The 72,089-nt window shown below is 31.0% G+C and overlaps 1 protein-coding gene across 1 annotated transcript; it reads left to right on the top strand.

The window, feature by feature from the left end:
- The first annotated feature begins 34,469 nt into the window (after nt 1–34,469).
- LOC121122083 (uncharacterized) lies at nt 34,470–46,703 on the top strand. The gene is made up of 5 exons (XM_071890102.1): nt 34,470–34,613; nt 37,253–37,336; nt 41,180–41,587; nt 41,781–42,395; nt 45,306–46,703. Exons 1-4 carry the CDS (start codon nt 34,470–34,472, stop codon nt 42,393–42,395), a joined length of 1,251 nt encoding a protein of 416 aa, XP_071746203.1. The 3' UTR covers nt 45,306–46,703.
- Nucleotides 46,704–72,089: the final 25,386 nt, after the last annotated feature.

Below are 72,089 nucleotides of genomic sequence, written 5' to 3'. Positions count from 1 at the left end.
CGACAAATTTCATAAATCCGTTCAAATAAATTTGAAAAATTAAACTTTTGGAAAAAAATTAAAAAATTGAATTATATTTCAAATATTAAATTTTTAGTAAAAAGCAAAAATCCTTCATTGGAGGGGGGAGGGGCTATACCCTTCCAGCTACCCCTTCGGACGCCCCTGATATAATTTGAATATTATTTAACAATTAAGTTTTTATATGCTAAAAGGTATGCCTACAAAAAGTTACATAAAATACTTTTTTAATTGTTGTGCAAACAAGAAGAAATTTGATATTGAAATGATATTTTTTTAAATAAAAAATGAATTTACGAGTCTCAAAATTTGTACATAGAATATCCCCTTGTTATTCCTCCAATGTATCGTATAAAATAAAAAAAGTATTTAATATTAAATGTCCTTACACTACGTTCAAAATGTGAGGCGCGTCATTTTTGAACTTGTCCCTATGAACATGGCTTCAAATATTAATATTAAAAGTACTTTATTTCTAAAAATATAATAATTATCTCGATCAACAAGAGCGTCCTTAGCAAAAACAAAAGTTAAATATTCATGGAGATTTTACATGTTGAAACTGGTATAATTAAATCATGTAGAAAAATCAACAGTTCGGTTTTAATTGATATATCCATATATATTCATGAAAAAAGGGTTTTTATAGTTATAAAACTTTGATTGTTATGCCTCAGAAATGGACGACCTCAAAATTATAATGAAAAAACTCTATATAGAACATTATCAATTTTAGAGGATATTATTATAAGGATGACATCATCAACATTTTCCTTATAAAATCGATGTAGGGCGAATTTTATTAGAGAACTATGAATATTGAACTCAACTTCTTTTAAAGACTGAATTAACTCGATCCAAAAAAAATTTTAACAGTCCATGATCGAAACCGAACACTAATATATAGTTGAATCTTAAACCTTCATCAATCATTTTTCGTATGTATCATTTAATGTTTGACGTCATAAGGTGTACTTCACCATTTACACATAATAAGTAGGGGTTTTTCCATTTTCATTTCAAAAGTTGTATTTCTTTTGTTTTGCATTTTTTGAGGTTTTTAAAACAATTTTTGACGTCATATATTTAAACAATATTCTTCATAAAGACATGATTCACAATAACTAAGAACTATGCCGGTTTAAACTGCAATGTTATTTCAACTTTATATGTTTACCCTGATGATACCTTGTTAAGCAAACTGTTGTAGTAATGAAGGTAAGAGCAGAACTGTATAAAATATGTCCCTGAAAGGGGGAACGGTTTTTTTTCTAGTTGGGAATCTGAACAGAACTTTTTATTTCGTACAGGTGTCATCATCACTATTTAATTCTTGGAGATAGAAAAGTTGATAAAAGGAGAGGGAAAACTCTGGACATCTATTCTAGTTTTTCAAATTCATTGTCCAAGTAAGAAATGCAACGAATGTATTGATCCTGGATGCGTGCAGAATTTAGTCCAAAAGATCATGCAACAAGTAACTAGTTACTCTAAAGAAATAAATTATTATTGAAAAAAAAAAAATGAAGACAGAGCATATAAATATATAGTAAATTATAACAACTGGGCATAGGATTTGTGAGCGATTGATCAATCGCTCAAAAAAATTGTTCATTTGGCCCTTTTTATGTGAAAATTGCTCATTTTTCTTACTTGGTACGAATTAAATGAATAAAATTTGGATTCTTGTTAGATTGGACAACATTTTTTGATGATTTCTTGATCATATGTTTCGAGCGAAAATTCACTTGCAAAACCCCTCATTATTAGGCACTCATTTTTGAAGTAAAACTATATATATGATACATTTACAATCATGTTTATGATAGCATAATCGGATATGTGAGGGAAATTTGCGGAAAATTGACTGTTGAGCAATCCCCCTTGAATCTTGCAATAAAGGAAAGATACTTTTCCACCAAATTGCCAAGTCCTGATCTTCCATTTATCCAAAATAAAATATAAATATAAAAACAACACTAATTCTTTTAAATTATCCGTATGAAAGTACATCTCTCTTTTAATAAAAATTCATGTATATGGATATTTTGAGTGTTCATTTTTCAAAATTTTAGTTCTCTTTTTTGGCTCAATTTGGCCAAAATTATCGCAACAAAATTCTTAATCTAGCAATAACTAATGAATGTACTCATAAAAGACATAGAGCAACACTAAGGTTTGTTCTAGAGCATAAGTGTAAATTCTTGTTCAACTGGAAGTAGAATTGTGAATCGACATTTTCTATACAAATATCTTTTCTAAGAGTGGGATTTGGGTATAAGTCCCACATCTTCGCTGTGGAAATTTCTTTTTTCAGGGTCGTTCGCAGGATTATATATATATATATATAGATTTTTTTTTTCGGGGGGGAGAGAATTTTAAAATTAAACAAAATTTTAAATATTAAATTTGTTACAAAAAAATTCAAAATCCACAACTATTCAGACAGTCTTTTCATGCACTTTTTTTTACTCATGAAACAATAAACGTATGATCTACTTCAAAATAATTATTACTAATAGAAATGTAATATTCATTAATAATTACTATTCAACTTAATTAAGTTTGAACAAGCTTGGCTAGTTCTTCGAGTATATTGTTTTGTAATTAACATTTCTTGATATCTACTTAATACATACAAATATGATGAAATAATTTGATTATTAAAACAATTAAAACCCTTCGATGGGGAAATAAAGTCTTTTTTTAATTCTATAAAATCAAAATACTGAATAAGTTCTTTAAAGTTAAAATATGAGGACGTTTTCTTAATTTATTCAAAAGCAAAAAAGAAATTGGTGGAAATTGCAGTTTTATTTTTTTCAGATACAAAAAATGGATTTTCATTTGAATATTGAATCTGGAAATAAATTAAATTTTGGGAAAATGTGTCTCAAGATTCGTTTGTATTTAATTCAATAATGCCTGTAAGAATACCCTTACGCTCTATCGAGCAAACCAAGAGAATATATAAGAAAAAAAAGGAAAATACTTTATATAAAATTAAAAAAAATATTTTTTTACTTTTGAGGGGGTTTAACATAGAGCTAAAGAACACTCTCACTCATACTTGAGTTGTATTGAGCGAGTAGCTACGTATGAGGGCAACGTAGAGTAACACCAAGAATTTGTTGGAGAGTTATTTTCTATATTTTGAAAGCAAAGTTTTATGTTCGTCGACGCCTAATAACTCCGGGCAAGGCCGAGAACTACTGCTACTATTAAATAATATTATCGTTGAGGGAGTTGCATTATTTTTCCAGAAGACAGCGCCATTCTCTGTAGCTTTGCTTACAAATAAATATATGTAAGCAATATTTATGCCTGTTAAATAATTGTAAGTATTCCTTAGAAGTTTTGTAATGAGCAAAATAAGTGTTAATACACATATTATGTTCTTCCACCATTTATATGTTGAGAAGTGCAGTCAAAGTTTGGAATCAAGGTGATTATAATCGGGTTTATTTTTTTAAGGTAATGCGATTTACAAAAAACAAAACAAAAAACTTTGGAATTACTGCAGGGATTACCAATTTTTTAACGCAATGAACTAGTTAACATAAAGTTTAATATTTAAAAAATGGATAGAAAGACTGGAAAACCATTTGATAGAAATGATATTATTGTATGCCGAATGCTTAAATAACATGAAATCAAACTATACGATTATCTAATATGTATATTTCCATATACTTGAATTATGTATAAATAATAGTTTACAAATACATTTACATAAGATTTAGTTCGAACATTTACAGCTTTTTCAATCCAATTAAATAAGAAAATGAAAATTTAAAGTTAGACAAAAAGTAACAATAATTACATAAAGAAACACACATTCTGTACAAAAGATTATACTTAAAAAAGGAATTTATCTTTGAATGCAGAATCCAAAACTAATCTCAGTTTTTTTTTTTTTTTTTTTTTTTCAGTAATCTGAATTTTGAAATATCTGGTATTATATTAATTCGGAGCTAATATCGTTCAGAGTACTGAACTCTATATATTTCCATTTTTAGGATGAAAATTGGTAAAAAATGACATTGTTATTTAGAACCTTATAACTTATTCATAGGATTTTTGTTCCATTTTGTATTTTCTAAGTGATCTCATTTTGAAATATTAAAATTATCTACTCGTCGTGAATGGATCGCTATATTTTTTTGATCCTGATATCTCATTCTCAAAGTAGGAGTCCACTTACTCCCTTATGAGGTCTGCTGGTTTTCCTCGGATGAGCTCTACTTCCGTCGTCCCTCGTGGAATTTGGAATCCAAATTCAAACATCAATTCATTCTTGAGATGGATGATCAAGCTAGAGGTATCTTCCTATTGAAATCGGAAAAAAATATGATGATAGTGTTGATTATTTGCTATAATACCCCCACAAAAACTGGCATTAAAATACATATTTGAACACTATAAAATTGTATTTTTTGATAGTAGTATGGGCATTAAGTACCCAATTAAATACATTTTTACAATAATATAATATACTTTTGAATTCAAAATCTAAAAAACACATACTCAGTTGGAGAAAAGAATATTAAATTTGATGAAGTCTTAAGAATATATATATTTTTTAATTTAATAAGTTATGAGTTATCAAACAATTCATGTTATCATCTAAAACCAAATAAAGCAAAGTATGTCTGTATCATTGCATGTTGACAGTAGAACTTTAAACCAAGTAGTAAAACGAGCACGAAAAAAATAAACAGGTGAAAAATGTCTTGGTCGGAATTTCCTTTTTTATCCGCCAGGGGCATTACTTGGCTACAATTTCTTTAATAACAACTCTACTATAAACTGGAATGTATTTGTGTAATTTTAGTAATAAACTATCTGAGGTGATAAGATGAATGTATGGGAATCTTCTGAGAATGGTTGGCCTTGACAGCTCTGCAATTCGTCCTTCAAGGGAGCGGTTGAGCTTTTAGACCATATCAAGAGGAATTTTATTGGATTAAACCTACTGGAACATTAGTCTACATGTTTTGGAGTATATCAATTATAAAATTCACCAGGAGGTCCTTGAGGAGGATGAATTAAGTTTTTTGTTTTTTTCAGACAAGCCTTCAAAGTTTAAGGCTCTATCTTTAAATCCTTCATGCAATTGGGGTCTCTCTGGAGGCGGAGAAATTGATAGAAACTCATGAGGTTAAATCATAAGCTGGGTCAGTTCAATACAGGTATGCAAAGGAAATGCTGGTTTCTTTAGACGGAAAAGAGGGCAAATGGATCCCGGACTACATGAGACAGATATTGGTGGAACCTTTAAGACGAAGCTCCAGAAGAGGCCACCATTGAATTCGGAATATATTAAAATTTTAGAGTATACCTCAAATGAAGGATATATATTATATAATGAACGAAATTAAATTAAGTTTATAAATTATGCTTAAATTTGTGTTCCTTCTTTTCAACTTCTTTGCTGTAAAACTTTTATTTGCTCTTTAGTTTTAGATTCATTTATGGGAAGATATTTACTTCACACACCATTGGAGAGGAACTTCTCATGAAGATATGAAACTATTTAGTCTGCAATGATAATATATAATAATTGAAACAATATATCGACAATTGACAATTTTAATTTATCTGCACAATGAACGATCCTTGTGTTAAATAAGATGAGATCCACCGAGCGAGGTACGAAGAGACGAGATCCCTTGGAAAAACCAAAAGGGGTTTGGCTAGGGTATCCAATAGCAAAAATATGAAATTTTATATACGATTGGTAGATGCAGATACTATTAATTGCAATCCAGACGTAGGGGAAATTTTTGAATGATATTTCATCAATAAAGTGTATTATATTCAATATTACACTTAGGTAGGAATAGATTCTTTATCAAAGGGATGTGTTATCACAACAATGATTTTGTAAATAATGAATAAAATAGAAAAATGAGTACACGCAAGAACTGTTTTGACTTTTCTATTCTCTAGACAGTCATTTTTTGTGTTGATACTTGATCTAAGAAATAAAAATACAATGTAGCTTGTGCGTCATTTTAAAAGAAAGAAAAAAAAAAGATAGTATTTGTATATCTAAAAATGAATGAAATCTTACAAGCGTTTACATAAACTCATTTTTTTTTTTAAAAATAGCATGTATTTTCTCATCATGTCATATTGATTTTTTATTTATCAACCTATTATTATTGTTCTTATTCCATTTTTGAAGAGAGAACATCGAAGTATTGAGTAGCTATATGTGAAAACGGAAGTATATGCTACATAGAGATGGGATTTTTGTAAGAGTATGAGGAGAAGACCGGAACGAAACATATGCTATTACTGGATTAATACCCTTGTTAACATCAGCCGAATATTATATGATTTAAGGTGCGAAAATCGAATACATACTGTTAGAAAGAAGATAGCATTCTACATTTAAAAAAACATTTCTACAGAAAAAATAATAATTACCTTTAAATTCATATATATTTATTTTATTATACATTTTTAAATTAATTCAAAACCAAGATAATAACCAAAAGAAAGATGTTAAGAACCCCACAACTTAGTAAATTATGAACAAAAAAGATGAAAGAACACACAAATCAGCCGTTTTTCTTTTTCTTATCGCAATAAATACCTAGTTTTTTCTTAACACGGATACCTTCTTTAATTATTTAAGAATTTAATCAACAAAAATGAAGAAGAAAATACTATACAGACACTACGTGATATTTCAATCACTGGGGTGGATTTTAAAAAATTTGGGTTAGGGTATATGAAAACATATTTGTTCTCGAATATCAAAGATACAAAAAAAAGATAAAAACAGAAATGAATGATTTCTGTAGAAGGTGATCCATTTGAATAGATTTGTATATTCCATATACTCGTATATCAATAATTATAATATTTTTTTGCAATATTTACTATATCAAATGTATTTGTTATACATTAATGTGCAGAACTTGAGAATGAAAGCAAGATCCTTTCAGATTGTAAGAAGTACGTCACTATTACGTATGCCGTAAAGCTATATCATTCATTTACATAATGGAACTGAAAATCGTTCCCATCTCTGTTATTGGCTATTGAAAAGTCTCTAATTTTTAAAATTCGCTCTACAAAGATCATTTTTACTTACAGTAATGCATTAGTTTTGTAAAGCTTGAAGTATCTACGAAAGTAGTTTGGCATTGTATTTAAATTTGACTTAATTAAAGTCCATATATTATACTTATAAAATGTCATGTGTACAATACCCAAAAGTGTATAAAATACGTTCTAGGAAACGGGAGTGGCTTTCTTTAGTTCATAAGATTTAGAGTACACCTTGACCTTCGATACTCTAGTCATAAGTCATATAAGCTATATAAAACCCTCAAAGTACAATTATGAATAATGATTTGAATTTGACAATGTTGTAAGTAGGTAATTATAAAATTATGACTTTTTGCTTAAATAACAAAATGAATAGATCTCAATTGCTCTGGTTTAAAATATGAGTACATAAATGTTTTGTAGGTTGTTGAGTCACAAGAGTCATTATTTAAAAATGTCATATCTATTTTATGTTCTAAGCGCTGTTTTACCTGAAATCGGAAGGAAGTAATTCATGAAATCACTGACTCGTAAATAATAATTGTTCCAAAATAATAAAAACGATAATAGTGTTTTTTGTTTTTGTTTCAAGAGAAGGACCTTTTAATACATATTCTATGTCTACCTTATAGGTCCGTATGGTTTGAGGTATTAGCCGTGTAATTTTGATTGTACGAGTCATGTCAGCTTTTTGTGATTCATTTTATTAAAGATCTTAAGAGACACATTATTTTTAAATGAATATATGTCCAGTGTACAATATATATGGAGAAAATCGTATGTAATATGGGTATGTTGAAAAAAAAAAAAAACAAGAATACACATGGTAATTCTGACAATTTGAAGAATGTTTTAGAGGAGATCAGATACAATCAGCTGTGACATGGGAGGAAAGGGATAAGGAAATAAATGAGGACTTTAGCATGAATTACTCAAATGCCAATCCTCAATAGTGCACTGAGTCCAACAAGGACTTACAATTATAAGTCCACAACTAATCCTCCTCGTTACATATCGTCTTATATGAGCACACACGAATGTTCAATCAGGTTTTGAATATAATTGAATCTATTTAGGAAAGGATGTTTACTTCTCGGGAATTAAATAATAATGACAATGCTAAGGAAAAGAAAATTCATTCTTCAGATTACTAATTCCAACAAAAAAAAACGGGCCAGCTAAAAAAATCACTCGATTTACATCTCTAACAATGAACATACGTTTTATAAATACATTACAGTGTCGAGATAAAATCATGAACTTGAATTTAAACAAATCTGGATTAGTTTAAGGTGATTATTTCTAAATATTAGGTTACATTATTAAAAGTAAAGACTATTTCGGTTTATAAGGAATAAAAAACAAACTTTCAAAAATCAAGAATTATCAACATGGAGGCAAAAAGGCAAAGGGTGTCTGATTTGCTCCACATCCAAATGAGTGTTAAGAAGATCATGAAGGTTGTAAGAAGATTCCGGAGTATTGTAAATACTAGTTTAAAGGCATGGTTGTTTCAGGTAAGAGCCTAGAGAGGTGCCCTGGCAGCAGTAGACGCAGGAAAATCGGGATCATAGAGGACGTGGACACTGTGATCACCAAAAGTCCACTCAAGTCGATGAGGCAATTCGGGAAGGTCTCATCTGTACGATGACATCAGCAATAGCTTTCAAAAGCAACCAATGTCAAGAGAGCCCAAAAATTGTTTACTTGGTTATAGCAGCATTTCTTTTCTTTTTTCATTCTTGGTTCTAGTAAACTCTCTGCAATCTATGATGGCGTTGAACGTTTTTCTATTATACTCTTTCAGTTTTATTACCTTTGGCAAAATAATTATCTCATGCATTTTCATTAAATTATGTGGTGGTTTTGTTGTCAATTCGGGTCTGAATGGTACATGTTCTCCAAAGTCAATTACTTCGGACGTATCGATTCCAAATCCATCTCTGGCTATGTAAAATATATTAATGGAGTGCATTTCGCTTCTTTTGACTCATTCAGCATTGTCTTCTCTAATGACGTAGGGGTTAAATCTTCTCCAGTGTGTGCTGGTGTTCTTCTATTGGAATTTTGTGTCATCATCTCCACAGTTTTCATTTTTTTCGCACCTTTTCCTTTTTTCTGTCCTCCCGTCAAGACATTTGATACTTATTAAATCTGACTGCAGAGTTTGAACAAATTTTCTGACTTTCTCCCCCGATATCTTCAACCCTGGAACTCCTTAGAGGTTGTTCAAAGTTATCGGTGTAATCTTCAATTGTCCTTCTCACAATTGGCGACTCTGGAAGTGACATCCCTAGCCTCTTTTTACTCGCAGGATTACTGGTACCTACATCACTTCTTATAAGAAAATGAGTAATGGATTGGTTACCTTTTTCGGACCCTCCGGATTCTAAGGATACTTTTTTGGAGTTTCGTCCCATCCTCCAAGGATGGGAGAAGACATTTAATTGAATAAGTTTCTCTCTCCTTTGTATAGTCTATATAATTATGGGAAACACTAAACAAAACACTTATTCTTATATATTTTGGTATATATTTGGTTTCACTCTTAAATCTACAAGGTCTTATTCAATCGAGGTTCTTATTGAGAATCGTTTGTAGCGTCTATCATATCCAGTTATTTGAAGCGCGTGGTCATGTGGCTTTCCCATGTTAGTGCTGAATTTTTTAGGCCCTTTTTATCATAGAAATTGCCCATCTCTGATGTAAATAAATCAATAATTTATATCACCTATGAACAAGAATTGATGGGTATTAATTTTTTTTATAAAAATATGAACATGCAAGGATAATGCAAGTACATGCATTTTTATATTAGTATTAGGACTCAGTCTGAAATTTGTAGATCGGTGTGAGACCATTATATTTTTTTGTATGACTCAACTTAGTTTTTTTTAGAAATTGTTCTTTTTCGTTATGTATGATCTTTTTTTATGTAGATTAATAATTTATTTATCGATTTAAATTTTGATCTACTTTTTTCGATCTATGTTTGGTTCGAATTATCAAAAATTCAGTGTAGGAAATACAGTAATACACATATTTTAGATTCAGACCAAATTTCTTTTTCGGTTAGGTTTTACGTCATTTTTTTTTTACCACTTATTCATCCAAGACTGAAATTCAGACAGTGAACAGAAGTTAAAATTGTAGAACGGGTTTTTTTTGTAGAATAATAGATTTTTTTTTCTCTCTTTTCTAAGAAAGTGGTGATTTGTATTTATTTATGGACTTTTTGGAAATGCATAGATAATACTTATTTTGATACTGCAAAGTATTTTATTAAGCTTATACTAGTTTATAACTGAGCATCCAGTATTTTTATACTATGAAATGGATACCCGCGTAGTAGATATAAACCTGCCTTAGAAGCAGTGACGTTGCTATCCTCTTTTTGGGGTGATTGAGAGCCCCTAAAAGCTTTTGAAGCCAAAAAAAGTTATATTATATATATATTTATAAGTATGTTTTTGGTGTTATCACACATGAAATCCAAAATGGTTGAACACATCAGTCTGAAATTTAGCGAGTAAACGTATACAATAACAATTTCTATGATATGTTTTGGGGCCCCTGAAGTCATTAAGAGGCTTTTTTTGACCTAATTAAAACCTTCGTTTTTATTTATTATAATTTTTTGAAAAACAAAAAATGATAGTAATTCCCCTGGTAAGAAGTACGTTGAGTCCTAACTCTATACACATGTTGTCATCAGTATGGAGTAAACCTGTAGTGTTAAGACTCTATCCGAGATCGAATTTTTATGGCGATTTGGCCTTAAGTGATATTTTTCTCTACTAAAATTCATACCGTGGTCCATTATTCAAATAATAGCAGGATACTTATGTTACAAAAAAAGTTATAACAAATATAAAAAAATTCTTAAATTTTTAAATCAAATTTCTATGCTTAAAAAAATGACGTTAGACCTTACCGAGATCGATTTTTTTTTTATATTGAGTTTTTCTACAAGACTTTTCCAAACTAAAGTTGGACAGGATTACTTAGAATCATAACGATCTCCGACGGCTCTAAGATTGTCAGAACCAACACTTGTTTACTTACGGGGTTGACAGATGTTATCAAAATCCTGGATACATTTTGTCAACTAGAAAATCAAAAGCAAAGCTATGGAAGGTTAAAACAATATCGTAGGTTCAAGTTTGATATATATCGTACATGTTAAAATACAGGGTTGCACATTTTATTTTATTCAATTTTTCTAGAGTAAAATTTAAACGTGAGGTTTTGCGATTGAATTTATTTAACAAAATCATCTAAAAATAGTGTTTGACACAACTTTTAATAAATATGTGAGCTCTCAGCTCTAATAATGGTTTCAATACAAGGTCAAAATCCCTTACAGAACTTAACTATGTAGCCATACTTGATCTTGGTCCACTCTTTCTTGATGGAAGCCTCTAGAAACGGAATACTCTTGTGAGGAATTACCCCCATTCCACCTCGGACGCGTCTAGATAGATTAGTCTAGGCTGATTGTTTCTGAAGGAGAGGGCAGCCACATGGCGAGGTCCCAAAAGTCCGGTAAGTTGTTTTCCATCTAGACAATGATACAAAGCTCCGTCTTGAGTGAAAATAAAGTTGCCCCCGAACTTTTCTATGACCCAAGGTAGCACTTTATTATTCAGAAGTTCGATGTAAGCATCTGCATTGAGCTGGTTCCCGCAGTATTTTTTGTTCTGAAGTTATGTGGCACTGAAGCTGAGACATGTCTTCAGAACAAAAAACTGGATGTTTGATTGTGATGTAGCGGCTGATTTGCTTATTCACAATGACATCAACGATGAAAGTTTTTTCCATAAATGTAGGGTTGCTTAGCTTGCTCTATAAGTGATTTATTTTTAGGAATATATTACATCAAAAACAAACTCATTATTTGTCAAAGTTAAAGCTTTTTTATTTATGGCAGAAAAAAGTTAACTTTAGAATTTTTTTTTACTTCATACAGAAACAAAATAGTGGCCGTGTAGGGATCTCCGTAATCTTCATGCTTAGTTAGTTCATACATCATTACATAGGGCGTAACAATCAAATCCGAAGCAAAACGCAGGTGCGCTGCTGTGATGATTTTTTTCCCCTGTAGTACGGAATGAATATTTATTTATTTATTTCGACCAGCGGATATAATAAAGCCTATAAAGGTCGACTGATTTTATAAAATATAAAATTATAGTTCTTAATAATAGTGATGCATTTATAATACATATATCAAAATATAAAAGACAAAACATTAAAAAAAACGTGCACGTGCAGAGGAAAAAAAAGTGTCACACAAAAAATAATTTAAGAGTATAATAGAAACTATGCTTACAAATGTCAATATTTGGTTTTGGTAGGTAGATCGTGTTTTGAGTGGAGAGTCTCGTTTTGATAACCTTTATTTAGTATCCAGTTTGGGGGAGAGGGGAGATAAGTTAATCTTTTTGCTTAAAATTCGGTGCAGTTAAATTATATCTTTAATTGGACGTCTATGAGCAAAGTGATGAGGCCAAGATTTTGGTTTTTTTGCATTCGTAGTTCTTGTTATCTCCCAATAAAGGAGAAAACGACACAAACACTGCATTTCTTTTAAGGAAACAATCAAGTACTTTCTTCAAGGATTCCATACATTACAGATCCGTACATTAAAATCGGGAGGACATAAAGTTTACATATTTTTACCATATTTGTATCATCCATCCTGAAAAATTATCTACTAAGTCATTAATGTAAATGCCCATGTACATACATTACCTTGTGGAACAGATGAAGTAACATGACTAGGCTCAGAAACAGTGGAACTGATCACTACACTCTGTATCCTATTCGTCAACCAGGAACTAAGCCACTGTAACAACCAACCCTTTATACCGATGTTAAACAATTTAAAGAGAAGTCCCCATGAGATACTTTGTCGATGGCCTTGCTGAAATCAAAGTACATAACAACACAGTCAATGTTACAGTTACGACGACTCCCGATAACATCCCAGAAATAAATTATATCCGAGACGCACGTCATATTAGGACAGAATCCGTGTTGAAATAAGTTTATTACTCTCAAGGAATGAATGTAGCTTCCAGTTAACGATCCGCTCCATTTTGGCGAAGAACGATCTAAATATTATCAATCCTGAGTTCTAAAAGATGAAATAGGGCTGGGAAAAGTCAACTACCACACCTACAAAATGACTCAGAATGGGCTTCATGAGCACTGCTACGACTGCGTGTCTAGGATATTTGGCCTCCTATGTCCCTAACCTGAATATGATGAATACTTTTGTGTCTGGCTACCTTGAGTCAAAGGTCAATATATATCCCTGCACTACCAAGAAGTCTCTGATCGAATCCATTGTCCCGAATAGAGGCATTTATTGAGTCCAACGAAGGGTAAATTGCGTGATATATATTTTCAATGATTGTATCTGTTGCTCAGTTTTTGTTCTTTGAATAAATCTTAGGATATGACCATTTTATGTTAATTAAAATAGATATATCAAAAGTCCGTTAACATCAAATCAGCACTTGCGTACACCGGCAATTTTGTTATGATACAGCTGTCTGATGGCGTCTTTTTTTTTTTTTTTTTTTTTTTTTTTTTTTTTGCCAACATAAATGTTTTTGTATGAACAAACTTTGGCAAAGTCTTGGGCATCGTGACTAAATAAGATTGAATTTACAGAGGAGGCATAGCGTTGCTTCGTGACGAGGTCTCAAATGTTACTAGAGTTACTCAGCACCTTGTCGTGGCTCAGAGAGGTAGTTGAAGGGTCTCAGTTAGCAATGCTATGAGTTAATTGGATAGGAAATATGCCCCCCCCCAAAGGTTGGTTCGGATCAAAATGCAGCCTTAGTGATACATAAAAATTTAACGCCAATTCACTGAAAAATGTAGCCTTGGTGAAAATATAACGAATTTTGAAATATGTGACGATTTGATTTTACCACCCTGTATGTTAAGGCATCTACCATATAGAATGTACATGTAAAACTTTTTACTCGTTGTTAAGAGGATTTAATGAATATGTAAGGTCTCCTTTTCTATAGAGTAAACATTGCATTGTTATATTCGACTATCATTTTAAAATGTATTCATCATAAATTAAAGTGAAATATAATGATGTTGAAACATACATAATGTATGTTAAATAAAAATGATACAATTTTACAACATGAACATCAGGTCAATTTTATATAGCTACATATTTATCATCTACTCTGATTGAAACTCTGTCTTAAATATTATAGAAAAATATGTTACTGTTACATGGAGAGTGCCTATAAATGTTAGTAAATGTATCCTGCTAACCTTCTCCAAAAAAAGAGTTCATCAACTCAAGTCACACATTGGTACATGATTACTTAGACGTACAATTTTTCATCTCTTGTGCTTTGAGATTTAAGAAGCATTCTACACTACATTATAAGAAAGAACAATTGAAAATTGGGAAGCATTAAAATATGTTTCAAAACACGTAACTCTTTGTTCATGATAAAAATTTATAAACTTTATATCCTACCGATCTTAATGTACAGATCTGAGATCTGGAATCCTTCCAGAAACTACCTGATTAACTCTATGGAAATGGTGCAAGCTAGGTTTGCTCCATTTCTTCCTTCAGTGTAAGATAACAACAACGATCTATGCAAAATCCGTCCGTCTCATATAAGTGACATTAAGGTTAAGGATCCACCAAATTTTAATCAAAAATCCTATCTCCTCTACACCTGAATGATAAACAAAGGCTACCTCTACCACGAAACAAGACTCTCTGATCACAACACCATCTACCTCTCAAAACCAAATAGCTATAGACATTTTCAAGTATAACTTGCCCGCGGCAAGTTATATTTTGATAATAAAGATCTCTCAATATTCGCATATCTCCTTTAGTCTAAGATAAAAGAATCTATATGAAAGCCATTACTTTTGTCTAATTCCAAGAATAGTTGACTTTTTTTTATTTTTGTTTTCCTTTGATTATTCAACTTAACCCGAGCTAAAAATTACTTCTCTATCTTTTATTAGTATGCACACAGATTAATAATGATTTCTTTATATTGTTGATATTTTTGTCATTTCAGTCGACCAAGATAATAAAAAAAGTATTTATTAATGTAAAAAAAAAAACCAAATAAGAATACTCATTAAAGAAAAACCTGACAATCAAATAACATTGAATATTTTTGTGTAAGTAAAGTAACGCCGTGTGGAATAACCCCGCATGTGATGCAATTGTAGATGTCGCTCCAAACACTAACAAAGATAAATGGAGATACTGCATTCAATATAGATAATATCTTTTTTAAGCTAGGATTAAGCAATACAAGAAGTTTTTTAAGATTCGAAAAATCCCTGCGATCTTTTTTAAGATTTGTAAAAATTTGAGGATCTGAGGCTAGTTTGGGTTGTTGGTTTAAAAAAAAATAACTTTATTAATAATATTATACATATATTTTATACTATACTAAAAAATAATAGATGTAGTGAAAAGAACTCCCTTATTTTTCCTTACTGATGGCTTTAGTAATGTGTATTTCTCGTTGTATGAGCGCAATTGGTTTGCGTTATATGGTGTTTGAAAGATAAGATTTTGTAATAATCAACTTTATAGAAAATTTATATGATTGTTTGACTCAGTATTGATATTTTATAGTTTTTCTTCAAACAATTGTCAAAAATGTGGATAGAATAATGAAAATCATCAAATCCGACACTTCACGTACGAACTATTTTGATTGCCAATGATATAAAGATTAATGGGAAAAAAATTTAATAAACATAATGATTTATTTTTACTACAGCTAATTCAATATCTGTTTGGTTATATTAATTATACTTGGAGTGGTACACACAGTAAAAAGTTTATGAACTTATGAAGTATATTATAATACATAAACTCATTAAGAAGGAAATTCACCTTTATTTTGTGTCTTGGAAAGACGGATACTCGGTACATCAACACAGCTTTCATTTGTTATTGGAACAATTTATAACAAATATGTATTAAGTATATTTAATTAGGTTGTTGAACTCAAATCATCATTTAAATGTGCATGCTTACGTTTGAATCAAGGCTATTGTTGCACTGAAACTCACACATTTTTGTTTTTGTATAATTGAACAATTAACTGTAATAAATTTGAATTAGCCTCATAGAGAATGACTTGCATAAACGAAATAAAGTTTACAATAAACCGAGTTTTATAAGTGTAAAATGTCACATGACCGTAATGAACAATTGTAAAGTTCATGGTTTGACTGAAGTCATTCGTGCAATTTATACTTACATGAATCAAAGTAGGAGTGGAAATGTGTGTACGTAAGTATGTGATTATTTCCCCTTCATAGTACAAGGGTGTTTTCAAAATACGACATATTTGTATGTACATACCTCGAAAAAGTATTTAAACATACTACATACTTTTATGACTCTCAGTCCTAACTTTGTCAGACTGGAATAGACGAAAAGTATTCATTAAACAAAGATTATTTCCAGAACAAAGCAGAATATGCTTCAAAATTAATCCCGCGGGCCATCAACGTAGAAGATGGGGACCAGGGAATAATTTAATTTGAAATATTTGGACAAATAATTGTTTTTAAATGAAAAATAATTCAATTCAATTGTCTCTTGTAAATAAGATAAAAATATCCCCATCTCACGAATTTTTGAATTAGTTATTAATATGTTATTTAGGCAAAAGTGAGGTTGACCCTTAACAAAATTAACACATCATCTACGTCGATAATGCGCACTACTAATCAAGTATTGATAATTTTCATTGATTGCCATTTATAAGTATGTTTGGATTTGGCACCTAAAACTTGCAGTAGCATAGCGTTATATAGGAAAAACTTTATTTTTATGGAATCAAGGAAAGACAACTCAAAGCCAATTTGTAATATGTTTGAATACAATACTTAGCTATATTTTTCTTCAATATGTCTCCTTTATAATCAATAACATCCTCGACACACCAGTGAATAAACTGACATCTCTTGACGATGAAGTCCGTGTCCATGGCGTACCAAGCTGTCATGATGACAGCTCGGAGCGAATCCTAATTTGTATTAGAGGTGTGGCTGAAATATTTCTCCAAGAGGCCTCAAACTGAAAAGTCCATGAGTTTTGAGGGCAATACTGAAGGAGGGCCATATCGAGGTGGCCACAAGTGCACCATATTGTTATTGCAAAAGTTTTGGATCTTCTTGGGTATATGGGTGCAACTTAATGGACTTTTTGTTGATGTAGGCAGTTCGGACGGAGATGCAAACAATCTTTGGTGCTTTTCGAATCTGACCAGGTCCAAAGCTTGACCTTTTTTGATGTTGCTTCGAAGTATTTAAAGATAGAGATATAGGATATGAACAATACATGTTGTTTTTTTGTGTCAGCTGTCGTTTGGGTGCGTAGTGAAACCTTATGGTAAAAAATAACGGGGATAAAATTGAAATTAAATGATACTGCAAGTTTTGAGTCCTCATTATAGATAATAAAATTAATAATTATCAACACGATTAAATCCTGATTTTTTTACCAATCAAATTATCAAACAAATAATTCATAACTTAAACTATCATACCACTAAATATCATTTTGAGGACATTGCGGGAGTGTTAAGTCACCCCAACATTAAAATTAGTGATGGAAAGATTCCAATAATTATCCCATACGATTCTAGTAAAAATTCTGGATTTCGATTCTTTGATATTTTAAACAGTTTTGCTATAAATTTCTAAGAATTACAATTCCTTAAATAAATTATCTTCCTTTATTTAATGTATTTAATAGTATTTACATTAAATATAGGAAGGCGGTTCCTCTACCCGTCCAGCTGCTTCCAAGGCGAATTTTCCCAGGGTAAGTAATCCCACGGCAAACTTATCATAGCAAATTTGTAAAAGGTGAGATTTCCTAGATCACTGATTAAATCAAAACCAGGCACTATTATTCTAAGAGGGAAAATGAAATGAACTAGGTACAAACATGCTCACAAGTAAATCCCATTATCCTTCGTAATATATTTACTCAACCAACGCAAAATTCACCAATGTATGTAACATGAATCGATTTTATAGAGAGTAAAAAAATCTATTTAGTTGCATAAGAATAAATTATAGCTGCAAACCTGCTCACTTTTCTAAACAAAATAGATATGCATTCTAAGCCCTATATTAACTTTGTTATTCGAAGTCTGAAAACTGTGAGTTATTTAAACCCTCTAGAACGTAAATCAAATTTTACAAACTTGTATATAAATTGTAAATTTGAACCTTACTTGAGCTTAAAGTAATACAAGGATTATTCTTATTCTCCTAAAATAACAATATCTGCACCAACTGCATTTGTTTAGAACACTTTTGTTTATGTTTAGTTTGTGTTCAATTTATTTCTTCTCAGTTTTTGTGCATTTTTTATCATAAATTATTTTATTACAATATTTATAAAATTATAAGTCTCAAGTAACAAATTAACATGGTCGTTTTTGATATCTTGACGGATATCTTTAATCATTTTTTATTTTTTTTCATAACTTATAAAAGTAGTACCTAGTTAAATACCTGTAATAAATAATACATAAGAATCACAATTATTAAATAATAAATCCCGATTCCGATTCCAGAAAAAACACCAGATTCCGATTAATCGTTCCATAACTAATCAAAATGGATATTTTGCAGATATAACACTTTATTTGCCCATAGTAGTTGTTTCATATGGTACCCATCAACTCTAAGCATCAGTCAAAAGAGAAATTTACCGTTATATTTTATACTATGAATTCATAATCTAAAATAGTTGTAGTAGTAAACCATATTGAATGTTGTAGATTCTAAAAGATAGGCCGAATCTAAATTAATGAATATAATCATCAAACAATTGAAATCTACTATCACTATTCAAAATAAATAATATTGTAGCATGTGTATGTTTGTCCTCTCATAAAAATGCATAAACAGGGTATTTATTTCACAAACAGAGACAGATACAGCCTTTAGAAGTAACATAAAAGTTGTTTAGAATTCTAAGTTACGTACTTTAGACTATGTTTAATCCTGATCAAACTGGATTCTTTGACTCTGGAGGGCAAGTTGTTTTTTCGCAAATAAGTTGATTTTTTTCATAAAACAAGATCGATTCCGAGTGTTTTTGTAAGGTATGGGATTCGAAAATGCAGCAAAAAAATAAAAGACAAGTTGAAAATTATTTAGAAAATGTAAAAAATGAATTAATTATTATCAGTAAATGTTAAAATCCATCAAAATGACATCTATCTTTTGTTAACACATCCTTACTTTCATACGAAAAGAAAGAGGAGAAAAAAAGTTATAAAACTGTATAATTTTGTGTTAATGAGGTGCCTTTTTAAGCTATAAAATAAAGAATTGATGTTTATTTTTTGGGAGAACTTACTTTTTAATACCTAAGTATAGAGTTGTAAGAAAATACTTTAAACGAGTGCTATACTTTTTGTAATTGCAACCCAGTCAGGGGTATTTTTCAGGGGGTGGGCTGGAGGGGCTGTAACCCTCCTCATATTAAGGTATTTTTAATTTTTACTCACAATTTTTTTTTGTGGGTAAGAAAAAGTTTTACGTAAAGATAGGGTTAAATAGCGATGGGTTTTAGAATTTTTGTTTGCAAAAAATTCAATTTTTAGTAAATACCTATTGTTTGATTAAATTTTTTTCTAAAAATAAAGTATTACGGTTTCTTTTTATGATGAGTAAATGCTCGTAGAGTAGGTATCCTAAGTCAATGGATGTTTGTTAGAAAGGTAGTTTAGCACTCAAGTTTTTTTAAAACTTATTTGTGTATACATAACTTCATGTATATGTTGAAATATACACAAAAGTTGAAAATAAAATAATAAACTTGATTACGTAATCTGTCAAAGGTTGTTGTTTTTTTTCTAAAAAATTATTGTGAAAAAGAATATACATAGTAGCAATATTATGATACATTAATTTAATATACATACTATTGTTTCAAATATCGAAATAAGAAAACGAAAAGTTATGAGCAAACTTTTGGCTGACAGGTGTAAGTATAATCCATATTAGATAATAATAGTTAAAAGGAATTGAGGAAATATATATTTACGCTCAGGTTTTTCTTGTCTTTAGGTGAATATATGTAGGTAATAGGAAAGGATTTCTGGGGACACATTGATATGTCGCCCAGGATGCGTAGGTGTGGCACAGACGTAAAAAGAAAGTCTAACTATAATTTATTTTAGTTTGTCAGATGTTAGCAAGCCAAATACCGTGTGGCAGGTATCAATACCAGAGTCTGGCGGAACTATATCAGAAGCCCACCTCCGTATCAATTCGGAAAGCTCAAAATCTAACATAAGGTATATAGATTTACGGTGCCAAGTCGTGGCCTCTCACTAGAACTCAGATTCCCACTGGGGCGTTAGTTCGATTCCTACCAACCAGTCAAACTTATTTTGAACTTGTGCCATAATTCGTCTACATATCATCATTTTATCAAGGGCGTCTTCAGGATTATATTTTTGTAGTTTGAGGTTGTTTTTTGGACTTTTTTTTTTTTAATTTCAAAAAAATTTCCTCCTCTTCATAATTTGATTAAATGACCTTTCATTGAAAAGAAATCCTTAAATAAAATTTTTAAATATAAAAAAATTAAAATTTATACATTTATGTTTTAGTTAAACCGCTCGAAAACTTAGATCCAATAATAAAAAGTAGTGATGGGTCTTTAGTAGACTAAGGATTTGTGAGCCATCGCTCAATAGCTCAAAAAATCGCATTTTTCGACATTTTTTGTGTGAAAATTGCTCATTTTTCTAGTATGGTATAAAATAAATAGAAAAAAAAAAATGGATTCCAGTTAGATTACACAACAGCTTTGATGATATTTTTGGAGGGAAAATCCACCTGCAAAAATCCTTTTCCATTACGAGGTAAAATAAATAAAAAAACTGCTCTTTTTTAGAGGAAAAATTATATATATGATGCAATCTGTTTTCATGATAACATGATCAAATTTACTGTTGAATGTTATAACTTAGGGCGACATACTTTTGAGCCAAATTTTCCATATCTCTGAATGGATACTGTGCAATTTAACTTGAATATGTTTGGGGTTGCATGTACTACATAACCTATTTTGAATAAATAAAGATAATTGTATGTGATTTGAATAAAAATAATGCCCACACAATTGAAAATTGCCGACAAGTTCTTGAAGATCCCTGCCCTTGGAGGCCATTTTTCTTTCATCAGAGTTCATTTGTCATTTTTGCCAGAAACTATTACAAATCTTGAAATATAAGGATTACTCATTTATGATTTTATTTATACACTAAGCCATAGAAGAATTTAAAAAATTCAGTAAAAAAATGGGAAATACTTCAGAGAAAAATAACTTCGTTCATTCACAGAAATCCTGATCTTCCATTTATGCAAAAGGTTGGGCATATAATCAATTGTTATGATGATCAGATACCTCAGTCTGACAAGACTCAAGAAGATCTCGAAAACTTCAAATTTGCTCCAACAACTAATGTGAACCTTAAACGGTCTTTATGCATGTTTAAAACCACCAATACAGAATGAAAGCAAAAATCTGGATTTTTCGATATAATATAGAAAAATTGGAAATAATTGACGGTAAATATAAAACAATACTATTTGTGGAATTTTGATAATTTTTGGTGCTCTTTTTGCAAAAAAATTGTGCTCTTTTCTTGCACATTTTGGCCAAAGAAATCCCAAAAAAAATCCTAAGTATATTCATTAGTTTTTCATAACTTTTTTATTTTGTAAAACTCGTCAAGTATCCCCTCGAGCCGAGTTGACTCGCGTCACGGAAGTTACCACTCCTTGGAATTTATCCCAAGATTTTGGGATATTGACATTATGTGAGGCATGATTTTTATCAAAATTTGGAAATTTTGAGACTTTATACCTGCAACATTAATTGACTACTTTCGTTTGACTATATTTATTATATCTTCTAATTCTGTTTATTCAAAGCAGTAAGAGTTTACTGCTAGTTGGTTCGTTTTCAACCATTCAGAACTTTCGTACTTGTTTTTTCTGATTCGACTATAATATATTAGAAAGAAAGGCGGAACATGTTCAAACTGTTAGCCTCCTGCACATTTAATAACGAAACTTGAAAAGGAGAATGTTCATCAACGATACCTAGAGAGGCTTAAAATGGATATAAAAAATAATTCTTTACACAGATATTAATGTTGGTGAAGAAGAATATGAAATATAACTGATTCAAGCTGAGTGTCAAATTTTATTGATCTTCTGTACACTATTATTATTTTTTTGGGATTTCATTGTTGATTTTTTGGGATTTTTAGGGAAGAATCTAGGGATATTATAAAATACTGAGTGTCATCTTTGCTTGGGACACATCACTAATAAAAAGGAAAATGAATATAAAGGTGGCAGGAAAAAATACCAGAAAAAAATGGCAAGGGTAAAAATGTCAAGGAAAAATGGCAGGAGAAAAAAAAGGAAAATTGTCTAAGTGGAAAAGTGATAAGATTCTTTTAAACTGATTAAATTATAATACCTATCACCAATTAAGATGAAAGAAAATAAACAAACACACAGCAATTCGAATGGAAGAAGAGTTAATCACTTAATTCTTCGGTTATTCATAGATTGTCAAACAAGCATTAGCATAATATTAACAAGAGTAGGGATTTCCACTTCGTTATGATTTTTTCCACTTAGACTCTTTTCCTTTTTTCTTTCTTTTTTTTGTAAAATCGAATATAAATGACAGAGGTGCATATCAACGCGATACCAAACCACTATCTGAAAAAATGATCTGGAGGTATGTATACGGAATTTTTAAGAATTGGTACGCTCCCCAGCTCTGGCCAATAGATATATGTAGGACTCGATTGCTTATTGGTCTAGTGGAAGATGACATGAATCTAGCCCGTTTGGCTACGTAATGGTGTACCTTAAATACTGCATATACATAGGTAATTTTGGGTTCAGATCATAAGTTGTGTTAACGTCTCATACGTTTAATGGACATTCAAAAAAAATATTATGAGTGATTTTAAAGTATTACATACAATGTGGGGATTTTAAATCCAGAAAATTGAAGGCTGATGTATATTAAAATTTATTTCTTACAATTAACTCAGCAATTCACAAATCTTTTGCTCTTGCATGACAGAGTGCATAGTAAAGTCCATCACTCAAACTAAATACCACCAGCTTAAATCATAGCCTCCAACTATCATGAGGAACTCCTTGTCCACGTTGGGCACTGTCTCGAGAATGACCGCACAAGGAGTGAACAGTGTTATGCAAACGTTTATTGGACTCTCTCTAAGACGTACCACACATAGTAGTACAAAAGTTCAGATCCAGTGAGCTAGGAGGCACTATTTCCTTGATATCTCAAGGATTTTGTATTAAGGGTTAGCAAGATATGGAGCTCTTAATTGTTCCGTATTTAAAATCCCCACCCTGATTACTTCCTCTTGGTATTTCCAAAATTTACCTTATTTTAGAACAAAGGTATCTCTATACTAGTCCACAAATGATCCAATATTTGTGGTATTCTGTCCTAGTAAACTTTTCTCGCGATTAAGAAGAAAATTTCACTACCCATTTTAACTAGTGGCAAATTTTAGCAACTGTCGAAACCTATATATACGTAGAACGCAAGGTTAATAGAAATACAAGGTTAGACCATCTTGTAATCGGGGTTGCTATAATTTTCAATCAGGTGTATTGTACCGACTACAGGGCAAGACAGGCAGATTTTGACAAAATATGCAACCACTCATAGTCTATGACGTCACTATTGCTAGAAATTTCAATTTAATGTATCGTTCCGACTGCTGGCCAAGAAAAACAGATTTTGACAAAACACGCTACAACTCATCTCCTATGAAGTTAATATTAAAAGTGTGGTGGAAATCAAACACGTTATGGTATAAACTTGTATTTTTATTGACTTTGCGTACAAAGTGTCTGTGTACATTGTATAATTAATATAAATTTTGGCAATCTATTTTTTTTTTTTTTTTGCAAAGACGATAGCGAGACAAAGACGAGTCGAAACAACCTTTTTAGATGTTTCGCCCGAATAAAAGAATAAATTATTTACAGAATAAAAATGAGACTAAATGTCCCGAGGACTGGTGAAACAAAACGTATTAGCATTGCTGTATCAGGGTTGTAATTACAGAAAGCAGTGACCTCTCCCCATAATATTTTTTTCCGTTGCAGTATATATCGGTATATTTATTGTGAGTCATCTATCTATACAGCATTTTCATTGACGTCATAAATGGCATTTAGGATCTTGGGGGCTTAAAGTTGATATTTTTACTACATAAAATGAACAAACTTCTAATCAATCTTGACAATTTCCATCAATTGTCTTTATGAATAAAAAAGACTTAACAACTGGATTGAATGCTACTTGATGCAAACGATATACAACTTGTATTTTAATTAAATAAAAAGTAATATGTACTAAAAATCCTTACAAAGGGATAGAATTGTAAAAAAACAAAACGATCGATTAGGAACGAGAAAACTAGAATAATTAAAGAAAAATATATTTTTTTTTATTGTCATAGTTAATTTCTGTCTACATAAATTTTAGGGTCACATAAATAATAAAACTAGGCAACAGAGGGATAAAATTTTGATAGACGGTAATGTAATTCTTTAGATGGGTCCTATTTCCAAAGTCAATAATTCCCTATCTTCCTTATTACTAATGATATAAGGATTTTCATTGTTATAAAACTTGGTTTTTTATACGCCCTAAATGGGCGACATCAACAATGAGATATCCATTTGCAATGCAATAAAACAATGTGGGAAACTGATAACTTGGGATCAATTTGTGTCTAAGGAGGGCATAAGAATAACGCTGAGAGTGCCGGGCGTGAATTACCCTTGAACTAACTACACAATCTTCATCAATAGATATTTTTAACTGAGTTAGCAAGGTGAATTCATCAAAAGGAAGACAAAATTGCATACGTCACAAGAAACAATTAATTAGTAACATCATAATATGGGTTAGCAACGTCCCTGTATATGTATATAATATATCATACGGTAGACCCGCTTAATCTTTATTATACATAAAAGTAGTTACCTCTCAAAATCCTCTTTCTGGACACAGGCTAACAGGCAAACTTCCACTAAATAGAGAGGATTGTTAAAATCAGAATTAATTTTAGTTAGTGTTGTGTCGGTTTTTATTTAGGATTGAAGACTCGTCCAGTTCAGCCTCGTTCCGGTCCAGTTCCGTCCTGCATATCAGTTCTTAAAACTGATAAAGTTTGGTCCTTTATGAGGTAAATCAACTTTATTTCCTCTTTTTTTATCAGTTCTTGTACTGACAGTCCGAACTAATGACGTCTTAAGGACCGTTCCTAAGACTGGACTGGACTGAACAAGTAAGGACTAGTGCAACACTAATTTTGAGACATATTTGTTTTTTAGTATCTCCTTTGAAAGATAACGACAACAGCTTTTCATTTATGTGGGCAACTTTATTATTGGGAAAAAATATAGTTTAAGAGATGGTGTAAGACTTATTCACTACACAATTTGAATGAATTATGAAACGATCAAAATATAATTTTACCTTAGTTTAATCCTATTTTATAATCGTTTACTTACTACATACATGCGCATGTTATTATCAAGTATACATCTTCCTTCAAGTCATATTTGAACTATGTACTTTCCCAAAACTACCGACCATATCAAATACTGATATAATGAATAACAATGTGTCTTAAGGGGGGTAAAAATACACAAGTATGGCATAATGGTCCTTGAATAATTAAAGGACATTTTTCATGCATGTTTCGGAATGAAGTATCGAAAGAAAAAAATAATACTTAAGACATTGTGATTTATGTGTATTTAGCATTTTATAAGCAAAGTAAATTACTTTTCTCTAAAAATAATTTTAAATTCATTGACATGCATATTGCATTCAAAATTTTGTGTATGTTTACAATATATATATATGGGTAGGGCCTAGGGGACGTTAATGCCCTGCTTGGATTTATCCTGAGAAAATTTACATACTTATTGTATATTTATTGAAAATTTATAAATGTATATTTATTATGAATGATAGATTAAAAAATGAATCATATTCTACTTTATATAAAGGAGGTCCCCGCATAATGCAGTGTCAAATGCTGTGGATTTCGCATAAAGGGGTATTTGGAATTATTCTGACTCCCGTATATCGTGTTTTATTTATATTATAATAAATTACAAATAACTATATATTGAGATAAACAAGAATTTTTTTAGTTGTTGATGAGTTCGTTCATATTATGTCTATAAACATATTCATTAAATATAAGTTTATAATTTTTCATAAAAGGAGGGGAGTGTCCTGTAAGGAATACAACCTTGTGATTAGAAAGGTTGCTCAATTGAATTGATTAAGTTCCGATTATTTAAATTCTACAGTATTGAAATGACCAGATTAAAAATATGATTAAATTTTACAAATTGTATAACAATAAAATGTCTGGGATCATTGTATTTTAAATAATTTATGATGAATACAAGCTTTCAAAGTCTACTAACGAGACAAAAGAAAAATAGTAAATATTTAACTTTAAAAAATAATTTCCTTTATTTAATGGGTTCTTGTACTAAAAAAGTCGTTCTATAACGCGGATTTAATAAAAAATGATTTTTTGGCAAAACTATGATACGAGAGGACCTCCATAATTAATTTTATTTTTGCCCATGATTTGAAGGTCTTTATTAGAAATATTTCGAAGAACCGGTGGTGCTGTAACTTGACATTCGTGCCACACAATAATTTAGGTGTAGTATCTTGCATAAAAGTTTACTTTTGGTGGTTTAAATATTCTACTTTTAGTGGTAATTTCAGTTTCCCAAGCTTTTATTATTCTTCGCAATGCCAACTCCCGAATGTGGTCCCGCTAATCAAACAACATACTGTCAAGTAGGTTTTCTGGGTGCGCAAATAAAGTATTTCTTTCAATAACAGAGTCCAAGACAGACCTAAGACTTTCTGATAAAATCTAGAGCAAACAATCAGGTGAAAAAAATGCAGAAGTCCATCCTTAAAAGACGTATTTTGCTTCAATAGGAACCACACTAGGGTGTAGACTTTCAACACGTAGGTAACAAGCACTTGCAAGGTTTTTTATGTATTATGAGTACTTGCTTAAAGTCTGAGTAAACGATTAGCAGTAGTGAGCCATTTTGAGTTTGCTAATTTTCCAGGTTTACAGTTTGCCAGCTCAGGAGTGCAAGAACCAGGTGAAACGACTTGATATATTTTATAGAAATATTTTTGATCTGTACTTAGTTAATCGACCACATTTTCGGCAAGTTAGGCAAATCACCAGTCACTGCAGAAAAAGGAACGACAGTTTCATTTTTACACCCCGCCAATCGTTTTTCAATTGGTCCGTAAAATTCTATAGGACCCAAAGTGCCACCATCTAAACTCAAAAATAAATGACGAAGGGCATGAAGCATACAAATGCACCATTGTAACGGTCTCTCTAAATAGTTCTTTAAATATTGAATCACACCACCTTTCCAAACGGTGTTAGTTGCAGTTCCGTCACATCCAACGGAAATTATGTCATCAAGTTCCAAGGTCAAGGTCACACCAAAAAATGCCCACAAGCGGAGGTTTTATGATCTACCAAATACCCATTCTTGTTTTAATCATACTAGAACTCTCAAAATTCATTTTTGTATTGTTTTAGGGATACGGTTTTAATCTGTGAAGACGTAAATTTTACAAAGCATTGAAGAGTGGTAGAGCCCTCCAAACGATGCACAATTTTTTATTACTATTACCATAATTTGTGCAAAAATATGCAAATACGCAAAAAAATAATTAACCGTACATCCTAACTGGCACGTTAAAAAAAGATCCGAAAATCAACATGGTAACCCTGGCAATTTAAGTAAGTTTTGGATGAGAGGAACAATAATGCTCATTAACGTTTCATTAAATCAGATACAATCAGCTGTGACGAAGGGAGGAAGGAGAGAAGGAAATACACAAGGACATTATATACAGTTACTCCTATGTCGATCCTCATTTCTACTCTTGCAAATAAGGACTTGCTAAGTAATGACTGTATTTCTAGAGATAGGATTTGTGTAAGAGTTTGAGGAGAAGGTGGGAGTGAGAAAAATGTCATTATTGAATTAAGGCCTTCAGTTATATAAATGTGAGAAATACTTCAGACCCTGAAATAGGAATTTCTCAAACAAGAATAATTTTCGGTAACTGTCACTTCATAATGACCATAATTCTACCCACCTAAACTTCAGTATTTAGGAGATCTGAGAAGCGCTGCTTTTTGTCTTCTTGCTCACTCATGATTCAAGATGTCAAAAAAATTTATTTTAGTGTGTTTAAGTACAAAGTATGGCTGAAACATAATGTCAAAAAATAATCGCTAAACCTTCCTGTATTAATGAAAAAATCAACATAAATTAACCGTTCAAGTTTTGCTTCATAACCCTCTACATAAATTTATTGGTATACTTAAGATTTGTCAGCGATATTTCATTGGCTCAAAAAATTGCTCATTTTGAGCGTTTGTGATGAGATCCTGAATTTGACATTTTTTGTCTAGAAAAGGCTCATTTTCCAGACTGGTATGAAATGAACAGAGAAAATTTTGATTATAGTTAGATTATACAGCAGTTTGATGATATTTTTGGAGGGGAAATCGACCTTCAAAAATCCTTCTTTAATTAACTGTAAAACTGTAAGTGAATTTTTACTTCTTGGACAATTACTGATGGTCTTCCTTCTGTGATATTCTCATCATTTTTACTTTCTTCATGGTTAATGAAGTCCTCAAACTTCTTCTCCATGAACTTGTATTAGTTCTTCCATCATCATTTTCATGATTGACATTGTAGAATATTGAATACTTTTTTTCTTGCATTTGAGTCCACTCCAATTCGCTCTTCCTCCGCATCTTTTTTACTAATTAATTTTCTTACGTAGGTTTTCTGGAGGATGTTATGTTTCAATTATATATAATGAATTTATCTCATGCAAATAGACCAAACTAATCTCTTTATTTAGTTTATTCATATATATTTACATATCAAAACATACTTTATTTCTGATATAGTGATCTCTCAACTTAATAGGACACAGTTAGTTCAATTGAATTTTTCTTTCAAAAATATAATGAAAAATCATCAAAAGCTGTTGTGTAATCTAACTAAAATCCAAATTTTATCTGTTTATTTTATACCCGTCGATTAAAATGAGCAATTTTAAAATTATTTAATTTTCACATATTAAATAAAATGAGGTTGCTATTTTTTTAAATCACCTTTTTATCGCAAAAATTAAATATTGGCCTTTTGTAGTAAAATTTTTCATAATATGTATGGAATTACTTTTTCTATAGAAAAATATGCTTTTTATTATTAGAATTACCTTTTTTACGAAAGTCCAAGCCTTTTTATGACGATTTTTAATCAATTAAAAGTCCTTTTTTATTATGGTATATCAGGGGCGATCAGGATTTTTTTTTGAGGGGGGAGTGGGGTTAATTTTTGATAAAGAGATAAAGATCAATTTAAGAGTAAATTTTTTAGGGTCGACCCCTAATTTTAACAGGTTACCTATTTTAGAAAAGAAAACTTTTTTTAGTCGTTAAGTTTTTGGTAATAACAAAGTTATTTATATTTATACCCTATTGATTTATTAATGAATAGTGCCAATTAATATAAGAATTTGATCCAGTTTAATATCCACAATAATATATAGATAAATATAATTATTTTAGATTTTTAATTTCATTTTTATTTAGCTAAAACCAGACTAAAAACATAATAATTTATTTTGTTTGTTTTTTTTTTAATAAAAAGGAAATCAACTTTTACATGGCAATATCAATTAAAAAAGGATTTCTCGAAGAACACCACGAATCGAGGGTTGAGAGCTAAATGGTTATAACTGCAACAAAACTGTGTATATTTGCAACATGATATAGGTTATGAAAAAAACAGATTTTTTCAAATGACATGATCAGAACATATTTTTAAGTCATGCAACTATATCTTTCCTTCACGACCTAGATGTCCACCTATACTTTTGAATGTTCTAGCCATACCATTCCAAGCCATTGTTGCCAACTTTTGTGACATAGGAGGTTACAGATACCTTTTGGTCACAGATGGATTGTCGAGATAGAGAGAGGTGTCCTGTTTATCTTATTTTTGGTATTGTCGGCAAGCTCGAGGAGTTTCTTCGTAACTTTTGGAGTTCTTAAGGAAATTTTAGTGACAATGGCCGGAATTTGCTTTTTATGAAACGGCGGGATTTTTAAAAAATGAGGATAACCCACTACATGTCATCTGTCCATTTTCAGGGGCAGTCTAATGGAAAAGCAGAGGTGGCAATTAGGAAAGTCAAAAGAATGCTCTAAGACGCCATTGGTTGGTATGGAACGTGAACAATGATGAATTTGATAAGACTATATTAACTGTGAGAAATACACCAGACCCTGAAATAGTAATTTCCCAAGCAAGAATAATTTTTGGTACATATATGAATGACTGTTTATCCTCGTTTAAACAAAAACGAACAAAAAAAAGTTAGTTCCAAAGTTGACCCCAAATGGTGAGAAGCATGGGACCTAACGGAAAAGGCGGTGCAAGTGAGGGGAATGAGAGTGATTGAAGGCTTAGTGGTGGGATCTAAGAAAATAACCATTGAGAATACATGACCAGCATAGAACTCGGCCAAATAGACGTGGTAGGTCCGGTAAAGTAGTGATAGTTGGAAGGCAGGATCAATATACAATAATGGTATTTGGTTTTCGACGCTTGACTAAAAGGAACAGGCGTTTTCTGAAGAAACTTGACGACTAACTATCGAAATCTGGGGATGAGAATAGGGGAATCAATATTGAATCGCAAAGTGATCGAACAAACAGTGTGACCACCACGATGCCAGAGAGAATACCTAGAAGTTCGTCGATAAATTAGAAAAAAAAGTTTAATGAGCCTGACACTGGAATATACCTAAGAAATATAAACAAAAAATTAATTATCTTAATGTATGAAGGAGATTATTTGATTTAAAGAGGAGGAGGAAGGATTCTAATGGGTGCTGATTTCTGTTTTTAAAAGAGACTCCTTGTGGAATTATATATTTTATTAATAGTAAGTTGATTGACTATTTAATTACTTGCGAGTAATGTTTCATTTTAAATTTCTTTACGTATGTAATCATCTTTAAATCTATGTATTGGATGTTCAAGAGGATTTTTATTCATTTATAATTCCTCAAAACCTACCTGTAGACGTTGTACCAAAGAAAATTCTAAAATCACTTTATCTAAATGTTAAAACGGGGAAATATTTATTGATAGTTTTGATTTAAAATATCAATAGAATAACTTTTTATACCTATATATCTAATAATAATTGTAACATATTTTATAATATATGATACTGAATAAGAAAATACACTAAAAGAGAATTTAAAAAAACTTTAAAATCTAGAGTTATTGAAAAATAATCGTTAAAAGTCAAAAACGACTTTGCGGTCATCTTAGAGGATAATTTTTTTCAGTCATCCTAGTTTTAAATATATTTATGATATTTTCCCTATACTAATTCTATTTTGATGTGGAAGGTTATTTTCCTTATAGCAGTAGTTCATTTTCTTCTCCAAGTCATAAAACAGTCAACGTATATTAGAAAGGCTCTCAATACAGTAATATCATATGTATCGCTCCTGCCTTCTCCTTGCGCTCTTACAAAAATCCCATTTCTACTTATTAGTGTATCCTGTCTATTTATGGTAATCGCAATGCCCTAGTGGACAAAAAAGTTGTAACGTAGCCAGGTACATATATATTTCAACAATTATTCATCACTTGGTCTTTGTTTCGCAAATTGGTTTTGGAATTTTGGTCAGGACCAATTCCAAGCATAGGTAGTGTAGGCAAATTTGATGTGCATCACCATCTACAAATCGTCATATTAGGGGAAGAAAAGGAAAAAACTTCCAATTTTTTAAGAGACTTTGAGTTATGTATATCGTACGAAAGGGCTCACAAATTACAAAAGACAAACAGCCAATAGTTTGACTAAGGACTAAAGGTTGGATAGCGTTGTACATTAATTGGAGACGTTAATGCATTGCTTATTCAAAAGAAACATGGTCATTGGAACCCCGTAAGCTTCAAAACACATTAAATAAACAAAACAATGACATAAAAGAAGTAGTCTTTATGCTCATATTAGATACATAAACTAATGAAACAAGATGCTAGTAAGGTGGAAAGTGGAGCTGGCAGTCATGTATATTAGCATAAAAAATAGGTTTTTTAGGGGTATTTATTTCCTGTCAAGAGTTCATCAATAAAGAACCTCCTTCAAATGTACGTCCATGACAAGGATCTGTCGAATGTATTAAAATTGTTCATTTTTGCAATAAAGTTATGCCATTGTGAAGTTGGATTAAAAAAGATTGAACACACATACTGTTTGTTCCATTCATAAAAGTACTTTATTCAATATTATAGTTTAGCCAAGGAAAACTTTACAAATAGAACATCTACTCCTTTTTCTCCTTCCTTTTTGTAAACCGACTAGTAAACCCGGGTAACCACATATATCGTGCATATTATATAGTACACGCATTGTATGTTAGGTTGTAATAATTAGTGATGAAAATCGTGTGGACCCTTGGTCATGTTAAAAGAAAACGGAAAATCAAGGGGACTTCCGCAGGATTATCTATATATATATATTTATGTTTTTGGGAGGGGGGATGGGTGAGAGAAAAAAATCCAAAAATCCATAGCTATTCATAAAAAAATTATATTTCGTTATATCAGCTACAAACTGCTGTGATGAGCGGGAGATAAAAAGAACATTGGTAAGAATGACTCCTCTGTCAATCCTCAATTCTACTCTGAGATCAACAAGAACTAACAATTTTAACTCTGCAACAAATCCTGAAGGTTACTCTCCGTCTTTTTGAACACACATTAATTTTCAATCAGGTTTTAAATACGATTGTGGGATATATTATATGAATAATTATTGTTATTATTTACGTATGTATTGACACAATTAATATAGAGATGTGTCGCTTTATTTACAATTATCAAACCTATAACAGCTCCCCTTTAACCTCCAATTTCTCAAATACATACGTCTATTTTCACCCTTGACATCCCCAAATGGGTTTCATGAAGTCCTTCCAGAACTTTGGGACGAATTTTCCTTGGCACTATAATTCTACAATTGTCCACTAATATTATTCTTCCTCTAGCTTCTTTCTCAATGGATAAACGGTTCCATATTTTCTCGTAAAGATGCGGTGGATGGTTTGGTGGCAAGTTTCTGACGTCCTTTCCTTCTAGTAATGACTGGCATACCATTATATAATCTTCGTCTTCTTCTGCTGTGTCAAACATTTCAACTAATGTTTTGTCTTCTTTAATATTTTATAACAAATGGCTTTGCATATTATGGCTCCTCAATTTCTTCTTCCACAGGTTTCTCAACTACAGCTCTGCTCAATGCATCTTCGATAAAATGAGTCTTCCCCTTCGTCCATTCAATGTCGAAAGTGTATGGGGCTAATTTTTCAATAAATCTCTGAATACGTGAGTTATTGATTGATCCCATATAAGTTCCATTAAAACTACCAATCAATGGTTTGTTGATCCGTCTTGATTTTAAATTATCGTTCTAAAAGATAGATTTTGCATTTGTCAATAGCCCAAAGTATAGCAAGTAGTTCCAATTCATGCGTTGCGTATCTTGATTCAGTCTCACTTATAAATCTTGACCCACAGAGTACCAATTGTTCACATCCTTCTTCTCCTTGTATAAGTGCATATCCTAATCCATGTAGTCTTGATCCATCGGTCATTATTGTTACTTGCTTCTTTGGATCATAGTGAGTGAGGATTGGTGATGTACACAACATATTTTTAATTCTTTAAACACCTTTGAGTGATCAGGCAACCATTGGAATACATTTTTGGAACTTAATGATACCCGTAATTGACACATAGGAAGTACAACAACCTTTGAAAACTGAGTTAATTGGTTTACCAAACCAAAAAAAACTTCGAAGCTGTGAAATATTCTTAGGTTCAGGGAATTTAATTCTTGCTTCAATTTTACTCGGATCCGCTTTAACAGCGTTTTTTTCTATTATGATACCCGCAAATTTAACTTCTTCTCCAATTTGTATCGTATTTGGATTCAACCTCGTCCCATTTTCTACACATCTCTTTATAATTTTATCCAAGAGGTTTTTGTCTTCTTCCTATGTCTCTCCATATCCCAAAATTTCATCAACTAATTTATGAATGTTTTTTATACAAGTCATTGCAGAATCACCTCGGCGGCAATATTCATCTCCTGAAGCATTTAAACCCATTGGAGCTCTAGTGAATTGTTTTCTTCCCCAACAAGTGAGGAATGTGGATAAAGCTTTGCTTTCTTCATCCAAAGTAACTTGCCAGTAGCCTTTTGGTGCATCCAGAGTAAAAAAATATCTCTGCATCTGGGGGAATGGCTTTTGCTACTTGATTTGGTGTAGGAAAAGGGTGAATTGGCCTATCTACAAATTTGTTCAATCCTCTATAATTCACCACCATTTTATTGCATGAAAAACATTCTTTATTCTTTTTTGGACACTCATTTTGGCTATGTCTCTAACCTCCACATCTTTGACATTTTTGTACTAACGTTGAAATATATTTTTTTGTAATTATTCACCTTTGCCGTGTTGATATGGCTTTGTGATAATAGATACTATTTTCTGAAATGTTGCTCCTGGGCAATGTTATGAGAGAAAGGGTTAAACAATCATTAAACTATTATAATAATTAAATTCTCTATTTAATTTCTAGTCAATACTATTCTATTCTTTTAAAAAATGCCCTTATTTTAAACAAGAACAGGGGGAAAAGAGAAAATAATTTATGTTTCATGTATAGATAATTCTTTGGTTTAGCCCATGAAAATAATGCAGATACAATTTGAAAATCTTTTTGATACATTACAATTAGCTATTACAGTTTTGTTTCTAAAAATTATTGTCATTTTTCCTTCAATATATATTTTTGTTGTATTTAATTATTAGTAAATATTAACAAATTGACCGAAATTTAAAGGTACTTGATATGTTTTCACAAGACTTCATGGGTGCGTACGCAGGATTATATATATATATTCGATTTTCTTTTGAAAAAATCCAAAAATCACAACTCATAGGTATTCAAGGAAAATAAAAATTTTTGGAAAAAAATTTCAAATAGTTAATTTTTTACTTAGCTGCATAATTTGAAATCTATAAACAATCCATTATTATTTATGGATTTTTTATTTTATTTTTATTCCATTAATTTTTATTTCTTGCACAATCAAACCAGTGCTTCCATCAGGGTCGGACTCGACGCTATCCATTAGTTTATCCACATTTTCAATACAAACAATACATTTTCATTATTTTACTCACGTTTTCGACAATCGTCATTGTCTTTTTAAAATCAAAAGTACAGGAACATAATCAACGAAGCCAAAATATTGACTGTTACAATATCAGGACAATCAACACTATTCACATTTTCAGCCGCCTGGCTTGAATTTTTGTCTTTATCGAAGAAAAATGGTAAAATATGGGGTATTGTATCTTTGACAGTGTCCATTTTTGACGTACACTCGAAGAATAATGGGCCAAACAATCACAAAACTGTGTTTACTGCTAAATTTTATCCTTCTAACGCCACTTGGCGTAAAGTGATCGGATTAATACAGCGCGAGATACACATTCCAAGAGCCATCTATCGGAAAATTAAGGCATTTTTAAATACAACTTTTATATGGGTATGCGGAGACTTTAGAGGTTAAATATCTATCCACATTTTAAAGTATCTTAAATTGGTTATTGAGACAAATGTAAAAAAAAGATAAAAAAACATTTGAAACTAATAAAGAAAAAGAATGTCCTATTATAAGACAATTTACATTCAAGTTGGAGCGGCCTGGAAGCATTTATTGGTTATGACAAAAACATTATAATAATGCAAAACCATTAAATTTATCTCGTTTTAAAAGAGGAAATCTTTCTTTTAAATCCTTCCTTTAGTGAACTTGGATATTATACAGGCCAAAATTTAGGGTTTTTTATTCTATTAAATCGGCAATATTTTTTAGTATGCTCCTAAAACATTAAATCTAATTTTATACAATTCTTTATTTATCTCAATAATATCTTGTTCAGGATTTATTCGTATATTTAACCATTTTTGATCGACGTTTAGTGGATTTAATTAACTATGTTGCTTAACCCTTATCTGCCAATTAGTAAATGTAGTTGCCACATTAAATTCAGTTTTGTAAAAATGATATCATGCATCAATTGCAAGTTTTAACAGGATGAGTAGTTTTTTTAAAAGTTCCATACATGTTCAGAAGGAGTATTGTTGTTTTTCGTCGCGTACATGTGGCACAGTTTAATTTTAAAAATTATCAAGGATAAACCCGTTGCATCATGTCACGACCTTGGCTCAAAAATAGTATGTTTCATCTTCTTTTTTGAAACAATTTCCGATTTTTATTCTATGGAAATTAAACTATTGGTTGATATTATTATAAAATATTTCTACAATTTCTTGATTTTTTAATTCTAAAAGACAATATAACTAGTCTTGTAACTATCTTGATCACCTACCGAGAAGAATCATGCATAGAAATATTATTACAAAGTCCTTCTCAGCCATCAAATAAGAGACGTCGAAAGGAAAACCTTGTCGGGCATCAAGAGAGTACTAAAGTTATTGATTGTGTGAATGATTAATGAAAGTAATGAAGAGGATTGGGATAAAACATTGGAACTAATTGGGCATTACTGAACCTATAAATGGCTAGATTATGTTTGTGAACAATGCAAATTTATTCTGAGCAAAAATATCTGCCGCATGAATGTGTTTCTTGGAATAATTTGATAGTTTTCTGTGCTATTCTAATCCTTTCTGGATATAATAAATTGTCAAATAGAAGGCTCTACTGAACACAAAAGCCTGATGTCGTCAATTCAATGAGGAGAAACGTTTTCGACCAAATATTTTGATATCCTCATTTTCAGAACAATATGGTCATTGACGAAGATCGATTTTATAATGGTAGGCCTATCCTTGAACACTTCACTAAAACTGCTAGGATCAATCATGTAATAGTTCCATACTTTGTGAGGCATAGAGATAAACACTTTATACGTAGAAAACCTTTTTCAAGTTTGTTTTGTGTGTGTGTGTGTGTTGGCTCAATCCTAAATAACTTATTTAGATAATTAAATGTAAAAAAAAAAGGCCCTGAAAAAAATGATCGGCGTCAATGGGTTAAAGTTGTTTATTTGTTTTTCCTTCTTATTTCCAGGATCCTTATGTATTTCAATGTAAAGATTGAGACTTACAACAGTAGTTTCAAAATTATAATATTGTAACTAATACTTTATATAATACACGCAGCCCCATCAAAACTGATGGGTACTAAATTTGATTTCCAAAGTTAGTATAAATCAATGAATATTTCATAAACATTTTTATCAAAAATAACAATTTAATTTTTTTTATAATATCAATTACAAATAATACTTTGTCGAACACTCAAACTTAAAATTATTTTAAGATAAGGATTTCTTTTTTTTTTCGATGTCTAATAAATATAAAAGTATTTTTAGAACTTTAATTAATATTTACGAGTGCAAAAGGAATCGAATAGTATATTAAAAATGATACAAAAATATAATTAATCGTTAAACAGTTGATCATGTAAAAATTATTCGTTTTATTTTTGAAGTTGTTTTTTTACACAACCTTTGTTATAAAAAGGATGTTTAATAACGGAGGGTTTAAAAAGGTTTTTTTTCTTCTTTTAATTAATAATAGTTATGTATTTTTATGTTCAAGTAGGGAAAAAGATTAATCATTTGTACTATCATTGCACTTCAAGGCTCATGAATACGTGTTCACAACAAAATACAAATACAATATATTATATACCATATATTTTCACAGATTTTAATAAGTAAAAGCTCTTTTAATACATATCCCACAAGGATTACTATAACCAAATATACTGATTCGTCACTTTTATGTATATACAATAGAGAGGATTATATCACGGGGTTACTTCGTATACACAAAAATATAGAGTGTAATTTCTTGGCAGCTATCGATGTGGCTACCTTCCTTTTTCCTCATCAGTGTTCTGAACATTGATTGGTTGAGTTAGCTGTGGATTTCTGATTTTATTTTTCAAAAAATTAATTTTTTTGTGAATATCTTTGGATTTTTACAATTATTTTCGAAAAAAATTAAACTTTCGAATTTTTTGCAGGATGCCCCTGATCAGTCAATAATAATTCCATTGTTGGGAAGGATGGGCTAAGCAGTTATGCACTGATTTTGAGCCTCTTTCTGTTTTGTTTCCTTCGGAGGAAAAGTTGCGTGATACAAGAAAAGGTAACGACGTTATATACGGGGGGGAAGAAAAAAAAAAATATGTATCCCTCTTTTCCTCACATTTTCTACTTCTTTTATTTTTTGGAGTACCTCTTTCTTATTATATGCTTCTCTCTCCTTCCTCCCTCTTGAGTTATGTGTGTAATCCGGGACGTCGGGTTATGTGAACAAAAAACTACTATAATAAAAAAATATATATAAATCATTTTCTTCTTTTTTAATTTTAGTTCTTTTTTGTCTAAGCCATGTGGACATTGTAGATAGTCATTTAGTGATTCCTTTCATGTTAAATATATGGAGTTGTTTGTTTTTATTTCCTTCTCAAATCTATGATTTTGTAACGTGGAAGAACAAGCATGCTGGCTCAACTGAAAGCAATTTTATCTTTTTCCGTGTTGGTCATGGGTGCTATCGGGGTCTTCGTTGTCTGTATTTGGAAAATCATTAAACTCTTTGCTCTTTATAAAATGGAAACGAGGATTGAGGAGCTAGAGGCTAATTCAAAGGAAATTATTTCTCAAAATTAATACACATTCATTAAATAATACGGAGCTGAGCTGATTTTGCAATAAGCACATTTGGCTCCAAGTTCATTCTGTCTAAAGCAAATTTTGCCTTAATACATAAAGAATTGAGATTTATTGGTCGTTATAGTTTATTTTCGGTTAAAATCGGTGTTCCCCTTGAATTTTTTAGTCAAAAAGTGTACTGTTTTGTAATCTTTATGCAGGAAAGAAGGTTCACGGAGACGGTCCTTCTCATCTTTCTATTCATATTCCAGAATGATCCAACTGTACTGAGCTTTAAAGAACAGAAAACCAAACATTTAGTTCATTTTATAGCTATTAATATTACATATTTTGATTTAGAACATTCAAATGGAAGATCAATTTCAACCAAAATAGATAATAACGACGAATAAACTTAATTTATTTGTATATTTAGGTGAAATATCCTTTAAGCAAAATGGCTTTAAGGTGAAAGGATTTGAGGCAAAATGTCCTGAAGCAAAATATTTTAAATTATATATTCATTTGAAGAAGAGAAATCTAGGGATTCTGGCTTTTAAACCCACTGTTATAAAAAATTCTTTATATTTAACTATTTCTTCTTTTTTCGCAGACGTAAATATCAATTAAATGGCTAAGAATATTTGTATGGATATAAGTCTTTTTTTATTTAAAATGATTTCAACAACATGAATTTGGGGTTTCAACAAAATTTAATTTTGGAGTCTTATAGCAATGTTTTTGTATGATTATTATTATTCCTTTGAAATAGGAACAATTTTTAAGCAAAACAGTTCCTTAAATCCAAAGCCTTCATTAGATATGCCTAAATATACGAATAAATCCTAAAGAAGGCATTATTAAGAAAAATAAAGAATTGTATAAACTAAATTACATGTTTCGAGGCATACTAAAAAATATAGGCGATATAATGTAGATTAAAAGTAAGAAGAAGCATTTGTATAAATATTGGGGTGTATAATATCCCAGTTCACTAACTGAGGGTTAATAGAAAGTACTCTTCTTTTAACCCTCAGTTTTCCTTCAAAGAATTCAATATTAATTTGAAAGATACGAATCTTTCTATATGTTCAAGGAAATATTATATACAAAGATTTATTGGTTGATATTAACCATAGAAAAAAAATTATGTAATACTAGTATAAATATGCAACTATATACTTTTTCTAGAATATATTTAAAAAAAATTCCTTATCAACAAAAAAGTTATGTCATTTTTATAAGATTTTTCCCTTTATTTCACATCCTTGAGTCAATTCTTTCTTTATATCATAATCTTTTTCAATATATAAATGTACATTATATGAAGTAATATTCTTCTTAATAGTCACATGTAAAGATACTCCAAGAAAAAAGAGGAGACAAGACAATTGAAATAATAATGAAACATAAAAATATATTTGGGTATGAAAATGATGGTCACATGGAGTAATTGTAAATAATGTTTGTTAATAATTAATCAGGGCAAATCTATCTGACTAATTAATGGAACATTAAAAAAACTAGGGATGGGGTTTTTGTAAAGCACAAACGTAATGAAACTTTAATGTTTCTCAACTAAAATCCCTTCCCTAAAAATGAAGATAGGACAGTAGACAATTCTTAACCTATTAGAATTCAAGGGGATAATTTTTCACATTGCTAAGTTCCTCGTCTCTTTTCTTAGAGTATCTTTAGGTAGATATATGTTAGTAGTGTCGTTTCTGTCCTGATTTAGGACTAAATACTGTAGTCCCTTATAGTTCAGCCTCGGTGCGGTCCAGTCCACGAGTCCTAAAAATCTTATAAGTTCGGTCCTTTATGACGTGATTCAACATTATTTCTGTAATATTTAATCAGTTCTAGTACTGATAGTCCTAAGAGCATATCCCAAAGATCGATGGCACCGGTTCTAAGACTATACTGAACTAGACCGAATAAATAGGGACCCATACGACCCTATATAAATCACATTTTAAGCTGATCCTTAATTATCAGATAAGTGGATTAAAAATAATGATTGTGTATTAATTAATTGAGAATAACTTTTCAAAAAAGGACGAAAATGGTAAAATCCCTGACTTAAAGGAGGTGATATCACAGTTAAGCCCGAATGAGGCTCGCACTCTTCGTCGACTATCTTATTTGGCGGGATTTGATAAACGGAAAACATCGAACCAAAGCGGTGATAGTGTCTTTCCGAATGAAGAGGGACCATTAAGTACGTTTAGAAGATTTAGCAGTCCAAATATGAGGAAATTGAGCTCCATATCCAACAAATTAGGAAATATATCAGTTAGCTTTCATCAAAATCATAATAACTCGGCCTCTAGCAAAAATATGATTGTTCCAAATTCTAGCAATAATAAAACCTTTGACCTACAACAACAATTGAAGTCAACTCAGACTCATCGTTTACATGCTTTGACTCCAATTCCATCCAAATTGGTTTGATTGATATTCTGATCCATACATCTTACTTATTGCAAAAATTAAACACATTATATTTATGGCATTTCTTAATTTTTCACTTACAATTATTTGAATAGATCAAAAATCGTTCAAATACTTTATTTATCTAAAAGTAAATCAATTTATTGTTAGTTATGTTGTAATATTAAAACAAAATTTGTTCTTGGAGTCATTGCATAAAGAAACGCTTGATGAAGCTATATCAGCATGTCAAGAAGACATGGATCCATCGACACCCTCATCCCTTAGCCCTACTTGTCAAACATCGTCCTCAACCAATATCAACACGCCCGTCCATCATGGCCATTCTCGTATAAGACATAATCCTCACTGTGCCGTCCATGGAGAGGATATCCTCGATCAAAGTCTCATTCGTAATACCTCATGGCCATCAGAGTTTTTGTTACTCCCTCCTCCAATCCCTAGTGTTCCTAATAAAGACGCTGCAGTGAATACAGAAAGTAATCAACTAAACTCAATAGTTATTCCTACCATACCACTTCATCCCGGATACTTGTGTCCCTGTCAGTTAATGTTGGTCAAAAGAACTGCCGTTGATGGAAGTAGCACAAGGCAGTGTATAGAAGAATCCTTGAGTGGTACAACCATCGTTCAATCGGGAGGAAATCGTCTTTATCGGCATATGGAAGAAGAGGGGGAAGATGAAGTGGATGGCGGAGATGAAGAAGAGGATGATGAAGACGCAACTGCTGAAGGAGACTCTGAAATTAACACGGGAAAGGATATTTCCTTCTCTGCGAAAGAAAGTTTATACCGATCATAGGTAAGTTATTACGTTATTACTCTTATTATTATTTATTTGTGTTGGATTAGAATTAGAATTTTTGAGTTCTGCTCTGAATCCACTTAGGAAAAGATGACATAGTTTGAGTTTGTACGAGTTTAAGTTTTTAAGAACTTAGGCAGGGTCGGTGTAAGGATTTGTCTTTTGGATCTGGGGTTTTTGAACAAATCTTTGACAATTTTGACATCATCTTTTTTTACACATGCCAAAATTGTCTAATCAATTTTTTGATATATGTCAAAAAGAGAAAATTTGACAATTTTTTTCGAAAAGATTAAAAAAAATTTCAGAAATTTTGACAATAAAATTTTTTTAGACAAGACATTAATTTTTGGATAACTTTTAAAGTTGAGTTTTTACCATGGAAATAAAATACATAGAGTAATAATACTAAGCAATAACGAGGTAAATTATTTTAAAATTGCGACAGCAGACGAGTGAAAAAGATAATTGACCAAAACAATCTAAAACATAGTATTTCCCGCTATAATCAACCTCCAACAATTTACAATATTACTATAACCGTACTAAAAATATCAATTTTAAAATAATAAATTAGCCTTTTAATCTATCAATGATGGAGTCTTTGATTCATCTCCTTAATCATAATATTTATTAACACTGATTAAATCTATTTTAAAATGTTATAAGTAAATGTAAAAGACATAAAATTATATCATTTGGGAAAATTGAAAGTGTACTAAAGTTAAGGGCATACTCACGAATCTCATTTATTTAAGAATCATTAATTATTGATTTTGAGCTAAAATAAAATCACAATGATCTCCCAAATCCATCATTGATATTTCGGTAGGCTAAATATAATTATATTTAAAAAGAGAAATAAAATATTAATATACTTCATGAAATAATATATTCCAAAATCCTTTATTAACATATTGTTATCTCTAAATTCATATAATTATAACAATAAAAAAAAAAGAATAATTTAAATTATTATAATTCGAATATTTGGTCAACTAATTATTATATTTGGACGGAGTCAGAAACTTTTTACATTATCACTCTATGTATGTATTTTATCTCAATGGTTTTTACACAAATCAAGGAGACATAGTTGTAACTGAATTTTATAGGAACTTGAACAATTTTCCCTTTCAAGAAAAAGAGAATTTTCAATCACTAATTTTACTGACTTTTTGGTTGAAAAACATTAATAAGAGAATATTTATTTATTGAATATTTGAGAAATATGTAAATACTAGTGTTGAGATTCTGTCTGGAAAATTTTAGACCGGTCTGAGACCCTTAAAAATTTTTGTAAGACCGAACTAATTCGGTTTTTTTTTTAAAGTTATGTCTTTTATAATATATAATCAAAAAAAAAATCGGTAGATAGAGTCACACTTGAAAAAGTCGGTGCATAAAGTGATACCTCAAGATATTGGTCTACGGTCTGGACTGTAAAATCGGCCTATAGAAATCAATTTAGACAACCTGGTATTTTAATTAGGATTAATGATTTTTGTCTGACTCAAAACTTGTATAAAACCTTTTAAAAGGGTAAAAATGCTCATATAATCAAAAATATAAAATTATCAAAAAACAGGTTTTATATCCAAATACTAACTACAGATTCAGGATAAGAGCGAGTTATTTCCAAATTATTAACAGGTTTTTGAAATTAAATTACAGAAATATAATTTGTTATTTCGGAAGTATTGTTCAAAATATGTATATGGAAGTTGATTCAGTAGCTTGTATTTTTAGTTTCTACTTGGAAAATTAAAAAAATCAGTGCGGAGTCATGTAAATGCAGATACAATCAGTGGTGGAATAAGAGGGGCCATAGCCCCAATGAGATGGATATTTTAGGAACTTCAAATTTTATAGAAAATTAGTGCAAATATATTTATTTTTAAACAAAATTCGAAATTTATTTTTCTGAAGCAAACAAATCAATTTTGTTTTTAAGTACAGGAATTGAATTTTTTTCCTAAAAACGAGTCACCTTAGGTAATAATTTGTTCCGAGGGGGTTGTCCATTGAGCTACGTCGTTCCAATGAAAGATGAGAATTAAATATTAACTTTGAAAAATGAAAGGGCTTTTGACCATTTTTTATTTTCAAAATACCTTTTTAAATAAATTGATCCTTATATCATTTCATGACTTTTTTTTTAGAAAAAAATGTTTTATTTTATGACCTTTTATAACAGGTAAATTTCTTTTTCAAAAAAAGTAAAATGTCAATCATTTTTCTATTTTTTCCAATTATTGTCCTGGGTTCTCTGTGTCGTCAATTTGGGTCACTTTAGTCAGATCATGGAATTCTAAGCACATGGAATAATTGCACATACAGCTTAGCTAGGTTTTTTTTTTGTTTCTTCTCATGAAGGATGGAGTAAAAAATGTGCTGGTCTCATCTTTTCCTTTTTTTTAACCTATCACTCTTTTCATATTTATACTCATGTGGGATCCGTGAGTATTCCATGTGTCTACAATTCCATGGGTAGATGTAACTGGTTTTAATTTCCCCCTCCCCATCTCTCAAGTCTAGGGAAGTTGGTATCTCGCCTTGGGCCCCAAGTCAGAGGAGGAGGTTTGTGATTACCCCCTTTGATGACTATTCTACTAATAGTAAGAAAAATAGCCCTTGTTTGGTTAAAAAATAGTGTGCGTTCCTTTTTTAGAATATTCTTTCATTTATAAACAACAAAAAACTTCTTCAGTTTGACAAAAATAATATCCATTAACACTTTTATAACAAAAATGTAAAACTATATATATTTTGTGAGGTACAATCCTTACTTTTTGAAAGCTGGCTTATAACTCTATCTTTTTTCAATAATATTATAAAAACAAATCTTTCATATACATATCTAAAATACACATCGATCTAATTATGATAACATATTTTATTTTTCAGCGGTAAAGAGGCGTCCTTGACTCCCGTTTTCATCGCAACAACTATCTTACAAAAATACATATGAAATCTTTAAAAATCATTCAGACATTTATTAGATTAATAGATCTATATACCTACATAATGAATGAAAATAATAAGTCCATTGTGTTCAACTTTCCAGGAGTTCTTCAGAAAATATTTGTACATTTAAAAAACAATTGTTTCAATAGAAAAAAATAAAATGTTCATTTACATACAGGGTCGGACAACAAAACATGCACTCCAGAGGTTTCTCGCCTTCATCACTTCTTTCAGAAGATGGCGTACAGTCCTCAAGTATGAGGACAATCCCAAGTCGCCCTTTACGGACCTGATGATGGACCTAGTTAGGTTCGCCAATCATCCCGTATTTTGATAAAAAAAAGTACTCGTCCCGTATTGATCTGAAAATGGACGCACTTTGTCCTGTAATACTGTGAGCTTTAAAAAATGGTTTGTAAAATGTCCCGGAAAAATTAATAACAATGTGCTTTAGATGAAATTTTATGGTGAACATGTTCCTAGGCCATGTCCTTCTCTGGGACCAATGAGCTGACAACATATTCGCACACGTGTACGATGACACAGAATACGCTCATCCCATTGGCTGATGAGGTACGTTTGCGCGCGCAGAATATAGTGGGAAAAAACAAAGCAACAACATGGCAGTGATTCAGACACTCCTCCACACGGGGGTCGAGCTTCAAACAGCCATTCAACTAGCACTCATCTAAAAAAAAAAAAAAAAAAAAGGATGTAAAAATACCGGGAAGAGTGGGAGAAAGCTAACGCCTGAGTAGAAAAGGCAATCGGATCGGCGTACTCTGAAAATTGTGCTCTCCACCTCCTGCTTTCCTGGAGAGGTCTTCACCATCATTCTTCATTTTGGCCACCTTGAAAACCAGGCTGCTGAAGCACTTCCCAAAGTCCATAATCCTCACCACCTCAACTTCAGCATCTAGGAGATCTGAGAAGCGCTGCTTTTTGGTTGTTTGCTCACTCATGATGACGAGATTATTAAATGTTTATTATTGTTTTGTTTTTTTATGTACAAAAAATGGCTGAACCAAATCTTCAAAAATAAGTACTAAATCTTCCTATAACAATCAGAAAGTTCAGATTGATTAACAGTCCACGTTTTGCTGCCCAACCTTGTACATATTCATATCATTATTACATAGATGATTCCTTAGGCTCAAATATTATGTACCGTACATTTTTTAATAATGTTTTACTGATTCAAAGTCTAATGTAAGTTTTATAATATCTATGATTTTTGTATTATTTATTATTTTGTAGCAGTTATTTAAGTTCATTTCTTCCCTTCTACGATCCTCATTTGACTCTAGCTACAATAATACAAATATTTTCAAACAGCAACAATATGAATTATTTTATTTAAATATTATTTTTATTTAGGCACAGATAGAGAAGTAAAAATATGTTGAAATTTTAAGTCTTTAAAGAGTACAATTTACATGGATGGGTAACTGGAGCAATCTGAGATGTTTTTTCAAAATCATATATATTTTTTAATCTATTACAGTCATGTAGATAGAACCTTCAAAGTACCGTTTTGTTGTGTATTGTACATTTTTAACACTTATCTTCAACGCAGGTCGTACTTTTCATTTTTTTCAAAAATATAAAATCAAGGGTACAAATTTTATGTATTTTTGTTTGGAAAAAAAAAGTTTTTAAAAAGATTAGACAAATCTTACCTACATCAATTTTAGTTTAAATGTATGTTGAATATTATAATTTATATGCATTTCAAAGATAAGCTTGACACGGTACGTGGAAACTACCCTGGAGAAAATAGCCATGTAGTAAAATAGCCCGGGAGAAAATTGCGAGTACTTTGTTCAAACTTCATAATGAATGATAACAAACTATTAATTCTCCTAATATTATTTATGACAAATATCTAAATATATTTTTTTGTTCCATCACCGAAGAGAGTACCTTTAAGTGTAAATAATATTATTGCAATACAATTTCCTTGTAATTTTTTAAATTCATCGAATCTTCTAAGAAATATATCGAGAAGATTAATTAGGAGAGGGGCGGGGAGAATAAATAGTTTAGGGCCTCTTAAAATATGAATGAATACACTCCACCCTCGGATTGGGCCGGAGGTACCCCTGGATCCTTAAAAAACCCCGCCAATTCATCCAAGTAACCCATCTTATACCAAAAAAAATTATTTATATGACTATTGAAATATAAATAATGTTATTTGCATGTAACGTAGCATCTATAAGACGAAAAAATTAAATGGCGTAAAAACACAGAAAAAATGTGGTTTTCAATAAGCAAACCAAGGGCTTAAACATTTTTTCGGTATAAGAGGGGTTCATTGGATGAATTGGCAGTGGTTTTTAAGGATCCAAGGTAGCCTCAAGTACCCTGCGCAACACGAGGGCTTAGAACAATTTTTTGTTATCAGAAGGATTACTTAGATATATGGTATGCATTGGCGGTGGTTTTTAAGGATCCAGGAGTACCCCACGCAACACAAGGACTTTGAACTATTTTTTTAATATTAGAATGGTTCCTTGGGTGTAAGTGATACATTGGCGGTGATTTTTAACTATTTTACGCTACCCCCCCCCCGGAACCCAGCCAACCTGAGGGCTTTGAACTAGTTTGTCGTGTTAGAGGGGGATTCCTTGGATGCATTGGCAGTGATTTTTTAAAATCCCACACTACCCGTGAAACACTTGCCCATCCGAGGGTGGAGAGTATTCAACCACATTTTAAGGGGTCCTAAGTTATTTATACATATTAGAAGAAAGCTGGTATAGTTGCTGTGTAACTTACACAAAAACAAACTTCGCCTTATTAGATCGTTTGAACTCCAAGCTGCAAGAAAAACGCCCAGGATTGGCCTACAAAAAAGTCATCATATTTGATCACGAAAATGCACCCTCTCACACCTCAGCATTTGTGGTCGCAAAATTAATAAAAGTTGGATTCAAAGTCGAGATGCCCACAGCACTACCAGTTTAACGCACTCTCAGTCTTTTATTATCCATCCCCATATCATGGATTTTATCAATGATTTCTGGAAAAGTAATCTCAACAGGGCGGCGTTCAGAATGTTCAGCGTCACTTGTGCCCATATGGGCAATCCTAAAATTTTGAAACAACTTACAAACTGTTATAATCGAAGGTGTAAAGTCTTTATAATGTTTATCAAGCTTCTTATTAGTCTCCTGAGGCGTTTTGCCTTTCAAAAAGTAATGTTAAATCTTCACAGGAAATTATTTTTTTGGTTATTTTTTGAAAATGCTGAGTCATGTTGCAAACCGTTGACCACGTAATAACTTCACAAGATAAATTAAAGAAAAAGAGGGGAAATGATATAGTTACGACGTCATTTGATATCTTAACCGAGGAAAGAATGTGGCAACAAAATTTGGGGGAAAAATTGATCACGTGGATGTCGTATCGTTTAAGAAAAAATGGAAGAAAAATAATTGAACAAATTAGGCCCTGATCAAAGAAAGCATGAACAAATGAAGGGAAAAAGTATGAAAAGGTACAAGGCCACGTAAAATACAATCCAGCAAATCACTTTTTCTTTTTCTTATAATAATCAAACGACAAATGAAATTAATTTGAAGAAAAGCTTTTTGGAAAAGTGAACATTTCGATGGTTTACACGGAGTTCTCAAAGTTATCGATGGGATTAATGAATTTAAAGGGATCTTAAAAGACTCATAACTAACATTATCATATTAAAATTCAGGAAAATCCGCAGAATTATATTTGAGAGGCTTGGTTTTTGGTATTTTCTTTGGAAAAAAAAATACAAAAATTAAATTTTTTGAAAAAAAAAAAAAAATTAAAATCAAGGACACCATGGACGTGAAAGTCAATTTATTTTTTACCAGAACTGGCTCCAGAGCCTTAAAAAGCTACATAAAAAAATTGAGTAGAATCTATAAATTGGTTTGGTCTGTGGATCCCAAACACACACAGACATTTGCATTTAAAATATAGAAATAATGAAATAACCACGCCAATATTATATTTATATAAGTAGATGTGTATTTGTACTTAATCAGGTGCAGTTTTCTTATTTAAAATCAACAATAATTTAATTATATGTATCTTTCTTCTTTTTTTTTTTTTTTTTTTTTTTTTGTGTGTGTGTGTGTTTAGTTTACTTTATTTTTCAAATCTTATTGTATTTCTTTCATCTTTTTTTTGTTATACTCTAACACCATTATCTTCCTTAACCCCCCCACTAAATTCCTTTAAGGCATTACAAAGAATTGATTTGTAACAAAAATATGATTGGGACTTGCTCCTCTGTTTTATTTTATATAAGTAAAACTTTTTGCTATTATAACAAAATTATTTAGTAGTCAAATAATTTTCTTTTAACATATAATGAGATGTTATCTTCCTTATTTTAATATCAGTATATATACGACAGAGTTTGCCTCTCTTTTATTATTGCCCACACTGTTGACCTATAAAACAGTGATTTTGCATGGGTGCCTCTTTTGAACCCTTACAGGCTAAGACCCCTTTATGTGTTGAAGGAGGGGGGGGGAGGGATTATTCCATATCCAAAAGTTATTTTTTGGAGCTCAAGGAGACTAGATAAGGAGTTGAGTTATAAATCAAAAAGTGACAAAAGAATTTTCAACGGAATATTTGATACCTAGATATAATAAAGTTTGTGGAAAATTGTTTGAAAATTCGTTTGCATATAAACTTGACTCATAAAGATTGATGTATAATAAAATATTTGTCATTTTCTGAATAATTTTTCTCTTTTTTTCATCAAACGTCAATTTTCTTTATTTTGGACGCTAATATTAAATATCTTTTTATCTAAACAATTTGTTTCCATGCATATATGTTGGTTTGTTATTTGAAGTTTAAAACACAATTTTTTTTATCAATTTATAATAGTACTTGTATATATTATTTATCTTAATGCTCGATCGCACCGAAGCTGTCTAAACGTTTTGAAGAAATAACATGAACCATAGTCAATGTGATTTCCCGCTCCTTCCTTAGCCCGAGCAATGACAAATTACTTTTTGCTAGTAATTAATATTAATCAATCCTGTATTAGAAGTTCATCAACCAAAAAATGTTTTATTTTTCATTTATTTTTGTATTTTTTTGCAAAGTAACGCCCATTGATATTGTAATTTCTGTAAAAAAAAAAATTACAAACACTACGTACATATTATTTTATTTTATGAGTGAAAATGCTTACTAGTGTTGTTCGGTATACCGGTACTATAGCCGTACCTAGGTGTTGACGCTTTTAAAACGAGGCCATACTTAATTGATATTGGAAGTGGTTAGTGACACATCTTTACATAATGAACAAATTACCCAATGATGTAATCTTTCACATTTCTATGTAAGGAATAGTAATTTACAAAACAAAGCAAGACTTTAGAAAATGTTTTTATGACGTTTTCCAATTTGTCGCCTAAAAATGGCGCTGCATGTCTTCAAAAAACATTTTTTTTAATATATTTTTTAGTCCATTAAGTATAGATATACCGATTCTGACTTTAATACCCTGACCTGTAAAAAAATTTAGTATCCAAACAACACTATTTGCTCCTGCCCTCTCCTTGCGCTCTTATACAAAGCCCATCTTGAATTATAACCAAGGCCAATTGGAGCTTGGGAATCATTAAAAGATGTTTCAAAACCCGTTATCTTTTTTTCATGGGGTAACTTCATGTCCTACTATACTTTCGAATTTATTCCTTAGTAGAAAAGGTACAAGTCAGGGTTGTCTCGATATTTCCTTCAATGTGAGATAGCAAAACTATCAGTGTAAAGTCAAAAGATTTAGCTATATCCCTCTATTTACCATATCCATAGATTTAAAAATGCAATTATGCTCCACAGAACTTTAAAAAAACATAAATTTATCCTCCCCCCTGGAGAACAAAGACTACTTATTACAGGAAACGACACTCTTTGATCACAACACCATCTACCTCCCAAAACCCAATGAAGATATTTTCAAACTTAGTTTTCATTTCAGATCGACTGGTCTCTGAAATTCCATACCTCTATCCATTTGTCAGGGAAGTCTCAAACGATTTCCAGTTAATCTTTTTTTGTATGAGGCATTTATATATATTATTAACATTTCAGAATTGTTTTTTTTTTAACTTTTACGTTCGTTTTAAAACATTTATATTCTGAACTAATATGTATTACTTTTACGAAAAATATTTTTATTATATTTTACTTATACTAACAATAAGTCCATTGTTATAGGCTTTAACTATCGCAGCTTGTCGAAAAAAAATATATATATAATGATATTAAATGTACCCCTTGTGTCTTTATTAATCAAATAAAAAGAGGATCGATCCTCTTTGAAATTATTGATCTAATTCAAGGGTCGGCAACTTATGGCATGCGTTTATTCACTACATTCTAACATCCCAGTTGTATTTTTCTGATTAATGTAGGCTTACCACTCATTCTGGGAAATCCTTTTTGGGCAGCGACACTTTTTCCATGGAAATGCTTTTCTCATAGCATTGGCAAGAACATATATCAAACAGCTTATCACATTCTTCTAGGGACTTTTCCATCTTGGCATTTTCTCTGGTAGCACCATCCTTTGAGAATCAACTGGCAGTAGAATCTAGACATTTTATTTTTCTAATCACAATACATTTGTTCATTGTCTGGAGACTGAAGCTTTCCCAAACAGAAATGACCAGTTCCACTATTTGACTGTATGAATCAGATCTCATCTATTTTCCTATACAACTCTTATTAGGGATTTACTTCACTTTTAGCAAACACTTAAACACATGTTTGGAGGATGGAAGAATGGCCGGATCCAGGTGTGAAAGTTGGTCAATAATAAAATGATCTGTTAAATTTCTAGTAAGCATGATTTGAATGAAAAATAACGGAGCACTTAAATCAACAAGAGTTCATTTTAGGATAATTTAAAATTTATTAAAGAAGTGCATCCAACATAATAATTACCAGAAGTAGAACAGACAAAGGATCAATTAAAATGGCGTACTTCAGACATTTTTAATAAACCTCGTAATTTATTTATAACAATGAAGAGATGGGGGGGGACAATATTGTAATAGAAGCCGGTTAACAAAATAAAAAGAAATTACAAAATATTTTTAGTTATTTTGATATGAGTAATAATGTTTATTCATACTTTTTTTTAATTTTCTTTATGTGGAAAAAGTTTTGCTTTATATGGAAGTATTTAAGCAAAAACCGGAAGGATTAGGGGGGGGGGTCTCAATTTTTTTCATTTATTTGCTAGAGTTCCTTTTATCAATATGCAACTTTCGAGAAAGGAGGAATGCCGTTTTTTATTCATATGATACATTTTATCGTAAATACTTTTTAGTAGGCTCCTGAAACATTAAATCAGATTTTATGCATTTCTTCATTTATCTTGGTAATGCTTTGTTTTGGGTTAAATTATATATTTAACAATTTTTAATCAAGGTTTAGTGCATTTATTATTCCTCTTGATTTCTTGGATTCTTCTTCTTTTTTTTTTTTTTTTTTGGTATGTTTGGACTGAAGCGTACAACTGTCGCTATAAGATTATAATAGTGTGGTGTTCAAAATGGATGAAATGTTTAAAATATATACCTATATATATATAATTTAGTCGTTCAACTGTTTATAAATTAATTTAAAATATTAGGTTTTTTAAGGCTTTCCCTTTTTTACTCAAGTCAATAATCCTTTTAAAAAAGGATGTTCAAAATCAGAGGTTTAAAGATTTTATTGGAGTATTTTTATATTTAGAAAATGAAGTTTATATATATTCATTTGGGCAGCCTTTTTTATAAAATTGTATTGGCATTAATAAAGAAATAATATTAGAAAAGTTCAAGCCCTTATATGGCTTTTTTAATTAATTGTCACCATATTTAATTTAATGATTTTTTTTAGAAAATAAAAGCTTGAAAGTTATTTAATTTGTTAAAAAGAAAAAGGTAAATCATTTTTGTATAATCTTTTTATAAAAATTCTCTTTTGTATCTATAGCTTGTATTTAAATCAAAAAAAGTATTATCCATCGTGGGGTCCTATTATTTAACAACATAATTTAATCTATTATCTTTCAAACTATATGTTCTAAACGAATAGAAATCCCTTCTGGACAAAGATGGGAACAAAAAAGTTGAAGATTAGAACTTTGATCCATGCTGGCCTGACACCTATGATACCACCAAATCAACTGCCACACTATCTACCGAGTTTTCACGTAACGTTAAGATAGGTCTCTCCTCAGAGATCGTCTTTAAAGGGTAGGCTAGTTATGCAACTCCCGAAGCTGCTTTCTTTTTGAGGCCAACAGGGTTATATATATAGACGAATTTGTAAAAAAGAAAAATTTATCCCATTTAACGTATCAAAGATGGTCAATTCTGCTGAGGGGGAGGGTGGGGGAGTCATAGAGACATAAGGAGAGGCCATTCTAGGCTCAAAAGCATTTAAAAAGTTATGCATGGAGCGTTGAAGGAGTTTTCTTAAATTACCTCTAACTAACCTATAGGTCGGACCTCAGACTGCTGTACTACAGCTTCTGGTGTAAAGCCAGTCGAGTCCGCCATATCAATATTGTGGATCTCAAGTCCTCATTGAATAAGGAATGGGAAAAGATTGCCACAATGGCGTCGTAGTTTATCAATAATTTAATAAAATTTATCTGAATGAATGTATTTTTGGATTTTTGAAAAAGGCATTCTCGCAGACGTTTTTCAAGTGGTATCGAAAGTGTATACAGGGTACATTGTATAAAATACTCTCCCTGCATTCCTGGCACTTTTCTGGTAGAATTTTTATTATGTTGTAACTCTTTTGAAAAGTCTGTCTTAAAGTCCTAGAAAACTTTTTCTTCGTCTTATCAGTCTTACTCAAAAAATATTTTTAGTTAATGTTTTTGTTTTTTGTTTCCAGAAAAAAATTATCAATAAGTAAAAACTAAAAAGTGAGCTTATCATAAATCAAGGATGTAGTAATAGACTTGTTACTTTTTTAGCTACGTCTACTTTAGCGCATAAGGATTAAAGTATCTGCATATGGTACCAATAGAAAGATAAACAGAAAAATAATCATGTAAATTTTTATTATTTCATTCCATAGTTTAATGATAGCAATATAAAGGATGTGACAACATAACTTCCTTTTTCCAAAAAGCAATAATACAAGTTTTATAAATCAGAAATGCTTTACATTTGTTCAGCAATAAGAGTATACATTTAAAGTTTTGTTTTCCATAGATTTGAAAATCTTATCAGTTGTGTAACGTCCCCATTGTTGATTAAATTGTTTTATTTCATTTAAATAACTTTTCATTGAGAGGTTTCAGAGAAATAAGTATTTTTACAAAAAAAATATTTATTCATTCAACAACACATCTTATTTTTATAATGTTCATAATTAATTAATTAGATAATTTAAAATTAGCTATTCTACACGAGTTTGTGAAATGCTGGTTTTTCCTGAATAAATCCATATTAAATTACTCCATTTGGAATTATTGGATGACATCACATCTGATGGTTTTAACATTAGCTCTCTATTATAATTACCCAAGGAGTTGTTTGAGCTCCAAGAGTTTTGCTATTTTCAAAGTATGGAAATGATTTGAAAAAATCTTTTTTTGTATATTAGAAATTGAAGCAATTAACTTTTTTCAACACCCTAAATACATGATAGTAACTGACTGTGTTTTTATAAAAAAACCTTTAGAATCTCTCTTCTAGAATGAAACCACGCCCATTTTGCTACTTCTGATACAGGCCGATTGCCACACATCAGTAGAAAGGAAATGGTGCTGCACCCTGTAAATTATTTTCCTTTGGGGTGCCTCAAATACGATAGAAAACTGGAATAGTTTTTTTTTTTTTTTCAAAATGAGGGTAAATTAGCTTCTCTAATTAGGAAATTTGGCTACATTCCCATGAAGATGACCCGTGCTTACTGGGATGCCTTGACTAACAGACACAAGGCTGTAGTTTCTGCAAAAGAAGATCACTTTGAACTTTTTTTGCCAATTATTTATATGAAATTAAGTATTATTCATACAAAATTTTAGGTTACTTATTATAGAAGTAACAAAGATTTCAGGGTACACCATGTCCAGTTCGGGAAATCCATGTAAAATCTTTTATAATGGAAAAATATTGCACATTAAATAAAAACCTTAGTATTCCTGTCTATCATATCTTTGTCTATTGATTTTAAGAATGGCTAAATTTAAATTTAGAAAGCACTGTAATTTTTTTGTTTAGTTATGACGTTTTTTAGGTTATTTTCTATGCTTTTTACAAAGCTTTGTGAGATCAAAAACGTATTTTATAAAGTTTAGTCTGCACCATTGAAAAGGATCTAGGATAAAATCCCTTTTAATATAATGACTCAATCATTTTTAAGCTCTTTTATATGTAGTATAAACAAAACATGCTTATCTTTGAGTGAATGTGAATTTTGAAAAAAAGAAACTTAATTTTTGAATTTTTTTTTCGCAAAAATTTAATTTTTTGATAACAGCTATGTATTTGTGATTTTTTCTTAATATTTTAAATTTTTTTCGACAAAATTTTTTAAAATATAATTCAAAGTTTTATATGGTCATTGAACTTTTCTATGTACTTATACATTTTTACTATTTTTATTAAGTGAGCACAAGGAGAAATGAATTGATACTAGTTTTTAAAATTGTAAGAAAGCCACGGATTGTTAATTTTTTTTTTCCAAAAATACTTTTTTATGAATAACTGTGAATTTTAGGATTTTTTTTAAATTTTTTTTTCTCAACCGATAGGTCTTTATTTATAAATATTTAGATGTACAAAAATTACAATAAATAGTAGCTAAAATTTAATTTCCTTCTAAAAGACCTAAAAACTCAAAAAACATCAATGATTAAATCTAATAATATCGCATAATCACATATACATAATCAAATACTGTTACCCCATGTACTTAACAGGAAAAAAATCCAAATAAATAAAACATTAAAAGAAATCCAACTCAATCTGTATTTTCTTTCCTATACTTCTTATATCGCCGAATAATCATCCTAAGAGTACATTCATACCGAAGTGATATCGATGGAAAATATATAATTAATTCGGTGGCATAATTTAACGATGAGTCTTGCGATTTGAGGAATACTCAGGAATGAAGCAGTGTATCTAGCTGCAGCTAATATTAAGATAGTCCTCAAATTTATTCGGTCAATCAACCTATCTTCTGTGAAATATTGAGCTATAAAAGCTTTACAATTACTGACAGCCACACTTATTGCATTTTCCGTATCTGAACTCTGCTTCCTGTAAGAAGGAATACCAAATAGCACAAATGCTTGGCAATATCATGGCTCAAAATCTAAAATATACTTGGAACTAAGCAATACAAAATCCTTTATAATTTTCAAAAGTGGATAGGAAACAAAAGCCTCTTCAACATGGTTATTATATTCTTCCCCAGTCTTTACAATATAGAGAAAAACTAATCAACTAAGTCGATATCTGAAATTGTGAGGTGAACTTCCGATCGTCATTGATACCTTTCAGAGAAAGCATAATCCTCCTCTCCCATGTCTGAGGAACAACTAAGCTCCTTATGTATTCCTTAGTGATAAAACATGCAACAGTAAATTTCAATACTTCATATTCAAATTTCAAATAACAGGGAGTAAGTTGAAGATGCCACTTTGCTGATCTCTAGAATAGTAGAATCTTCCAGTTTTCAGAATCGATTTGTGATCCATATTATGAAATGTAAGACAGCCCTCGGTGATGGCAATCGTTTCCAGCTCTCTCAGTTGTTATTGAAGGTTCTTAAAGAATGAATTCTTGTTTCCATTTTGGTGGATGACATCTATTGTATTATTGGAGTCAAAAACAGGCAATTCACTCAATATAATTTTTTGTTCAGCTGCAGAGTCCATGGAGTTCAATGTCATTGCATCGATGGAATATTTCCTACTAAACATCAACATCTTATAGATAGAATACTCAGTGATGAATATCCTCTATTCCAAATGAGGTTTGGGCGTGATGTCCGTAAATATCTTTTTAGGGGAAATATTTGAGAGTAGTCTAGACCTCCTACTAGTTGATATCAAGTTCAATGGCAAGGACGTATTTTTTACCAAATAATCTATTCACCCGCATTTCTCCTTCCTTTAAGAGCCTCTTGCCTACCGATGGTAGAGCTGTGTCTACATAAATCATTTGAGCAATTAATTTGGAGTTGTATGGGTAGGTCTACTATCTTTTGCAAGTTAAATCCTCTCCATGCCTAATGCCACTTGTGGGCTTGAGAGTTTACCTTCACAAAGTTAGATAAAGAACGTTGATTTCTCTCCCATTCTATTCCCAGAATATTTACACTTTCATCTACTTTACATCTTCCAATCATTATGGGAAGCCCAGCACACCATCTACCAATAGGAAGACCTGAATACTTAAGAATTTTTAGTTAATTTTTAATTAATTTAGTATTTGAAATGTAATTTTTTTTAAATTTTAGTACTGTGGACGCCCCTGATTAAGCACATCTTAAACCCTATACAACGCCATATTGGTGTATGTTACTCACATAGAGAGTACTGTAAAAGTTATTCCTAGCATACGCCATTTTTGTTCAACAACAAACTACAGACTGTCACGCCACCTTGCAGATCATATATATTTTTATTTGCAAAATCTTGCAGGATTTTAAAATCCACACTAATAAATGCTTAGAAAATGTTTCAAAAGTTGAGAAGAATTTTCAAACTACCATTTTCGGACATTTCTTTATTTCATATTCCTAGTACGATCCATCGCCTCGCCCTCTCCCCCCTCCATGGATTATTTGGACTATTTATGTATTGACTCTAAAAAGCTGAAATAAAGGTCATCACATATTTGAGCTAAAAAATAAGATGTTATTTTACCATCAAATTGAAAAAAGAAAATTTTCCTTTATGTTTTTTTAAAGTCCATTTTAAAAATAGAATGCAATAATACTTTTTTGTAGAAACCATCATCCAATGAAATATAAATATAATTTATTAGCTTTTTCTAAAAAATATCTTTTTAAAAATAAAATCCTTATTTTCTATTAAAAAACGTCATTTATTAAATATTACTAAAAATTTAAAAAAAGAAAAGCCACTCAAAAATATTTTTGTTGGGCTGTAAAATAAGAAAGGGCCGCACATCTTTTTTTTTTTAAAACAATGTCATTTCTTTCTAGATTCGGAAGAAATTGAATAACAGTCGGGAATTTGTAAAAATTATGTTTATGATGAGGAAGAAGAAGTTAGCGTGGCTCATACAGAGCTTTTGGGTGACGTTGATGAGCTATCTGAGGGGGATCTTCGGTAATTCTCCTTCCAAAATTCTTGGGGGGGAGATGAAGAGGACATTGTATTTAAGGAGAGTATGGCCTATGTTTAGAGAGATCATTGAAGGACTCCTTCATATTCGATTCTCCCCCACCCACCAAAAAAAATAACAATACTCCTAATAACGGCCCTGTTTGTTGTTGTTCTCCTACTCTCCATCTATAGATCAACTAGAATCAGCTGTGACAATGGGGAAAGGGGAGACGGAAATAAACAAGAGCATTCGTAAGAATGACTCTGATGTCTATCCTCAGTTTTACTCTGAGTCCATTAAGTACTTACATTTATAACTCTAAAACAGATCCTCTAGGTTACTCACCGTCTTTTATGAGCACACACCAATTATTCAATCAGGTTTTCAATATAATTGAATCTAGCAGGAAAGGAAATTCACTACTTAGCAGTTAAATAATAGTGACAACGTCTAAGGAGAAAAGAAAATTAATTCTTCAGAATACTAATTCCCAAAAAATACACACGATTGAAGGACTGTGGGTCCTTTCGAAATCGTTATAATTTTCCAGTGCATATTGGATATTTACCTAAAGAAAAAACTTGACAATTTTTATTCATCTAAATTATGTAACTGGCAATGAACATTATGAATAATTATCTTTTGAATGGATAGTGATGCATGTTTATTTACTTGTCATTTTTATAGAACTACATGCTATCTACAACAAAAACAATTTTATCACTCACACGTGACGAAAAGATGTACAGACATAATAAAAAAATGGATGTAAAGATATCCTTTGAACCATCATATCACATCATTCATATTTGTATTATTTGGAATGTTGTTTGCCACGTATATCTGTATTAGTGATGCATCGGATCCTTAAACTGCGATTCCAGGTTCTATGCAGCCCTTTGCTGTAACAGGGTAAATATGTAAACTCCCTCACCCAAATTAGGACTTCGGAATAAGGAGGATTCCTTCCGAATTTGTGCAGCAGCTCTACATAAATATATAGAGTTGGGACGGAAAACTTGCAATAGTATGACTGAAATACAAAAAAAAAAATCTTGAATCAAGAAAAGCCAATTTTTGATATATTCTTCCTCTTTCACAGCTAATAAAAGCTTCAGCACGCTGGCGGACAGATTGGCAGCTTCTGATGATGACTGATGTTTCCATGGTGTACCACAAGTCCTGATGACAATTCAGAACGAATCCAAATTTGGATGAGAGGTGCAGAAGACATTCTTCTCCAACTCGCCTCGAGCTACAAAGTCCAGGGGATGAAGATCAGGGCAGGAGGAGGGCCACATGGTGGTAAGCCAGTAATTTGCACAGATTTTTTGGTTCTTCTAGGTTGTATGGGGCTATAAAGGACTTATTGAAGGATTAGGCAGTTCAAATGGAGATGCAAAAGGTTTTTGCATCCTTCTCATTGCTGACACCAGAAAAGAGAGATGATCACAAACGCATTGCCTTTTCTGCTGTTGCTTCGACATTTTTATCCTTAAAGATATGGTAAAATAAAATAACTTGCTTATTTGGATTTCAGCTGTAGTTTGGTTGTGTAATGAATCCCCGTAATTAAAAATAACGGGAATAAATTATAATTTAATTCTACTGTAAGTTTTGTGTTCCCACTTAGTATAGGTTTCATGAATAAGGAATGTTCTCCTTCCACTCTAAAGTATGTTCAACCAGATTTCATTAAATCTAAATTTAAGCGATTCTAATTAGGTTCCGACCCAGTTTCTAGATTAGATTATTTATTACCTTATTTTCTCCAAAAAATAGTACCTATGTAAATAATGCCAGGGGTGATCAGGAAGGGGTAGAGACAGGTTCGCTCTATTTAAAAAGGCGAGTTAGACGCTCGCGTAGGTCGAAATCCTCACAGGGGTGGTAAAAAATCTTTTTCAATTTAGTCAATATTTCTTTTTTCAGAGTGGAGATGCTGGTTTGCTTGATTTGTTGAAAAGAAAAAGTGTTTCGATTCGTTTTTGATGAGAGGGAATCTTTTATATGAAGGAATGTAAGGCCCACAAACATTTAAAATAAACTTATAACAAGTCTTTTAAGCTAAATTGATAGATTTTTTGAATGATTAATCTTAAAATGGGATCAGCAGTCATAATCCACCTAGTTTCTTACACTGTTCCAGGATGTATTTCAAGAATCTTTTCCGGTACATAAAGTGGCCCTTTTGTACAATCTGACAAATCTGCTTCGAGACAAGGTATATCATCCTTTTTTTTACAACGGCCATTTGACTAGACGTAAGAAAGGTAAGTATAAACTTGATTTATTATCCTACCTGCATTGAGTGTATGATGGCGTGTGATATATCGTGATGGAAAAAGAGTTCATTTTTTAACTCGCCCGTTTTTCTTAGTTGGCAAACTGAAGAATGAATTTTCTTTTCCTAAGCTCTTGTTATCATTATTTAATAAAACATTTTTGTCTTTTTGGATATATAATAGAAATAGAGACCCCCGTCTTAGCCTGACTAATTTCAAGAGAAACCCATGCAAAGTTTCAGCCTTTCTAGGCCCAACGGTGTGGGCACACATAAAAGACACACACAAACAAACTCTATTATATTAAGTTGGGGGAAAAGTAATTTTGTATTTCCCACCCCTATTTTTAAACTAAGTATATCTTGCTCATTATTGATAACATCCGATCATACGATGATTCGTTTTAAAGTTGTGAGTGTATATTGCAAACTGCTTCATGGACAGTATTGCTCTTAGCCAGCTCAGTCGTGAATTATCGTATGTGGAGTATGGAGGTCTCAAGAAATTATCCTTATTTTACATTTTTACTACGTGAAAAGGAAGAACGCATTGAAAGCCACCAAGACAATTCAGGATGTATACGGGGTGACACTCTTTCGGTTCATGTTGCACAACAGTAGTTCGAGCGATTTTTTATTTGGCTCAATTTTGCTCCCTACTGTGAACAACTCGACCGTTAGAAGCTGGCGATCGAACAAAAGCTGACGTCATTGGTGAATAAGAGACAAAAAGACATCATCAAGAAAACACCAGGCTACATACAACTTTGATAACGTGTCAGAAGATCCAGGAGCTCGGATGGGAAGTTCTTATACATATACCCTACAGTCCAGACCTGGCAACAAGTGACAACCATTTGTTCTTGTTTTTACCAAAGTGGTTAGTGGTAGAAATTTGGCCTGTGATATTGGTTGGCCCAGTGTTTTGCCAATAGTGACAAGGGTTTCTACGAGAAATTCTCGTTGGCAACAGGGTATCGAACAAAACGGTCTTACTTGGCTTAAATTGGATCACTGTAACATCTCTTATAAAACGAAAAATACGAAATTACTTCTTCCCCAAGAAATTATATATACGTACAAATGATGACGCTTCATTCTGTTTGGTTCGTCAGTACAAATATTCAGGATACACGAACCCATTCTTTACAGATTTTGAAAAGGTTAGCATGTAAATTGTGTTTCTCAACTTTGCAAATCGGTTTGGAATTGCTATTCAAGACATCACTAGTGTGTATACATTATATTTTACTTTTGTATTCATAGTCAGTACTATGTTAGTATGGTTTATTCTCTTCATTAATAAAATAAGACTTGTCGTTGGCAACACTCTATAATCTACATACACAAATAGATTTGCATATAATAAAAAGGACTTGGAGCCCACATTTTACTTACAACTTCCCACTCCTACAGAGCTAGGACCATCAAGAACAGAATAAAGTAAATAAAATCATTAATCAAATGTGTATTTATATATTATTTCTTTTCCCACTTCTTTTTGATAAAATATTTTTTTGCTGAATAAAACATTCTCTAATGTTATCTACAACGTTAGGAAGAGTATATAGATCAAAGACACCTACTTATAAAAAATCATCTCATCATAAATGTATTAATGAATAATGATGATTATGAAAATATTTTTGAAGGGATCATATTTGTACAGCAATATATTAGTGTAAATATCAAAAATTGACATTAATTATATGTGAATAATATGACAAACTGGTATGAAAAAAAAAAGGAGAATAAAAGTGGGGTAACCCTTAGAATTTGAATGAGATCAGCTTAACTGCAATGTTTGTTCACTATATCAGCTGCCAGCAGCCATAAAATGAAGGAAACAAACACAAAACTACAATCTGTAATTACATCGATGTCGATCCTCGATTCAACTCCGGATCCAACAATGACTTATAACTCCCAACAAATAATTAGAGGTACTCTTCGTCTTTCTCACAAAAGTTTTTACTTTATACTTATTTTTCTCCTCCCTTTCAGAATGAAAGAATAATTATGACATTTTACAAAAAAAAATACAAAAGATCATATTTTTTTAACTTCTGTGTATGTCAGTATACGGCTTAAAGGCTTAAGCCTTTTTTAGAGAGGATTGGGTTGTTGGTTTCGCCAGCCTGATCAGTACTTTTTTAATTTTTATGGCTGCCATTATTTTTCTTTAATTCTTGAGAAGATGAAATCTAAGTCGTGGAATTCTTAAGATCTGGAAAAATCACGGAGGATTTGCATTTCTATAATAGGAGATTACCAAGTGGTACATTAAAATCTGAACACTTTGAATTTTAAACTTCAAAAAGACATAATTTATTAATCAACAGTAGAATTTCAATAAAATTAATACTATAAATAGATGTATGTATGAGCTATCTTAATTATTGATGTAGCCGCTCTTAGCGGCAATTATGGCGTCCAGACGGTGGCTTAAGGCCTGTCACCCGCTACTGGTGTATTCCTCTATAATTGTGTCCCAGAGCTAGTTAGCAGTGGCTTTGAGGGCCTCGGTGTTTAGATGAGCGACACCACAGGTCTTCCTCGTGAAATAAACCAAAAAGGTGTTGTAGGGGGGGAGGGGGGTGGGGTAGTAGCATCAGGGTTGTAGGGGAGCCAAAAGTGTTAAAAAATATTGAAAAAGAGTATTGCAACGGAGGAAATGAGTTGTTTTTTTTTCATTGCTGGTGCCACAAGTGATCTCTATCCCTCACAAGACTTTTTCCACCCCTTTTTTGATAGCTCTCTGGAAAGTCTGGTGATATCTTGCATGCCTCCTCATACATTAGAAAGGATTGGCCTGAGTTGTTTTCTTTGACTACCCCCGATCCAGTTTGTCCTTTTTGACAGAGCCTTTTCTTCCTCTCTAACGTTTTTGACTTGCTCAAGGCGTTGACGGTGGTCCTGGAGATAGACAACAGCTTCGAGTGCGTCAAATGGAAATTTGTCGATCACGTTCAAGTTTCATTTTTTCGACTTATACTTAAGTTAGAGAGCTTTGGTTTGTTTTGTTTTATAACTAATTGTTTATACTTTAATATATGTTAATATATTAATATTCATTAATTATTGAATTAGTAAGTGTTCAGATTTCGATAGACCAACCGGTATATGTAGAAGAAGTGATTCGTTAAAAAAAGGAAAAGATTGGTTATACTTCATTGGTACTCAATTCCTTCAAAAGGGAAAGGAAATAAAACAAGCTAAACAACATTCCATGTCTCTAGAATTCCATGTTAAAGAATAAAGTAATCACAAGTAAGTACTCATGAATGATGGACATTGACACTGAGGAATTATTGGAGGGTTGTAGATCTTATGCATTTTTTAGGGCATGAGTCTTTTTGTTGTTGCCAACTTGAACAGTTCAAAAAATTTCAAAAATCCACCGCTGTTCACAAAATATTTTCCAAAAAAATAATTTTCTGTGAATATCGAATGATTTAAAAAAATTAATTTTTGAAATTTTTATCTAAAAAGTTTAATTCAAAAAAAAAATAATTTTGAAAATTGGCAGCGGATTTTTGAATTTTTTTTTCTATAAATAAAATTTTTTGTGAATAGTGAAGATTAACATTATAGTATTACTTTTGATCCATCTGACCAAGGAATTTTCTTTGAAGTCCATATACATAAAGCATATTTCCTTCTCTAAGAACGATCGGGGCACGAACCTTGAAGAGAAAAAATTTTCTTTTGACCTAAGTCTTTCCATAATATCATTATTAATGTTATTGACAAAATTTATGTACATTTTAATTCCTTACATAAGAATGAAAATAAAATAAAATGTATCAAAAAAATATACGGCCTTGATAAGGGAATAATTGTACATATGTCGGAGAAAATACTTATCTCTCAAAGAATTTGCAAACACATCATTTTGAAAAACAAAATATCTGTTATTTAAAAAAAAATCGTCTATAAAAATACAATAATACAATTTTTACTTCATCTTAATTTTTTTGCTGATCTTTTAACTTTCATTTGGAGATATGTAGTATGTATATATAAGCTAAATATTTATGTCAATATCTGACTATTATTTTTCATTTTATGTACATACAGAGATATCCGCAAGGGATGGCTGGAGGGTTTGTATCCCTCCCTCTCCAAAAAAAAATATCCAAATTTAATTAAAAATTTAATTGTTCAAATTTTTTTTTCCAAAAAATGCACTTTTTGTAAATAGCTGTGGATTTTTTTTTTTAAATAAATTTCCAGAAAAAAAAGCCTCCCTGGCAAAACATAATTCTGCGGGCGAGCTTGATATATATAATACTTAAGAGTTAAACTATGATTTGATTTGAGGTCACAAATGTCCCATGATGTAGAATCAAATTTTCAATAATAATACTTACTATTTTAATAGTTTTGATAAAATAACGTACAATCATTTGTCAATTAATGTGTCACGGCAGTAATTATATTGTATCTGCAAATTTTTTCACCAAAAAGAAACAGACAAAAAACACTCAAAACTAGTAGGTAACTGGATAAGGCACTCGGTAGAGGTCATTGTTCCTAAATGAAACATCATTTCTTCTCTATGTTAAAGTCAAAAATATTGAATTTGATATATTTTGCATTTATACTTTATGTTTTATATTATATGCAGTTTGTTCCACAAAGTGCAATGAAATCCATCATTAGTTTTCAACAATATGAATTTTATTCCAAACTTACTACCAATAATAACAATTTACTTAAGAGATGATGTCAACATTCCTTTTCAAAAGGAGATCAAATCAAAAAAAAAAGTAAAAAAATCCTATTACTATTAAAACTATTTTTTAAGCAAAGAAATAATTATTTTATAATTTTCTTGAATTTATTATATAGTTAGTTTTATGAGTTTAAACTCATGAAGTAACTATTGACTGGATGCAAATAATTATGGAATTTTTATGTATTTAACAATTTATATTATTGAATTTTTTCAAGAACAAGATACAAATGGGCATAAACATACATAGATTTTGAATCATTGAATACAGAATAAATTAATTCATGAAATCAGACTTTTGAAAGTGTTTATTCCATTTTGCTCTTGAGTGAATTGTAACAATTAAATGTGTGTCTCTTTTCTCTTGATCATATGTTTTCTGATATTCCTTTTTTGTTGATGATACATCTCTTTCAACGTTTCGAGAATGACACAGAATATTTGTTAGGGCTAAATCTTCACCTTGTGCACATTTTCATAATTCATAATTTGTCCTATCAAATGATAGAGTAGGTTAAGTTTAATAATTTTCAAGATTTGTACTTCAAAATGTGGTCGAATTAAAAAAAAAGAAAAAAATCTTTTTATAATTATGGGATGTGAAAAGAAAAATTATTTTACAATTTTTTTTGAATTTGTTACTAATTTATTTTGACTTTATTAGATAGAGAATTAATCTACTTTGTTACTTTTTTCTGATTACAACAAATTTTATTCTATAAACTTTTTTAGTATTTAACATACAAATGGGCATATACCCATATGCATGGTTTCGGAAAAAGAAAGGGAATACACTCCAAAATATCAAAAACTTTAACAATTCTGATGATAAAAAATAACATGCATATCTCTCATAATCCAGTCCAGTACTCGTGAGACATGGTTTGTCCGTCATAGCTGCAACTTCGTATGGTAATGCCGTATTGAAAGATCTTTAACTTTGTATTTAAGAAAATTTGCTTCCAACAACAAAATTATATTATAAAGCAGAAAAATATTGTACTCAGTTACTACGCAAACACTGTATTACATTTGATGGACGCAAGGAAAGAACAAAATGTTATTCTCAATTTCCCAAAAAAGAAACTTTGGAAGAATATTTTACTCTTATTTCAGAGGCCGAAATTATACACATTGATCATTTCACAACAATATCAGGAAAAGCACTACAGATTGCAGATGAGTTGCATATCATAATGGTTTAATCTGGCAGTGTTAATTGTCTCAGAGCTATTGAAAGTGATGGTGCCTCTGAGAAAACACTGGATATCAACGTTGGATAATTAGACGAATTGAACAAAAACAAAAAAAATGAAAAAATGAAAATTTGAACAAAAATTGGAAACACCTTTCAAATGGATTATTTCTTTACTCCACATGAATTAAATGATTTTTAAAAGCATATTTGAATGCTATGAAGCAAAAACAAAAGGGCCAAAATCTTTCTAATCTCTCAAATTTCAAACTTTTCCTGTAAAGCGGACACTTTAACATTTGTAGCTATCAAAGAAAGTGCACCAGACATAGATGAATATGAATACAAATATTTGAGAAGATATCAACAGTAGTTTGTCCAGATTTGTCACATTGTACAAAAGGGCTACTTTATGTATGTACCTGAAAATATTCTTGAAAAACATCCTGGAACAGTCTAAGAAACTAAGAGGATTATCACTGCTGATGCCATTTTAAGATTATACATTCAAAAAATCTATCAATTTAGCTTAAATAGATTTGTTCGCCTACTTCAATTTTGTCAGTTGTTGACAATCTAAGTCTGAATTTACAGTTTTGCCCAATGGGAGCAGCTCATAGTTGAGGTCCTCCCAAATACACAGCATAACCTTTTTGGCCGTTAATCCAGACTTGTCGATTGTTAGAGACGCTTTCCTGTGCTTCACCTTCACTCTTTTAAACCATTTAACAGGCAGGACGAATTTGATTTAAGTCTTGCTCAACAATTAAAAGGGATTTAGTGACATCCTTTATAGATGGGAGAATTGCTGGATTTAGATCACTGGGCTGACAAAAAAGGAAATGCAGAGTTAAACTTCTTGTAGCCATTGTGGTTTCTATTTGAATACTACATTGTAAAAAATCACTTGCCTGGCATTTATAATTAAGTATGAACAATGGTGCGAGTTGATGTTGTTGTATAAAAGAAACATAACAAATCTATTTTTCAAAATACTAAGAGGTAGTAATAAAGAATGTTAAATTTTGATTTCTTTGTTCCAAATGTACAAAATAAATTTACTTTACAAAACATTTACCTTTTATGATTATCAACATTATATAATAACTTATATACATAGAATTAAAAAAATAAGATATTGGCAGAAGTTTCTCCTTTTCATAAGTAATTTTTATCTTTTTCGTCTATTTTTGCACTAAATCCGGGGGAGCTGTAGAAGTAAGGGATTTAACTTTAGCAAAAAAATACATATCGTGCAATATCATCTTTTTAAGCACATAAAGCTTTTTATAAATAAGAAAAAAAAGTGTATTTGATATACTTTTTTTTACTTCATTCAGAATCCTTTCCGGACAAAAATGGGAAAAAAAAATTCTCCGGGATTTTTCTTTGGTAAAACGGATTTCTATTTACCATTTGCAACTTTTGAGGGGTCAAAATTCGTAAGAACTCAATTTTGGGCCACCGTGATACCCCCTTCTTCGACTTCCATATTATCAGAACGGAATCGTTGGAACCACAACATTCCTGTTGCATTCGATATTGTATTGGGTACATAAATAGAGCAACTTTTTGGCCACCTACCCCGCCTTTTCACCTTGGTAGTAGTGATACTGAACAATGTATCGAATTTTATCTTTTGTTACTTTCATTTTAGAATACTATAAACACTAGTAATTACACAATTCTCCAAAATGCATACAAATTTTGCTTTAATAATATAGAAGATAATACCCCTACAAATCCTTGGTACTACCCACCGTTTTTCATGCGTATGCTCACAAGTGGCTACTCACTCAATACTTAGACATTCTAATAATAATAACAGCTTGAGAAAAAAAATTAATATGATTTGATGACCCAGGTAGTACTTTAGATCGTTGCCAAACCTCATTTAAAGTCGCATAATTTTTTTAAATTTTATGTTATGTAATTCCAGTTTTTTTTTTTTTTTTTTAATATTAGTTAAATTAAAGACCTACGAGATTTCCTCCATTTTATACAGTGCTCCTTGTAAATTATACTTTTCTTAAATACTGTAATGGGAGAACTATATACTGTGCAAACGGTGACGTATTTTCATACATATATGAATTATTTTTTACTCACTAAATGGCTCTTAAGTTGAATCAATGGTACTTTTTCAGGACTTTTTCAGTAGAATTAGCAAGATTTTTGTAAAATAACAGATGTTTCACTCAATGCAGTCAAATTGTATCAACACGGAATAATCAAATTGTATATCATGGTCACATAATGAAATGCCCAAATTTCCTTGATGGAACATCCTTTAAGATTGAAAGAAGCAAGAGCTGATGTTAATAGAAATACTCAGGTCCGGCAACTTTTTCAATTAATAAAGAAATAATAAAGGATTATGGGAGTTCACCCCATCATCGTTCAGACCAGGATATATATAAATATAATAAAGAGGAATGACACACTGTAAAACTGCGTGAGCGTCACTTGGTAGGGGAAATAAATTTACATATTAAAGTGTTTTCTTCTTCTATTAATTTAATTTTCAAGCATTCATATTTAGATTAGATAATATTAGGTCGAAATAAATGCATTGTTATATGTACCTATACTAATTCATAAGTATTGTTATTTAATCAATACTAGCGTTAGTACCTGGCATTGATCGAAGTTATTAGAGGTCGTCGAACAGACAAACTTTGCTTTAATGATATTGAAGATAACTCCCCCAGAAATCATCAGTTGAACTCTCCATTTTTTATGGGCACACTCAAACGGAATTTCTCAATAAGAAGATGTTCTCTCCTTAAGAATGAAAGAATAAAATTTAAAGCAAGAAAATTAAAAATTAATATGAAGTGATGAGCCAGGAAGTACTTAAGTATCTTGATTGTTACCTGGCTGGGCTTAAAGTACACATATTTGTTGTTAAAAAGGAACCTTTAACTCAAACTATATAATATATATTTGTATAAAATAGAATTTCACGTAAAGGCCTGTGAGATTTCATTCATTTTAGGGCAGTTAAATAATTTCATAATTATCATGGGCGATAAGCTTAGAGACTTTTTACTCGAAGATGATCTATTATTACAATACACTGCACTACACGTTATCATTATGAAAAATATATTTCAATGAATACGAATTTGCTAATTATGATAAGTAATTATATGAAAGGCACAAAGTAATATATAAATTTCCTTCAAGACCTTTGAAATAGACCTTATGGCAGCTGACAATTTTATGGGAATCAGCAAAGAAAAGGAAAAAAAATATGTTCTTCTTCTACTGAGTGTCCACTCTTTCCCCTGAGTCCTTTAACCATATCTATCGAGCATTTATAAATATTTGTGTATAAGTTTGGAACGGACCAATAGATAATGCTTGAGTAACTAAAGAGCTTCCAAAAGTTATTTTTTGTGAGATTTTCTCCCTCCAAACAAGGTTCATTTTAAATCACAGAGTCTTTTTATTTCCATATGAAAAATTATTGAGGTTTGAAGATTATAATATGCAGAATTATTAGAAATATATGGCCATTCCAAACGTATATTTATGTATGCTCGATAGATGTGGTAACCCGCCTTTATATAAACAATATGTATACATCAGGAAGCATTACATACAGCTCACTATGTGACTGTTTTTTATACATTCATACATACAAGGTTTGCTTTATTCTATAGATTTTTAACCAAATCAAAAAAAAATCCCATTCTAACTTTCAAAGTATTTCAAAATGTCTCAATTTAGGTATCTAGGAAAAGTTGATCAAATAAAACTGCATATAAACGTAGATATTTCATTTTAGACAAATTGAAGAATTGTCAGCACTGAAATTTATATAGGTTTATCATCTAGGAAAAGGATGTTTCAAATGTAAAATAGAGCTTTGAGCTCCAAATTGTTTTCAAGAAAGTACAAATGTGGACAGATTGATATAGTTAAATTACGAAACTCTATAAATTGGACAAGGTTTTACTTAACATAAGAGGAGTTGTTTTCGTTGAAGAATCTTGTACCTTTCAGTATTAAAAAGCCTTGAAATAATTAGTATATAAGCCCTAGATACTATACAAAAGCTACCTCTTCCACGATCACAACACCATCTACCTCCCAGAACCAAACACGGACATTTTCAAGCATATTTCTTATTATAGATAGACTGGTTTTTGGAATTTTATACAATATTCCTTATAAATAAATATAGAATACATTTAATTTTTCACAAGTTAGAGCCATCTATTGAGAGACATTTTAAAAGATTAATTATTCGCATTATAGTAAAAAATATTCTAAATAGAATGAGTGGATGTGTAGTGTTTATTTACAATGTGCCAATGATAGGAACTCTTCATTTTGCTCTCCAGGAATGATAAATATTTATTCATTCAAGGAAGCTACCAGAGTTGCGTAATATACAGAGTAAATCACCCAGAAATGCCCTTCCCCTGAAGTATTCTACTAAAAAGAACACAGTATAGTTATTTATAGTCACAAAAGCAAATGGTTCATTAATCAAAAGTTTACAATATGACATTAATGACAAGAATATGCATCCTTTGTTTCAACCATTTGTGCAGGTAAAAGCTCAGAGAAGGGAAAAAATAAAATACTAAATGCCTTTTCTAAAAATAATAAAAATGCAGGAATAAATATTTTAGAATATTAACACATCATGGAGCACGAAAATGAATATTGAATGCGTTATTTTTTTGTTGTTGGATGGGAGTGTGTAAAAAAATGTATCATATTACTCAAGAGAACAATTACAGGGTCAAAATTTGTATATCAAATTTATCTCAGTAATAATGATTCAATTGTTTAAATGGGTTTTAGGCTTCTAGGACACTTTGCCGAACGGACACTTTGAAGAAAAAAATAATAAATATATTTAATGACGATTCATTTTAATTCATAAAACTACTCCAATGACAACACATGTTGATAGTTATAATGTCAGAGACATCCTTGGAATAGAAGAATGTCAATCAGAACTTGACCAGATGCAAGGAACTCCAACAGATTTTCTATAAACGATTGATTCATTCGCATTGTCCATTGAAGCTCACTCATTGATTCATTAATTGACTTCTTCTCTTCTTTAAATATTTTTTTATCTTTCTAATTTATTTTTTAAGTAATTATTGGACAGTTGTCATGATTCATGTTCTAATAGACTTTT

This window comes from Lepeophtheirus salmonis, chromosome 7 (genome assembly GCF_016086655.4).
Source record: "Lepeophtheirus salmonis chromosome 7, UVic_Lsal_1.4, whole genome shotgun sequence".
Lineage (NCBI taxonomy): Eukaryota > Metazoa > Arthropoda > Copepoda > Siphonostomatoida > Caligidae > Lepeophtheirus > Lepeophtheirus salmonis.
The sequence above is the reverse complement of the archived record's forward strand: the minus strand, read 5'-3'. Positions and strand labels throughout refer to the sequence as shown.

What these genes read in the sequence shown, in the direction of transcription:
- LOC121122083 (XM_071890102.1), top strand. Translation starts at nt 34,470, where the DNA reads ATGTTTTTTATACAAGTCATTGCAGAATCACCTCGGCGGCAATATTCA. An exon ending in CTTTGCTTTCTTCATCCAAA is followed by an intron (nt 34,614 to 37,252) that starts GTAACTTGCCAG and finishes CCTCATTTTCAG; the next exon opens with AACAATATGGTCATTGACGA. An exon ending in AAACTGCTAGGATCAATCAT is followed by an intron (nt 37,337 to 41,179) that starts GTAATAGTTCCA and finishes TAATTAATTGAG; the next exon opens with AATAACTTTTCAAAAAAGGA.